Below are 72089 nucleotides of genomic sequence, written 5' to 3' on the forward strand. Positions count from 1 at the left end.
GGAAACCCTTCTGTCCTCTATTGTTCGGCGGTCGGGTCTCTTCTTCGTCATCGCTATGCAGCCCCTTGCCATTATTTTCGGCAATTAGCTTGCCTGCCTGCTTGAATACCCAACAGTCCTTGTTGGTGTGGTTGGCTGGCTTTTCGGGGGTGCCGTGTATCTGGCACGAGCGATCAAGTATTCGGTCCAAAATGGACGGACCCGTAGTAGTTCTTTTGAATGGCTTCTTCCGCTGACCGGGTTTGGAGCCTCTGAATCCAGCGTTGACTGTCGTATCCTCATTATTGTCGCCGTTAATGCGGCGTTTGTTCTTGTTGCGATGCGACCTGCCATTGCGGTCCTTGGTATCCGGACTGCCAGAATTTTTGCTGAGGTTGTTGCTGCGGGCTAGCCAGCTGTCCTCTCCCGCACAAAAGCGGGTCATGTGTGATGTGAGGGCTGCCATGGATTTCGGCTTTTCCTGTCCCAGGTGCCGGCCAAGCCACTCGTCGCGGATGTTATGTTTGAAGGCTGCGAGGGCCTCCGCATCCGGACAATCAACGATTTGATTTTTCTTAGTTAAGAACCGTGTCCAGAATTGTCTGGCCGATTCGTCTGGCTGCTGAATTATGTGGCTTAGGTCGTCAGCGTCTGGTGGTCGCACGTACGTGCCCTGGAAGTTATCAAGGAATGCGGCTTCCAGGTCCTCCCAACACCCGATTGATTCTGCTGGCAAGTTGTTAAGCCAATGCCGAGCTGGTCCTTTAAGCTTGAGTGGGAGGTATTTGATGGCGTGAAGATCATCACCGCGGGCCATGTGGATATGAAGGAGATAGTCTTCGATCCAAACCGCGGGGTCTGTTGTGCCATCATAGGATTCAATATTCACGGGTTTAAACCCTTCGGGGATTTGATGATCCATTACTTCATCTGTGAAGCATAGTGGGTGTGCGGCGCCTCTGTATTGGGCTATATCGCGATGGAGCTCCAACGAGCTTTGTCTACTGTGTTCGGCCCGGCCGGACTTATTGTGTCCGGCGTGACGGTTGTCGTCACGTATCATGGGGCGCCCACGCGATCTGTAGATCGATCTTGATTGTCTTACCTTATCCTCCAATATATCTCGCAAGTCCGGAGCGTTCCCCTGTGGCCTTGCGCTTTTCGAGCGATGTCGGGGTACGGTTCTAGTGGAGGGCCTAGAGGCCTCTCTGTCACGGCCACGAGGTGGCCGGTCATCCGTATTGTGCTCTGGTGCTGCAGGTTTATATGCCTCATCCTCTAGTCGGGGGAGCAACTTGCGTTTGGGGTAGCTTTTGGAGGGGCGTTCGAGCTCATGTTCTTCGGCCGCAAGGAATTCAGTCCATCTATCGGCAAGCATATCCTGATCAGCTCTAAGCTGTTGCTGCTTTTTCTTGAGGCTGTTTGCCGTGGACATAAGCCTGCGTTTAAAACGCTCTTGTTCGACGGGATCCTCAGGTACGACAAATTCGTCGTCGTCGAGGCTTGCCTCGTCTCCGGAGGGAGGGATGTAATTATCGTCCTCTACCTCTTCGTATGCCGCTCTCTCGTGAGGGCTGGCATCTCCGTCCTCCCGCGCTGAATCTTGCTGGAGGGGGTTGTCTTCGGCACTGTCTGGGGTATTATTGTCTCCGATGCCGGAATCGCCATAATTGCTGTGGCGGGATTTAGAGCGGCGTCGCTGACGCCGACACTTGGGCTGTTCCTTGGAGGGGTCTTCCTCCGCTGTTCCTTCGCCATTCCCATCCTTTGGGATATCCACCATGTATATGTCGTATGACGAGGTGGCTTTCCAGTGCCCAGTAGGCGCTGGCTCTTGGTCGTCTCCGGCATCGTCGTCCATACCGTCGATGTCTTTGGAGTCGAAGTCTAGCATGTCGGTTAGATCGTCGACAGCGGCTACTAAGTGGGTGGTGGGTGGGTCTTGAATTTCTTCGTCGTCCGCATCCCAACCGTCCTGACCGCAGTCCGGCCAGGGCTCTCCTGATAACGAGAGACACTTTAGCGAACTCAGGATGTCGCCGAAAGGTGAGTGCTGAAAGATGTCCGCAGCGATGAACTCCATAATCGGCGCCCAATCGGATTCGATTGGAGGGGGCGCGGGAGGTTCGGAGTCCGGCAAGGAGTCCGGCACCTTGGAGTCACGAGCTTTAGAAGGGACAAAGTCAGTATTCGGCTCTATCGCCGTAGAGGTTGCAGCCCCCGAGGCGGTGTCTACCCACCCGTCCTCGATCTGCACAGCCGGCTCCGAATCGAGGGTCGGAGCGGACTCGTGTGCGGCCTCCAGGGCACTGGCCAGCAGCAGAGCTAAATCATGCCCATCGTGACAGTGCGGCGCGCTCGGCTGTGGCTCGAATCCATTGAAGATCAAGTCTCCGCGGATGTCAGCCGTGAAGTTAATACTTCCAAATCTGACCTGACGGCCAAGGGCGTAGCTTTCCATCTGCTCCAGATGGCCAAACGAATTAGCCCGCAGTGCAAAGCCGCCGAATACAAAGATCTGTCTGGGGAGAAAAGTCTCACCCTGGACCGCGTCGTTGTTGATGATCGAAGGAGCCATCGAGCCTATCGGTGACGACACAGAGGAACTCTCAATGAAAGCACCAATGTCGGTGTCAAAACCGGCGGATCTTGGGTAGGGGGTCCCGAACTGTGCGTCTAGGCGGATGGTAACAGGAGACAAGGGACACGATGTTTTACCCAGGTTCGGGCCCTCTTGATGGAGGTAAAACCCTACGTCCTGCTTGATTGATATTGATGATGTGGGTATTACAAGAGTAGATCTACCACGAGATCAAGGAGGCTAAACCCTAGAAGCTAGCCTATGGTATGATTGTTGTTGTTGTTGTTGTCCTACGGACTAAAACCATCCGGTTTATATAGACACCGGAGAGGGCTAGGGTTACATAGAGTCGGTTACAATGGTAGGAGATCTACATATCCGTATCGCCAAGCTTGCCTTCCACGCCAAGGAAAGTCCCATCCGGACACGGGACGAAGTCTTCAATCTTGTATCTTCATAGTCTTGGAGTCCGGCCGAAGATGATAGTTCGGCTATCCGGACACCCCCTAGTCCAGGACTCCCTCAATGGTGTTCAAATAGGAAGGTTTCAGTGATTTTTTCCAGGCATCGTCTATTGAAGTAAACAACTTGGTGCTGATAACTTTCAAACAGCGTGTTGGGAGGCTTGTTGTTATCTTCAATCTTCTGTCGCAGTGATGTTAGTTATAGCCTTTGAGCATAATGGATTTTGATGTATAGGAGGCTTGGCGTGCATCTCTTTTAAAGATGATTTTTTGGACAGATGTTATTTAATTGTGGTCACAGTTATAAATACAGTAGAGGCACGTGTGTTGTTTACTGTGAGGCATGGCTGTGCATCTCTTTTATGTGAGAGGCACCTAGATTCAGGAAACTGAGGCACGGAATTGAAGTCAGAACAGACACGGTTGTGTGGAGGCACGTAGAGTTACTATGGGTTTCATGTGAGGCACGTGGTTTGAGCAAACAGAGGCATGGAATTGCAGTAAGTACATGCACGGTTGTTTGGAACACGGGTATACTGAGAGAAATGTGTGTGCAATACCAAATTTACACGGGCGATGATGCGTGCCGAACATGCAGAGATACTGTGGGTTTCTTGTGAGAGGCACGTGTGTGTAGCACGTAGAGTTACAGTGGGTTTCATGTGAGGCACGTGGATTGAGGAAATGGAGGCACGTAATTGAAGTCAGTACAGGCACGGTTGTGCGGAGGCACGGGCGATCACTCACGCAGAGCACGTAGAGTTACTGTGGGTTTCATGTGAGGCATGTCGATCGAGAAAATGGAGGCACCGAAGTGTAGTTAGTACAAGCACGGTTGTGTGGATGCATGGTTTTGAACCCTCTTGCTGCTGTCAAGTGTCTAGAGGCACGGATGTATGGTAGTAGAGGCATCGGTTTGAATATTTGGTTAGAGAGGCTCGGTTGTGGATGCACATGTGTGAAGTCTCTAGGGTCATGGGTGCGTGGCACCAGAGGTATGGGTTGAGTTGACACTTAGAGAGCCACGGTTGTACATGGGTCAGTTGGACATGTTAGTGTAGTTTTGTGGCATCGTGGAGAACTAGTGTACGGAGAGGAACCTGTGAATGGACGGAGTGGTGTTTGATGTGAAATGGTTGTGTTGTGTGATTTTAGTTTATTTTGGTCAAAGTAACAAAGTTCTTGTCCCTTGCGTCTGTGTGCTGAATATTCTTCTGCAATATTTATGAATTGTTCATGCCAATGTTGAATAAGAATTCTACTGAAAGTTTGGAACGATACCATCACATATTCTTGTAAATGCATGATGCATCTTGTAAAGGTTGAGTGTGAAAATTATAATACAATGTCGTGCGACATATCTCTCGTTCTATAGTCATGGATACAATATATGCTTGCTCAATACTGGGACATAACTTACTAATTACATTTAGACACGCACACCACCGTGTTCAAAGTTCAGACATAAAATAGTAATACAATACAGACAACATCTTTGAGCAACAACAAACATATTTACAACATGGGTTCATTCAACCTAAATTATCATAATAGTTGTGCCACGCACCCGATCACTCGATCACGGCAGATCAATCAATCACGGCACGATCCATTTTCTCGCAATTTACCAACCATTGTTTCCCTTCTGGCGCTTCCAGCCGCTGAAAGATCCCTCGTCTTTGTTCTCACGTGGGCGGAGTCTTTCTTTGACTGGTTGTTGGTGGAGGTGACGTAGCCCGTTCTTGATGATTAGGATTCTACGGTACAACTCGTAGCTAACATACCCGTCCTTTGCCGCGTACTCAAGGTGTATCGGGGAAAGCGGCTTCCACTCCCAGAACTGGTGCTTCTCCTTTGGGAATGATTACTTCATGTTCTTGTATGAGGGGTCGATGATGGCTGCTACAAGGTCAGCCATGGAGTCCCTTTCTCCACCACCCTTGATGCAGAATAGCCTCTGGATGTCGATGTGGTGCTTGTCTGGAATTCCGATGCATGCACGGGCAAGCATGGTCTTGTCGTTCCTGGTGTCGACGCTGGTGAAAGTTACCGCTTTCCGTTGTAGGAAGTCAACTAACGCCTGGGAGCGGTCGGACCTACAGTAGTGGTATACAAGGACATGCTCGCGCATGGCAAGTTGGACGATGGTGATCCCTTGTCGTACGTAACTGCTCTTACGTGTGTACTCGAGGTCGAGGCCGACGAACTTGTTCTTCTCCTCCTTTAGCCATTCCTCGTACTTATTGATGATTCGCTCCATGGTCCTTGGGTCGTTGGTGTACACCACCTCCAGCACGGTTGTACCGTGGGTAGTGATGTGCTCGGTGAATGTTGTTAGTTTACCGTCGTCCATGGCTGGAGGTGTGTGGTGGTGAACTGTGGCCGGTGAGAAACTTTCGAGGAAGAGGATGCAAATGGAGTCAAAAAAGTGAAAGGGATCTTTTGTCGTGCAAAAAAGGAAACCGCCAAAGAGCAGTTGCTAGTCACCCGGCGGTTCCAGGCGTAGATTTTTGAAAACAGGCGTTTGTTTTATCTCTTTTTTTAAGATTTTCACTTATCTTGTTCTTTGAAAAAAAAAATATTCGTTGCATGCTGCGTGCGTGATCCATATGTGCGTATTCCATCTTTGGCTGTGAAAGTAGTCATGTGAACAGTAGAACATTCAACAGATGCATGGTCGTGCCTTTGTTGTGAAAACATTTTTTTTTCAATTAACAATCTTCCTTGGTCAGGGAGGCACTGTTGTTATGTTATTCAGTGCACAACTGTGTGTTCATGAAAAGTTGTTGAAGTAAACATAGTTTGCACTTGAAAATGGAGTCCTGTTTGGTTTTAAATTGAGATATGTTTCAGTAGATCGTTTGAATAAGTTTGATAACATGGCATTGCTATAGGTTTTGGATCAAAAACTGATTCTTGTTTCGTTTGATTTTTGATAATGGTTCTTTTTGTTTTTTGTTTTTTTGAATTGTGAACTTTTCAAAGGATTAGAACTACATTTTTTCGAATGAACCATTCTGATAATTCAAACAGCATTTGTTGCAAAGGATCATTCCGATGGTTGAAACTGTGAGTAGAGGGTCCGTAAGAGCTACATAAGTTCCAAAAGATCATTCGGATAGTTCAAGCAAGCACATGGTCCATAATAGTTACATTACTGTACCATCCTAACTAGCAAACTTATTTTAACCAGTGTTTTTCTCCTGGGAGGCATCATCTTGAAATGAGCGCTGAACGTCCTAGGAGATACACTGTTTGCTTCCATTTTAGGTGCAGGTGCCGACGGAATCTACAGAATGCATTGAATGATGATGGACACAGAACGGTCATGGCGCTCTTTGAAAGTGATTAGAACAATGTTCTTTTCAACAAAGGATGTAGCTGATATGAAGTCTTTGAAAGAAGACTTTTCTATTACCATCCTGCCGTCGTTTTTGCAGATGTAGTAAGACGAAGGAGTGATGACATGGGTAGGTTCATCAGGAGCTTCAAGGGTCACCGTGCCATTGGTTGTCATGTCCACCCATCTCTTCAGTGTCGAGACAATGCTCCTCGGAATTTTCTAGAAGAAATCGAAATTAAATGGAAATTAAAACCGTTGAATTGTCACTTGGACAATAAATAAAAGAATGGTTGAATACAGTGAGTGCGCAAACATTAAGAAATTCCAAATTGAAAGTAATATAATTCCTGGCATGTTCAGGTTTGTGTGTAAATAGATAAAACAACATATTAAGAGAACAACAAAAGTTTTGTTGTTTTAGGTTTGAATAAATAGGTTCTTTATAATTTTACATATAAGCAAGATTTCGTCAATATTGTTTATATTATATATGAGCAAAATACGTTTGGTATCTTAACAAGAACAGATATAACCAACCATGATGCAGTCTTTGGTGTCAGTGGGAGTCAAGACGTGTATAAATGGACGGCAACGGATGAAAGTATCTCCAAAAAGGCGTTGTAGAAAGAATCATGTCTGGTTGTAGGTAAGCTCAATATCCTTAGAGTAGACACAACAGTGAACATGAGAGAAATCGTCCGAAGAAAGGTCATCGAGAGCTAGAAAAAGAACAAGATTTTAAAGTTAGATAAAGTTTTATGTAACACGGATTAATATTATTCAGTTCGATGCATGCATATCAAAATACAGCGAAAGAAGATAAGTTTGTAATATTAAATGCGTACCGACGTGGGGTAATGGAAGTAGCCTTTTGTCATTGAGATATGTTTGTATTTCGAGATTGAGACCCTCGTGTGGTCGTTCAAATTCTATGCGGTCTCCGGCACGAAGCTGATAATCATCCGCAAAGGTGTTCCACTCACCACCGCAGAACTTTGTGTAGTTTGCCCTATGCTTAAACAAAGCATTGTAAGACCTTCCTTCATGTGTAAGAAGGGCCAGCTCTACCTGCTCTTTACGCAATTTTCTTGCTTCTTCCTTCCTCTCGTCGATGTACTCAGCGAGAAAAGCTCTGACGTGACAAGGTACATACTGGAAAAAATAGTAAAAATAACAACATGCAAGTATAACTTTGAACTCGCGTACTATTAATGTTAAAAGTTTTCTTAATTTGGATATGAATTTTTGATAAGAATTACAGTAACAACATAATGGTATTATAAATTAATGGATACAGATTTTTGGCATATGTTGACTAGTTTTAATTAGAACTGAAGGTGCACTATAGTAATCAAGACATAGGGAGGCAAAACTAATGGACTATATTAATCAGGGCATAGACAGGCAAACTAATGGAAAATGAAAACACAAGGCAGGTGCGAAGAAGTGACAGCAGGGGAACCTAGTGTTGGTGCAAGGGAGTATGAGTAACAGTGACGATTTCTACTATGTTGTAGGTAACTAATATGTTAGTGATGCTTACTAACCATGCAGCTCCAGCAATTTTCATCAAGAATAACCTCAAACTCCTGGAGAACTTCAGGGTGTGGTTCGCAAGGGCCGCCTGGTTGGCAGCAGGTCGGGTAAATCATACCTAAATAATTCAGAACAATTATGTTAAGAAAACAAGAATATGATAACAATTTAAAAACAAGCTTTAACATTGAAGGTAGACAACGACTAGCTTCAACTGTTAGCCATATTAAAATATTCGTATGAAGGCAGACAACAACTACAAATTTACCAGAAATCTTCTCATCTACTCCTTCCAGAAAATCAGTATGACAGAGTTTAGAACACTTGTTTAGATTTTCAAATGGTTTTTATATTCCTTTAGAGAATGAAGTCGTTGTACCGGATCTGATGCTTCAATAACTATCAAATGAAAAACCAAAATGTAAAACGTAAATACGGATCGGAGCATGCTACTTACGCATATGCTTTTTACCTGGGAGAGAAGAAGAACGAGGGTTGACGAACGGAGATTGGGGTAGGGGAAGCTTAGGGCAAGCACACACGGGTAGCAAATCTACGAGAGAAGTACGGCTTAGAAGTTAATCGAGAGACCCAATAAAAACTCTACAATAACTTGTTTGAAATGAGATTGTGTGCGGGGAAGAAGCACGAACCCTAGAAGTAGGTGGTTGGATAAGGCAGATGGGTTGTGATGGGAAGCTTAGGGAAAGCACCGACGGCCAGCAATGTAGGAGAGAAGCATGGCTTGGAAATTAATCGATTGAGTGCTGGGAAGAAGCACGAACCTTAGAAGCAAGCGATGGAGAAGAAGGACGAACCCTAGAAGCAGGCGACAGAGAAGGCAAATGAGTTGTGATGTGGCTGAGGGAGTCAGAGCTTATTGAAATATAAAGGAGACGAGAGAGAGAAAGAGTAGTAATGAGTGCTTCTTGTTTTATTTTTTATCCTGCGAAATGGAATGAATGCTGGTTGTAGATGGTGTGCGTGCATTCCTAGGTGTTATGGGGACACGAGATGTTTGACTCATCCAGCTGCCTCCCATTATAGTTGCCCACCTGTGCTGCCTCCCAGCGGAGTCTTTTACGTGCCTATCCTGCCTTACATACTTTTTGTGAGGCACGGTTATACATGCTGAAAAGCATACTCGTGCTTCTGTGTTTTAATTTTTTTAATCACATGTTTAATCGGGTATGGTTGGGTGTGTTTTTAGGAGAGGAACAATGATGATGTTATTAGATGCATGGTCGTTGTAGCAGGAGAGGCATGGTTGATAAGTCGGGGGAGGCAAATTGACGGGAGGCATGATGGTTCCTAATGAGAGGCACTTTTGCATATGGAATGGAGCCACGGTTCGTGACTCTGTTATTGCAAAAATATTTCAAGTAGTCATTGACCCAGGGAGCCACTGTTTTTATGTACGTTGGGTTCAGGCAGGAATATGTATGATAGCGCACAGTTATCTGTATGTCAGAAGCATGGACGTGCTTTTGTTTTGGCAATGTTTTCGGTGGTACGCAGGCATATAGATGCAGGTCCGTTGATGTCACTGAGGTTTGTCTTTAAGCAAAGTGGAGGCACGCGTGTGGCTTTTGTGCTGGCCGAACCATGCTTCTAATTTGGTTCACTCCCCGTGTAGTATTTGTACGACATGGTCATCTAGTTTGCCTCCTCTCATTGTTCTCTCGGTCAAAAGATGTGTTGGTGACCGATGGGATGGCTATTTATTGTTAGTATTGATTGTGCTAGATACCATGCTAGAGTTAACCTAGAGGCTCCTCCATTATAGCGTGGCAGCCGTGACTTTTGAAGTGCATGGTTTCATAAGCTGCAGAAGCACAACCATCCATTCACACCGTCCCCGATGCAATTTAATGGGCGCATGGTAACTGAGTCGTCTCTCCCCAAGGTTAAGTAGTGATCTATTCCGGGAGGTTATCGCGTCTTATTCTCTCCAGAGAAGTGCAGGTAGCTCCCATCATCCTCGCCTCGTACGAGAAGCACAGTCAGACTCCATTGTCGTGTCACCCTCTTTTCCATGGATGACTTCAAGAACAATATTGAGCGTCTCTTTATAGATGCTGATGGTAATACCAGGCTCGAGGTGTTGTACACCAACGAGCCCTACAAGGTGGAGGAGATTCTTTCTCTTTATGAGGAATGGCTGCGTGAGGACAGGTACAAGTTTGTTGGTCTTGATCTGGAGTACACACGAGAGGATTATTTTGATCGTAGTAGAAAAGTCGCTGTCATGCAAGTGGCGATGTGCAAGCATGTTCTTGTCTATCACTAGTGCAAGGCCAGGACGGAGTGCGCTCCTCTAAAGGATTTCCTTCGGAACAAAGGTATCATTTTCGCTAGTGTCGACGTCAGGAACGATAGGGATGTTCTCGCAAACCGTTCCCTCAAAATCCCAAGAGAGTGTCACATCGATCTTCAAGAGGAGCTCATGATCAAAAGAGGCAATCTAATGGATTCCATGGCAGATTTGGCAGGAGCCGTCATAAAAAAAATCTTACTTGAGTATGAAGTCGTCTTTTCCCAAAGGTCTGCATGACTACTGGGAATGGAAGCCGCTTTCCCTTGAGCACCTGAAATATGCGGCAATTGTAAGTGAAAACTTCATTTTTTTATGATTTTCTGTCGTTATATTTTTGTTTTACTGCAACAATAGTACTTTTTCCTCTTTACGTATATCTTCATTCTCATCAGTTTTTTGTTTTACACTACTAGGGAAAAGCCTAGCAGCGGCGCGGGTTTTGGGTATATCAGTAGCGCGGGTGCCTGCGCTACTGATACGGCGCCACAACTAACTTGTAGCAGTAGCGCGTGTTGACACATGCTACTGCTATACATGGTTAGCTGTAGCGTGCGTTGCAAACAGCACTACTGCTAATTAGCTGTAGTGGGTCTTATACCCCGCGCTACTGCTATTACTTTCAAAAACAAAAACAAAAATCTCGATCTTGTGCGTGCTGTCAATGGCAGCAATGGTAAGATCTAGCGATGATTCGCGTCGCCGGAGGCATGAACGGACAGCGGAAGACCAGATCCAGCAGTGGCTGTTGGAGAGGGCCCGTATCTATGGCAGAGCCAGGCCGCGGCGTGGGGCTCCTCTTCCCGACCATGCCAGATAACTCCGGGTCATCCATGGTGACGACCTACACAGGCATGGACATGGGAGGGTGAGTCAAACTAGAGGGAGAGAGAGAGAAAAGGAAAACCGAGGGAGAGAGGAAGGTGATGTAGGGAGCAGCGGAGCTAGTCACCGGTGGCGAGGTGCTCTGGTGTGGTGGTGCGGGGCGGTGGCCTCCTAGACGTCGGTGGAAGACCGACGAGCTCCTAGACGCCGGTGGCGCGAGGCGGCGGCCTCTTTCGGCGCCATGGAGGAGGATGGGTGCATTGGTAAGAGGTCCATGTGAGAGCGTATGGAAAGTGAGAGGAGAGAGTGGTGGAAGAGAGGAGGGATTTGGGGGAGGAGATGGGGATTCAGCCGAGGATATGGCGACTTCACCTACCTCGTACTTTGTAGTAGAGAGGGGTATAAAACCGTGCTACTACTATCAACTTAGTAGTAGCGCGGGTTTATACCCCTCGCTACTACTATGGCATGTGTCGGTGGGCACGGTAGAGACCGCTCAGTAGTAGCGAGGGTTAAAAACCTGCGCTACTACTATCAACTTAGTAGTAGCGAGGGTTAAAAACCCGCGCTACTGCTAATTAGCCATAGCGCTTCTTTTTGTGCCGCGCTGCTGCTAAGATTCTATGTATAAGGTTTTCCCTAGTAGTGTTAGGATGGGTATGTGAGCTACGAGCTCTACCGTCGAGTTTTGTTGATGAAGGACATGATGCACCCCCGTTGTCTTCCCGACCGCAGAGGCCGTTGATGTTTCGGAGCAGAACTCCAACTGAGTAGAATGGTCACGGTGGACGTTTGTGTGGACGTTTCTGAGCGGAATGGACTCCTGGAAGACTTTCATTTCTTTTTTTTGTATAATTAATGAGTACTTTTAGTTCAATCCTATGGAGTACCGTTTTGTTATTCAGTATCGCGTTTGGCTTGTCTCATGTTATGTGAAAATAATTTTTTTAATGTTTTTTCATGTTACAAGTTCATTGTTGATGTTTGCGCGAGTTCATGTACATTTAGGTAACCTGTTGAAGTGGCGCATCTATATTGTTTGGGAGAAGCGCACTTTGTGTTTGGCTTATATTCAGTGCCGTTTGTTTGCGTTTGAATTGTTGTCTTTTACACATTCGCACAAGAGAGGCTCGTCTGCTAACGTACGAGACAACATTTCAGTACCCTGTCTTTGTGTTCTTTGGGACCGTGCCTTTAGAAGCCCCGCATCCGTGTCTACGGAGGCTTCACTCCCGTGGCTTCTTTTCCGCTATTTCTGTACCTCACGTGACACACGTGATGTCTGTATGTGCTGGTGTCACACAACAGTTTCTCTTGAGACTGCACAACCGTGCCTCTGCCATCACTCTTTTGTGCATCCAACTGGTTTGTACCCGTGCCTCGAGAACTCCGAGAAGCCGCAATTGCGTGACTGTATACGCTTCAATTCCATGTCTCCTGTACATGCATTTGCGTGTCTCAGGCGTCATGCTGGTTGTGACTCTACGTGCCTCTGGTGCAGACGTCAGTCCGTGATGTGACGCATATGTATTGTTTGGGAGAAGCGTGTTTTTTATTTGGCTTATATTCAGTGCCGTTTGTTTGTGTTTGTATTGTTGTGTTTTACACATTCACACGAGAGTGGCATGTCTGCTAACGTATGAGGCAACATTTCAGTACCCTGTCTTTGTGTTCTTTGGGACCGTGCCGTTAGAAGCCCGGCATCCGTGTCTGCGGAGGCTTCACTCCCGTGGCTTCTTTTCCACTATTTATGTACCTCACGTGACACACGTGATGTCTGTATGTGCTAGTGTCACACGGCAGTTTCTCTTGAGACTGCACAACCGTGCCTCTGCCATCACTCTTTTGTGCATCCAGCTGGTTTGTACCCGTGCCTCGAGAACTCCGAGAAGCCGCAATTGTGTGACTGTATACGCTTCAATTCTGTGTCTACTGTACGTGCATCTGCTTGTCTCAGGCATCATGCTGGCTGTGACTCTACGTGCCTCTGGTGCAGACGTCCGTCCATGACATGACGCATATGTATTTTTTGGGAGAAGCGTGTTTTTTGTTTGGCTTATATTCAGCGCCGTTTGTTTGTGTTTGTATTGTTGTGTTTTACACATTCGCACGAGAGTGGCATGTCTGCTAATGTACGAGGCAACATTTCATTACCCTGTCTTTGTGTTCTTTGGGACCGTGCCTTTAGAAGCCCGGCATCCATGTCTGCGGAGGCTTCACTCCCGTGGCTTCTTTTCTGCTATTTCTGTACCTCATCTGACACATGTGATGTCTGTATGTGCTTGTGTCACACGGTAATTTCTCTTGAGACTGCACAACCGTCCCTCTGCCATCACTCTTTTGTGCATCCAGCTGGTTTGTACCCGTGCCTCGAGAACTTCGATAAGCCGCAATTGTGTGACTGTATACTCTTCAATTCCGTGTCTCCTCTACGTGCATTTGCGTGTCTCAGGTGTCATGCTGGCTCTGACTCTACGTGCCTCTGGTGCAGATGTCCGTCCGTGACGTGATGCATATGTATTGTTTGGGAGAAGCGTGTTTTTTTGGCTTATATTCAGCGCCATTTGTTTGTGTTTGTATTGTTGTGTTTTACACATTCGCACGAGAGTGGCATGTCTGCTAACGTACGAGGCAACATTTCAGTACCCTGTCTCTATTTTCTTTGGGACCATGCCTTTAGAAGGCCGGCATCCGTGTCTGCGGAGGCTTCACTCCCGTGGCTTCTTTTCCACTATTTCTATACCTCACATGACACATGTGATGTTTGTATGTGCTGGTGTCACACGGCAGTTTCTATTGAGACTGGACAATCGTGCCTCTGCCATCACTCTTTTGTGCATCCAGCTGGTTTGTATCAGTTCCTCGAGAACTCTGAGAAGCCGCAATTGTGTGACTGTATACGCTTCAATTCCGTGTCTCCTGTACGTGCATTTGCGTGTCTCAGGCGTCATGCTAGCTGTGACTCTACGTGCCTCTGGTGCAGACGTCCGTCCGTGACGTGACGCATATGTATTGTTTGGGAGAAGCGTGTTTTTGTTTGGCTTATATTCAGCGCCGTTTGTTTGTGTTTGTATTGTTGTGTTTTACACATTCACATGAGAGTGGCATGTCTGCTAACGTACGAGGCAACGTTTCAGTACCCTGTCTTTGTGTTCTTCGGGGCCGTGCCTTTAGAAGCCCGGCATCCGTGTCTGTGGAGGTTTCACTCCCGTGGCTTCTTTTCCGCTATTTCTGTACCTCACGTGACACACGTGATGTCTGTATGTGCTGGTGTCACACGGTAGTTTCTCTTGAGACTGCACAACCGTGCCTCTACCATCACTCTTTTGTGCATCCAGCTAGTTTGTACCCGTGCCTCGAGAACGCCATTTCCAAAGCCGTGCCTGTGCGCCGAGAAGCCACTATTCTGTGCCTGTATACGTTGCAGTTCCGTGCCTCCTGTTCCTGCATTCGCTCTTCTCAGGGGACACTCTGGCTGTGACTCTTCATGCCCGTGGTGTCAAACGCCCATCCGTAAGGGGATGCGGTGGCTGTTACTCGTCGTGCCTGTGCTTTTACACGCCTATGCGTCCGGAGACTTTAAAATTGTGGCTCTCCAACTTGTTCCGTTGATTTGCTTCAAGTATTGATGTATCTCACGTGATACATGCCATGACTCTCGAACAGAGTGCTCTCACCGGTGCCTCTTGGAGGTCTCTTTTTTGCATTCAGATGATTTGTATCCAGAGGATTTTGGTCGAGACTGAAAAACAAGACGGAAAAGATCACGTGGCTCGCGAAGCCGATGCACATGCCTGTAGATGCTATATTTTCGTGCCTTCGTTGCCTGCATTGACGTGTTTCTGGCGAGTTTCCGCCTGCATGTGTACGTGCTTGTTGTGATACCGACCAATATCTCCAAAAGTTGTACGCCCGTGCCTATGGAATAGACATGTATGTGCGTATTGTGCCTGCATACCCGTGCCTCACGTGAAACCAGCCTTGACTCTCGGGGGTCAGATGGTGTGAATCTAGGTAGATGAGGGACTGATGAGTTCTGGCCTTCGGATCTAAGGTGTGCGGCAGGCTGTTCGTTTGCTTCATTGGATTCTTCTGTCAATGGTCTTTGTTCAAAGGAGGAATCGATGACCGATGTGGTGGCTGTTCGATGTGACTATTCAGTGTGTCAGTTGCCATAAAATAAAGTTAGAGGCTCCTCGGTTTCTCCGCGGTATCAATTATATGTGCACAGCCGTGACTTTAGGAAGTGCATGGTTCCATGAGCTTCGGAAGCACAACCGTCTATACGCTGCTCCTAGTTCACACGTTAATGCATATGGTAACCCAAACGCCCCTCGCCAAGGTTAAATGTTGGCCGTGTTTGTGAGGTCTCCACGTCGTATTGTAGCCGCAGAACCTCAGGCAGTTCCCATCCTCCTTACCACTCCCTAACCTTGTCGTAGGGTCTCAGGAGTCTCCGTTGGCACCTTGCTGCTCGCTACCATGGACGACTTTTTGAACACCACCGAGTACCATCCGATAGTTGCAGATGGTAACACGAAGCTCGACGTGTGGTACACCAATGAACCTGGCAAGGTGGAGGAGATCATTGCCTTGTACGAGGACTGGTTGCGCGAGAAGAAGTACAAGTTTGTTGGTCTCGGCATGGAGTTCACACGAAAGGATTGGTATGGGCGTAGAAAAGTCGCCGTCATGCAACTGGCTATGCGGAATCATGTTTTGGTCTATCACTTCTGCAAGGCCAGGACGGAGTGCCCTGTCCTGAAGGATTTCCTTGAGAATAGAGGTATAACTTTCTCTAGTGTGGGCGTCAGGAATATTAGAGATGCTCTTTTTCAAGATTTCATCAGAATTCTAGAAGGGTACCACCTCGACATCCAAGAGAAGTTCATGATAAAAGGTGGTCAAGAAAGGGATTCCATGGAGGACTTAGCAGGAGCCATCATTGACGAATCTTACTCCAAGCTGGAGTCCTCTTTTCCAGAACTTCTTCGTCACTACTGGGATTGGAAGCCACTTATCTTTGATCACCTGAAATATGGAGCTACTGTAAGTGAAGATTTCATTTTTGTTAGTTTCTGCCTTTGTTGCAAGAACAGTACATTTTTTTATTTTTTTGTACATTGATGTTTTCATTTCGTTTTCCTTTAGGAAGGGTGTCGGTGTCAAAACCGGCGGATCTCGGATAGGTGTTCCCGAACTGTGCGTCTAGGCGGATGGTAACAGGAGACAAGGGACACGATGTTTTTACCCAGGTTCGGGCCCTCTCGATGGAGGTAAAACCCTACTCCTGCTTGATTAATATTGATGATATGGGTAGTACAACAGTAGATCTGCCACGAGATCAGAGAGGCTAAACCCTAGAAGCTAGCCTATGGTATGATTGTTGTTCGTCCTACGGACTAAAACCCTCCGGTTTATATAGACACCGGAGAGGGTTAGGGTTACACAGAGTCGGTTACAATGGTAGGAGATCTACATATCCGTATCGCCAAGCTTGCCCTCCACGCCAAGGAAAGTCCCATTCGGACACGGGACGAAGTCTTCAATCTTGTATCTTCATAGTCTAGGAGTCCGGCCAACGGTGATAGTTCGGCTATCCGGACACCCCCTAATCCAGGACTCCCTCAGTAGCCCCTGAACCAGGCTTCAATGACGAAGAGTCCGGCGCGCATATTGTCTTCGGCATTGCAAGGCGGGTTCCTCCTCCGAATACTTCATAGAAGATTTTGAACACAAGGATAGTGTCCGGCTCTGCAAAATAAGTTCCACATACCACCGTAGAGAGAATAATCTTTACACAAATTTAATCTGCTGACGTATTTTGCGGCGTGACGTCACATCACGACCAAGCCTTTATTGGAATCGTTTTTACTGTCCCACCTCAGCGCGTTTAGCGAGGCGGTTTCCTTGGCACGTCTTGTCAAAGCAGAGATCGTGTCCCCTTATTTCGGGATTCTCATCAATACGGGCGTGGGTAACCCAACCGAGCCATTGATTACGGCGCTTGGGTGATAAGCGAGTTTTATCAGGCTGGTGGGGACGCATAGTTTCGTCCGTCCATATAAGGGGATAAGGATCCACCTTTTTACCTACGCCTTCTTCCTCCTTTGCATATCCATTTTCGTGCACTCTGTTGGAAATATGCCCTAGAGGCAATAATAAATTAGTTATTATTATATTTCCTTGTTCATGATAATCGTTTATTATCCATGCTATAATTGTATTGATAGGAAACTCAGATACATGTGTGGGTACATAGACAACACCATGTCCCTCGTAAGCCTCTAGTTGACTAGCTCGTTGATCAATAGATGGTTACGGTTTCCTAACCATGGACATTGGATGTCGTTGATAACGGGATCACATCATTAGTAGAATGATGTGATGGACAAGACCCAATCCTAAGCCTAGCACAAAGATAGTAGTTCGTATGCTAAAGCTTTTCTAATGTCAAGTATCATTTCCTTAGACCATGAGATTGTGCAACTCCCGGATACCGTAGGAATGCTTTGGGTGTACCAAACGTCACAACGTAACTGGGTGGCTATAAAGGTGCACTACAGGTATCTCCGAAAGTGTCTATTGGGTTGGCACGAATCGAGACTGGGATTTGTCACTCCGTGTGATAGAGAGGTATCTCTGGGCCCACTCGGTAGGACATCATCATAATGTGCACAGTGTGATCAAAGAGTTGATTGCGGGATGATGTGTTACGGAACGAGTAAAGAGACTTGCCGGTAACGATATTGAACAAGGTATCGGTATACCGACGATCGAATCTCGGGCAAGTACAATACCGCTAGACAAAGGGAATTGTATACGGGATTGATTGAGTCCTTGACATCGTGGTTCATCCGATGATATCATCGTGGAACATGTGGGAGCCAACATGGGTATCCAGATCCGGCTGTTGGTTATTGGCCGGAGAACGTCTCGGTCATGTCTGCATGATTCCCGAACCCGTACGGTCTACACACTTAAGGTTCGATGACGCTAGGGTTATAAAGGAAGTTTGTATGTGGTTACCAAATGTTGTTCGGGGTCCCGGATGAGATCCCGGACGTCACGAGGAGTTCCGGAATGGTCCGGAGGTAAAGAATAATATATAGGAAGTGAGGTTTTGGCCATCGGAAGTGTTTCGGGGGTCACCGGTAATGTATCGGGACCACCGGAAGGGTTCCGGGGTCCACCGGGAGGGGCCACCAGCACCGGAGGCTTGCATGGGCCTAGTGTGGAAAGGGAGCAGCCCTAGAGTGGGCTGGTGCGCCTCCCACCAAGGCCCAAGGCGCAGCTAGGAGTGGAGAGGGGAAACCCTAGGCGCAGATGGGCCTAAAGGCCCACCCTAGGGCGCATCCCCTCTCTCCCCCCTCTTGGCCGCCCCCTCCAAATCCCATCTAGGGCTGCCGCACCCCTAGGGTGGGAACCCTAGATGGGGGCGCAGCCACCTCCCCTCCTCCTATCAAATAGTGGGGGTTTTGGGGCTGTCAGAGACACGAGAACATCTCCCTCAAGGCGCAGCCCTACCTCTCTCCCTCCTCCTCTCCCGCGGTGCTTGGCGAAGCCCTGCAGGATTGCCACGCTCCTCCATCACCACCATGCCGTTTTGCTGCTGCTGGATGGAGTCTTCCTCAACCTCTCCCTCTCTCCTTGCTGGATCAAGGCATGGGAGACGTCACCGGGCTGTACGTGTGTTGAACGCGGAGGTGCCGTTCGTTTGGCACTAGGATCTCCGGTGATTTGGATCACGACGAGTACGACTCTTTCAACCCCGTTCTCTTGAACGCTTCCGCTTAGCGATCTACAAGGGTATGTAGATGCACTCCCCTTCCCCTCGTTGCTGGTTTCTCCATAGATAGATCTTGGTGACACGTAGGATTTTTTTTGAATTTCTGCTACGTTCCCCAACAGTGGCATCATGAGCTAGGTCTATTGCGTAGATTCTTTGCACGAGTAGAACACAAAGTAGTTGTGGGCGTTGATTTTGTTCATTATGCCTACCGTTAGTAGTCCAATCTTGTTTCGACGGTATTGTGGGATGAAGCGGCCCGGACCGACCTTACACGTACACTTACGTGAGACAGGTTCCACCGACTGACATGCACTTGGTGCATAAGGTGGCTAGCGGGTGCCAGTCTCTCCCACTTTAGTCGGAACGGATTCGATGAAAAGGGTCCTTATGAAGGGTAAATAGCAATTGACATATCACATTGTGGTTTTTGCGTAGGTAAGAAACGTTCTTGCTAGAAACCCATAGCAGCCACGTAAAACATGCAAACAACAATTAGAGGACGTCTAACTTGTTTTTGCCGGGTATGCTATGTGATGCGATATGGCCAAGAAGAATGTGATGAATGATATGTGATGTATGAGATTGATCATGTTCTTGTAATAGGAATCACGACTTTCATGTCGATGAGTATGACAACCGGCAGGAGCCATAGGAGTTGTCTTTATTTATTGTATGACCTGCGTGTCATTGAACAACGCCATGTAATTACTTTACTTTATTGCTAACCGGTAGCCATAGTAGTAGAAGTAATAAGTTGGCGAGACAACTTCATGGAGACACGATGATGGAGATCATGGTGTCATGCTGGTGACGATGATGATCATGGAGCCCCGAAGATGGAGATCAAAAGGAGCAAAATGATATTGGCCATATCATGTCACTATTTGATTGAATGTGATGTTTATCATGTTTATGCATCTTATTTGCTTAGAACGACGGTAGTAAATAAGATGATCCCTCATTAAAATTTCAAGAAAGTGTTCCCCCTAACTGTGCACCGTTGCGAAAGTTCGTCGTTTCGAAGCACCACGTGATGATCGGGTGTGATAGATTCCTACGTTCACATACAACGGGTGTAAGACAATTTTAGACACGCAAAACACTTAGGTTGACTTGACGAGCCTAGCATGCATAGACATGGCCTCGGAACACAAGAGACCGGAAGGTCGAGCATGAGTCGTATAGTAGATACGATCAACATGAAGATGTTCACCGATGATGACTAGTCCGTTTCACTCGATGATCGGACATGGCCTAGTTGACTCGGATCATGTAATCACTTAGATGACTAGAGGGATGTCTATCTGAGTGGGAGTTCATAAGATGAACTTAATTATCCTGAACATAGTCAAAAGATTCTTGCAAATTATGTCGTAGCTCGCGCTTTAGTTCTACTGTTTTAGATATGTTCCTAGAAAAAATTTAGTTGAAAGTTGATAGTAGCAATTATGCGGACTGGGTCCGTGAACTGAGGATTGTCCTCGTTGCTTCGTGAAGGCTTATGTCCTTAATGCACCGCTCGGTGTGCTGGACCTCGAACATAGTCTGTGGATGTTGCGAACATTTGACATACACGTTTTGATAACTACGTGATAGTTTAGTTAAATGGTTTAGAGTAGAGGCACCAAAGACGTTTTCGAAACGTCGCGAAACATATGAGATGTTTCGAGGGCTGAAATTGGGATTTCAGGCTCGTGCCCATGTCAAGAGGTATGAGACCTCTGACGATTTTCTTAGCCTGCAAACTAAGGGAGAAAAGCTCAATCGTTGAGCTTGTGCTCAGATTGTCTGAGTACAACAATCACTTTAATCGAGTGGGAGTTGATCTTCGAGATGAGATAGTGATGTTTCTCCAAAGTCATTGCCACCAAGCTGCTAGAGCTTCGTAATGAACTATAACATATCAGGGATAGATATGATGATCCTTGAAGTATTCGCGATGTTTGACACCGCAAAAGTAGAAGTCAAGTAGGAGCATCAATTGTTGATGGTTAGTAAAACCACTAGTTTCAAAAAGGGCAAGGGCAAGAAGGGATACTTCATGAAACGGCAAATCAGCTGCTGCTCTAGTGAAGAAACCCAAGGTTGAACCCAAACCCGAGACTAAGTGCTTCTGTAATAAGGGGAACAGCCACTGGAGCAGAATCACCATAGATACTTGGTAGATGAGAAGGCTGGCAAGGTCGATGGAAGTATATTGGATATACATTATGTTAATGTGTACTTTATTAGTACTCCTAGTAGCACCAGGGTATTAAGATACCGGTTCGGTTGCTAAGTGTTAGTAACTCGAAATAAAAGAGCTACGGAATAAACGAAGACTAGCTAAAGGTGAGCTGACGATATGTGTTTGAAGTGTTTCCAAGTTTGATGTGATCAAACATCGCATGGTCCCTCTACCATCAAGATTAGTATTAAACCTGAATAATTGTCATTTGGTGTTTGCGTTGAGCATAGACATGATTGGATTATGTTTATCGCAACACGGTTATTCATTTAAGGAGAATAATGGTTACTCTATTTATTTGAATAATACCTTCAATGGTCTTGCACCGAAAGGAATGGTTTATTGAATCTCGATCGTAGTGATACACATGATCATGCCAAAAGATATAAGATAGTATCACCTACTTGTGGCACTGCCATGTAAGTCATAAAAACGCATGAAGAAGCTCCATGTTGATGGATCTTTGGACTCACTCGTTTTGAAAAGTTTGAGACATGCGAACCATGTCTATTGGTGTATATGCATGAAGAAACTCCATGCAGATGGATCGTCTGGTCTCTCTTGATTTTGAATCACTTGAGACATGCAAATCATACCACATGGGCAAGATGACTGAAAGCCTCGTTTTCAATAAAATGGAACAAGAAAGCAACTTGCTGGAAGTAATACATTTTGATGTGTGCAGTCCAATGAGTGCTCAGGCACGCAGTGGATATCGTTATGTTCTAATTCACGGATGTTTGAGTAGATACTGAGTATATTTACTTGATGAAACACAAGTCTGAATTATTGAATGGTTCATGTAATTTCAGAGTGAAATTGAAGATCATCGTGACAAGAGGATAAAATGTCTATGATATGATCATAGAGATGAGTATCTGAGTTACGAGTTTTGGCACACAATTAAGACATTGTGGAAATTGTTTCACAATTAATACCGCCTGGAACACCATAGTGTGATGGTGTGTCCGAACATCATAGTTGCACCCTATTGGATATGGTGTGTACCATGATGCTTGTCGAATTACCACTATCGTTCATGGGTTAGGAATTAGAGACAACCGCACTCACTTTAATAGGGCACCACGTAATTCCGTTGAAACGACACCGTTTGAACTATGGTTTGAAGAAACTTAAGTTGTCATTTCTTAAAAGTTTGGGGCTGCGACGCTTATATGATAAGGTTTCAGGTTGATAAGCTCGAACCCAAAGCGGATAAAATGCATCTTCATAGGACACCCAAAACAGTTGGGTATACCTCCTAATTCAGATCCGAAAGCAATAGGGATTGTTTCTTGAATCGGGTCCTTTCTCGAGGAAAAGTTTGTCTCGAAAAGTTGAGTGGGAAGATGGTGGAGACTTGATGAGGTTATTAAACCGTCACTTCAACTAGTGTGTAGCAGGGCACAGGAAGTTGTTCCTGTGGCGCCTACACCAATTGAAGTAGAAGCTTATGATAGTGATCATGAAGTTTCGGATCAAGTCACTACCGTACCTCGTAGGGTGACAAGGATGCGTACTACTTCAGAGTGGTACAGTAATCCTGCCTTGAAGGTCATGTTGCTAGACAACAATGAACCTACGAGCTATGGAGAAGCGATGGTGGGCCCATATTCCGACAAATGGTTAGAAGCCATGAAATCTGAGATAGGATCCATGTATCATAACAAAGCATGAACTTTGGTGGACTTGCCCGATGATAGGCAAGCCATTGAGATAAATGGATCTTTAAGAAGAAGACGGACATGGACAGTAATGTCACCGTCCATGAAGCTCGACTTGTGGCGAAGAGTTCTTCACAAGTTCAAGGAGTTGACTACGATGAGATTTTCTCATCGGTAGCGATGCTTAAGTCCGTCGGAATCATGTTAGCATTAGCTGCATTTATGAAATCGGGCAGATGGATGTCAAAACGAGTTTCCTTACCAGTTTTCATAAAGGAAAGGTTGTATGCGATACAATCAGAAAGGTTTTGTCGATCCTAAGGATGCTAAAAGGTATGCTAGCTCTAGCGATCCTTCTAAGGACTGGAGTAAGCATCTCGGAGTTGGAACGTATGCTTTGATGAGATGATCAAAGATTTTGGGTTTATACAAAGTTTATGAGAAACTTATATTTCCAAAGAAGTGAGTGGGAGCACTATAGAATTTCTGATGAGTATATGTTATTGACATATTGTTGATTAGAAATGATGTAGAATTTCTGGAAAGCATATAGGGTTATTTGAAAGGTGTTTTTCAATAGAAAACCTGGATTAAGCTACTTGAACATTGAGCATCAAGATCTATGAGGATAGATCAAAAAACGCTTAATGGTACTTTCAAATGAGCATATACCTTGACATGATCTTGAAGGTGTTCAAGATGGATCAGTCAAAGAAGGAGTTCTTGCCTGAGATGTAAGGTATGAAGTTGAGACTTAAAGCTCGACCACGGCAGAAAAGAGAGAAAGGACGAAGGTTGTCCCCTATGCTTTAGACGTAGGCTCTACAGTATGCTATGCTGTGTACCGCACCTGATGTGTGCCTTGCTACATATATGGCAAGAGGGTACAAAGGTGATCAAGGAGTGGATCACCAGATAGTGGTCAAAATTATCCTTAGAGGAATAAGGATATGTTTCTCAATTATGGAGGTTATAAAGAGTTCGACGTAAAGGGTTACATCGATGCAAGCTTTAACACATATCTGAATGACTCTGAGTAGCAAACCGGATACGTATAGTGGAACAACCATTTGGAATAGCTCCAAGTGGAGCATGGAAGCAGCATTTACAATATGACCTAGAGATTTGCAAAGTACATACGAATTTGAATGTTGCAGACCCGTTGACTAAAACCTCTCTCACAAGCAAAACATGATCAAACCCCAGAACTCATTGAGTCTTAATCACATGATGATGTGAACTAGTTTATTAACACTGGTAAACTCTTTGGATGTTGGTCACATGGCGATGTGACCTGTGAGTGTTAATCACATGGCGATGTGAACTAGATTATTGACTCTAGTGCAAGTGGGAGACTGTTGGAAATATGCCCTAGAGGCAATAATAAATTAGTTATTATTATATTTCCTTGTTCATGATAATCGTTTATTATCCATGCTATAATTGTATTGATAGGAAACTCAGATACATGTGTGCGTACATAGACAACACCATGTCCCTAGTAAGCCTCTAGTCGACTAGCCCGTTGATCAATAGATTGTTACGGTTTCCTAACCATGGACATTGGATGTCGTTGATAACGGGATCACATCATTAGCAGAATGATGTGATGGACAAGACCCAATCCTAAGCCTAGCACAAAGATCGCAGTTCGTATGCTAAAGCTTTTCTAATGTCACGTATCATTTCCTTAGACCATGAGATTGTGCAACTCCCGGATACTGTAGGAATGCTTTGGGTGTACCAAACGTCACAACGTAACTGGGTGGCTATAAAGGTGCACTACAGGTATCTCCGAAAGTGTCTGTTGGGTTGGCACAAATCGAGACTGGGATTTGTCACTCCGTGTGACGGAGAGGTATCTCTGGGCCCACTCGGTAGGACATCACCATAATGTGCACAGTGTGATCAAAGAGTTGATCGTGGGATGATGTGTTACGGAACGAGTAAAGAGACTTGCCGGTAACGAGATTGAACAAGGTATCAGTATACCGACGATCGAACCTCGGGCAAGTACAATACCGCTAGACAAAGGGAATTGTATACGGGATTGATTGAGTCCTTGACATCGTGGTTCATCCGATGAGATCATCGTGGAACATGTGGGAGCCAACATGGGTATCCAGATCCCGCTGTTGGTTATTGGCCGGAGAACGTCTCAGTCATGTCTGCATGGTTCCCGAACCCGTAGGGTCTACACACTTAAGGTTCGATGACGCTAGGGTTATAAAGGAAGTTTGTATGTGGGTACCGAATGTTGTTCGGGGTCTCGGATGAGATCCCGTACGTCACGAGGAGTTCCGGAATGGTCCGGAGGTAAAGAATAATATATAGGAAGTGAGGTTTTGTCCACCGGAAGTGTTTCGGGGGTCACGGGTAATGTATCGGGACCACCGGAAGGGTTCCGGGGTCCACCGGGAGGGGCCACCAGCCCCGGAGGCTTGCATGGGCCTAGTGTGGAAAGGGACCAGCCCCAGAGTGGGCTGGTGCGCCTCCCACCAAGTCCCAAGGCGCAGCTAGGAGTGGAGAGGGGAAACCCTAGGCGCAGATGGGCCTAAAGGCCCACCCTAGGGCGCGCCCCCTCTCTCCCCCTCTTGGCCGCCCCCTCCAAATCCCATCTAGGGCTGCCGCACCCCAAGGGTGGGAACCCTAGATGGGGGCACAGCCACCTCCCCTCCTCCTATAAATAGTGGGGTTTTTGGGACTGCCAGAGACACGAGAACATCTCCCTCAAGGCGCAGCCCTACCTCTCTCCCTCCTCCTCTCCCGCGGTGCTTGGCCAAGCCCTGCAGGATTGCCATGCTCCTCCATCACCACCATGCCGTTGTGCTGCTGCTGAATGGAGTCTTCCTCAACCTCTCCCTCTCTCCTTGCTGGATCAAGGCATGGGAGACATCACCGGGCTGTACGTGTGTTGAACGCGGAGGTGCCGTTCGTTCGGCACTAGGATCTCCGGTGATTTGGATCACGACGAGTACGACTCTTTCAACCTCGTTCTCTTGAACGCTCCCGCTTAGCGATCTACAAGGGTATGTAGATGCACTCCCCTTCCCCTTGTTGCTGGTTTCTCCATAGATAGATCTTGGTGACACGTAGGAATTTTTTTGAATTTCTGCTACGTTCCCCAACACACTCGAGCTTCAGTTCCCAAGTCCGCACATCTCACCTCAACCTTCCCCAGCCATGTCCGGAGCGGGAGGCAAGTGGATGGTCTCCTCCGTAACGGAGGAACAAGTCAAAAAGCTGCGGAAGGCCGGATACTTGTCCAGCAACATCGCGCATCGGCTCCCCGACAAGGGGCAGCTCCTTCCTACCCCCAGGCCCCATGAGAGGGTGGTGTTCCTCACCCACTTCCTCCGCGGACTAGGTTTTCCACTTCACCCATTTGTCCAGGGGCTCATGTTCTACTATGGCCTAGATTTCCACGATCTGGCCCCGAACTTCATCCTCAACATCTCGGCGTTCATCGTCGTGTGCGAGGCCTTCCTCTGCATCTAGCCCCACTTCGGCTTATGGCTGAAGATTTTTAATGTCAAGCCGAAGGTAGTGGGCGGCCGCCAAGCGGAGTGCGGAGGTGCCATGGCAGGCCGTATGGCCAACGTCCTATGGCTCGAGGGCTCCTTTGTGGAGACAATAAAGGGGTGGCAATCGGGGTGGTTCTACATCACCGAGCCGCGCAACCCCAAATGGGAGGCGGCCCCCGGATTCCGATCTGGTTTCCCCACACGGCTTACCTCCTGGAAAGAGACGGGCCTAACGTGGGGAGATTCGGAAGACCTGACCGGACTCCAAGCCTGCGTCCAAAAGCTGGTGAACAAGAATCTCAAGCTTGTCAATGTAGTCCAGGTCATGCTCATACGCCGGATCCTCCCGTGCCAACAACGGGCCTTCAAATTGTGGGAGTTTGATCTGGCACAGCACCAAACCTTAAGCAGGCTCTTCGACACTACGTACTGTTTAAGGGTGCCGAGGCTCCCGCATCCGCTACCGAAGATCGCGGATTCAGCTCGCGGCGTCAAGCCGACGAGGTAAGCTATTTTACCCTTTACAGGACACTTTTTCATAGTTTGACTCTATGCGGGATCTAAACTCCCTTACCTTTGACAGGACTGGCTGAAGAAGGCCGAGCAGGCTAACTGTCAGGCTCCTTTGCCAGAAGACCCAGCGGACGCCCGCTTGACGGGGCTGCTGGTTCTGGCACCTCACGTGGTGCCAGAGAAGAAGGCCAAGAAGAAGGCCACGGGAACTCGAAAGAGTTCCCAGCGTCAGGTGTTATCGGACTCATCATCCGATGACTTCGAGGCGTACTCCTCCGCGAAGACGAGGAGTAGAAGAAGGAGGCTTCTCCCCTAACGGGGGGAGAGAAGAAAAGGAAGGCCTCCCCAACTGGGGAGGCCGGAGGGTCCAAGAAGGGAAGGGCCCTTCCTCCGGACTACTCCACCAACGCCGACGACAGCGAAGAGGAGTGGCCCTCGAGGGCCAAGCCCCTGCCGAGATTGTAAGTGTCCGGATTCCAGAATAACTCATGATTTTTCATTTGTCGCATAATGTCTTCTAATGCCGAATACAACCATGTAGCCCGCCCAAGGATGAGCTTCCCGCTTCGTCGAGCGGCTCCCTGGGTTCGTCGGATGTGAATAGCACTTCACTTCCGACGGCCTCCTCCCCTCGCGACGCAAAAGACACCGCGGTGGAGTCCCAAAAGGGGCCCAACCAGGAGGAGGTGGTCCTGGAGGCGCCACAAGGCGACCTCCCGGACTCCGGGCGCAAAGGGGGCAAAACCCCAAAGGGCTGTAAGTGTGGCCCTGTGCCGGACTCCGTACCGGAACCTTCAGTGGTTCCGGAGTCCTGCAGGCAGCCCCTTCGTAAGAAGGGCGAGACTGCGACGCCAGCAGCCTCCGTCCAAACGGAGGCGCCGGATAATCTGCTGGAGGCGCTTAACAGCGCCTCCATCGACGAGGAGCACTGCACTGTTATGAGTGCGGTGATCCAGAAAGTTAAGTCCGCCAAGAGCGGGCTGACTGAAGCCTGTACCAGCCTTCTAACAGGCTTTGAGGTAAGTTTTTATGATATGTAAGAATATTACTACATAGACTGTAGCCCCTGATGCTCAGTTTGGTGTTCGGAAAGAAAAGCCAAGCTGAGGATCTAAAAAGATATATGCAGGAGTCTAACATAAATATGTCAATATGGGAATGCAGGCTGCGCTTTTGACCTCTGCCGCACTGACTGCGGAGGTCAATGCATTGAAGCAGAGCCTCGAGCGGTCCGAGAACGAGCTCGGCCTTGCCAAGAAGCAGCTCGAGGACAAGGAAGGTAAGTAATACCTTATTAAAGTAGTACCTCATAGAAAAGGATTTGGTTGCAAAAAAAATGACAGGAATAACATGGGTATTGCAGGGGCCACGAACGAGGTGGCGACCCTGAAGGAGGCGGTGTCCAAGGCTGAAAACAGTGCGGCCTTGGAGCGCACCGAGCGACAGAAGCAGGAGGTGCGGGTGGCGGAGGTGCGGCAAGAGCTCGAGGCTCTCGTGGAGAAACACGAGAGTTTGGAGCGTGACTCGAAGACTCGAGAGTCTGAGCTTGCCTTGGCTCTTGAGAGTGCCAAAGCCACTAAGGCCGAAGCCCAGAAGGCCCTCCAGGAGATAGAGGCGATAAAGAAGATAGCGGCGGGTAAGGCATTCTTTATGCAAATCAAGCATATAAAAGTGAATTATCTGTTACTTACCCGAATCCAGAGCTCTCCAGGAGCGTTCGCCGATCTGCCCCATAGTGTGTCTGATGCTACCGCGTTCTATCGAGCCGAGGAGGGGAGCTGGACAGAAAAGGTGTTCTGGTCTCAATATGCTGAGGCCGGACATCCGGTGACCTTGAGTGACCAGCTGAAGTAGCTGGTCGAGCTCCACAAGGTGGCCGAACATGCCATGAAGGGCCTCATAGTTCGACTGTGCCTTAAGGAAGCCATGCCTGGGAGCTACTTCGGTCTGCTGCGGCGGCTGGTGGACGCCTGTCCATGGATTGAAGTCATCAAGAACTCCGCCTGTATTGAAGGTGCCCGTCGGGCCCTTGCCCGTGCTAAAGTGCAATGGGGCAAGATGGACGCTGAGAAGCTTGTGACGGACCCGCCACCGCCGGGCAAGGAGTATCGCAAGCCCGAGATGTATTATAAGGGCGTCCTGAAGGGTGCCCGCATTATAGCGGGTGAATGCTCCAAAGATGTAATGTTTGACTAGACTCGCATTTGTTATCATGTACGCTGAAAACTTTGTTCATATGCGCTAAGCAACGCTTGTTAATTTAACATATTACCTTCTATGCGGCCGTTTATCAAATTTGAGAGATGGCGAGTCGTTGGCTTCAGCCCCCATGCCACGAGTGCTGGGGTGTTCGGGATAAACTTGAGCGCTCTTGTTCCCATTCTTGGGTCCTTTCGAGGGAGGCGTTCAACACAAAACGAGGCAACCGGACTATAATGCTTGAACACTCTCACTTAGCCATAGAATTCTATAATTTTAAATTTCGGCGAAGCCCCTAGTATTCGGAAGACCGAGTTTGGGGCTATATCCATGCCTTGGCCGGACAATGCCGACTCCTCGCTCTAAGCGGCATGAGTCTTTAGGGACCCGAAAAACCTCTCGAACAGCGACCGGCTCTCGCCCTATCATGACGGTCAGTTTTAGCTTTCTCCACTGAGGTACTCAACCCAGCTCAACCGGGGCACAATCGCAGTGGTTCTCCCAGCGCTACCTTTGCCGATATAGCGGAACGTAAGGTACCAAAACATGGGAGCCGGGCAAACCCAACTATTGACCCAAGACATGATTCGGAGCCGATTCATATAATGCTATAAGTTCGGACTGCCGCACTTGTGAAAGTGTTCGGACTTATCACACCATGTTTTGGGGTACTTAAGCCCCTGGTGTATTAACCGTACCAAATTGTACGGGTGCAACATGTCATAGATGAACATTTATAAAGAAAAAGGAAAAGCAATAATAAGCAGAAGCTATGTATTGTTTATTCAAAAGATACTGCGATGAAAGCAGAACAATACAAATAGTGCGATAAGCAAGGGATGGGACTATTAACATGTCCCCCTCCAGGGGTAGGCTACGGGATAGTATGTAAAACAGGTATACTGCTTGTAATAGAGACCACCTGGACACTCGACGTAGTTTTTCTGCTTCCCTGGCTGTTGCATCGTGAGTTCGGCACTTCTACTGCCGGACAGGGCTTCTGGAAAACAGAGTCCTGAGAATAAGAAAAAAGAAAAAAAAAGAATGACACAATAGGGAGCCCCTGGTGCGGTTGAGCCATATTCCGGGCATGCCTTGGTCGTGCCCCTTCCCCTATGCCCATGGTATCTCCAGAGCGTAGTTATGTATGCATGGTACTGGTCTCGCAATTTCGCGAGGGCTGGGGTTGGGGCCACATTGCTACGCGTGCTCGGAACGTGCCAGACGGTCATATTGTAGGTTACTCCGGGCGCGCTTGACGGTGTCCGGACGTTTAGTGATCGGACTCAAGAATTGCCTTGATAGGCTGCTTTGTACTTCCGTCGCGAGGGCCGCCGTGTGCTCCTCCGTCCGGAGAGAGCGTTCGGTGTTTCCATTGACCGTGATTACTCCTCAAGGGCCTGGCATCTTGAGCTTGAGGTATGCGTAGTGCGGCACCGCGTTGAACTTTGCAAATGCGGTTCGTCCGAGCAGTGCGTGATAGCCACTGCGGAACGGGACTATGTCGAAGATTAACTCCTCGCTTCGGAAGTTATCCGGGGATCCGTAGACCACTTAAAGTGTAATTGAGCCTATACAGTTGGCCTCTACACCTGGTATGACGCCTTTAAAGGTCGTTTTTGTGGGTTTAATCCTTGAGGGGTCTATGCCCATTTTGCGCACTTTATCCTGGTAAAGCAGGTTCAGGCTGCTGCCGCCGTCCATCAGGACTCTAGTGAGGTGAAATCCGTCAATGATTGGGTCAAGAACCAATGCGGCGAATCCGCCGTGGCGGATGCTAGTGGGGTGGTCCCTTCGATCAAAAGTGATCGGGCAGGAGGACCACGGGTTGAACTTTGGGGTGACCGGCTCCATCACGTATACGTCCCTTAGTGCACGCTTCCGCTCCCTTTTGGGTATGTGGGTTGCGTATATCATGTTCACTGTCCGCACTTGTGGGGGAAAGCCCTTCTGTCCTCTATTGTTCGGCGGCCGGGGCTCCTCCTCGTCATTGCTATGCAGCCGATTGTCGTTGTGTTCAGCACTTAACTTGCCTGGCTGCTTGAATACCCAACAATCCCTGTAGGTGTGTGTCGGTGTCAAAACCGGCGGATCTCAGGTAGGGGGTCCCGCTGTGCGTCTAGGCGGATGGTAACAGGAGACAAAGGACACGATGTTTTACCCAGGTTCGTGCCCTCTTGATGGAGGTAAAACCCTATGTCCTGCTTGATTGATATTGATGATGTGGGTATTACAAGAGTAGATCTACCACGAGATCAAGGAGGCTAAACCCTAGAAGCTAGCCTATGGTATGATTGTTGTTATTGTTGTTGTCCTACGGACTAAAACCATCCAGTTTATATAGACACTGGAGAGGGCTAGGGTTACACAGAGTCGGTTACAATGGTAGGAGATCTACATATCCATATCACCAAGCTTGCCTTCCACGCCAAGGAAAGTCCCATCCGGACACGGGACGAAGTCTTCAATCTTGTATCTTCATAGTCTTGGAGTCCGGCCGATGATGATAGTTCAGCTATCAGGACACCCCTAGTCCAGGACTCCCTCAGTAGCCCCTGAACCAGACTTCAACGACGATGAGTCCCGCGTGCATATTGTCTTCGGCATTGCAAGGCGGGTTCCTCCTCCGAATAATTTGTAGAAGATTGTGAACACCAGGATAGTGTCCGGCTCTGCAAAATAAATTCCACATTCCACCGTAGAGAGAATAATATTTACACAAGTTCAATCTGCTGACGTATTTCGTGGCGTGGCGTCACACCACAACCAAGCCTCTACTTGAATCGTTTTTATTATACCGCCTCAGCGCGTTTAGCGAAGCGGTTTCCTTGGCACGTCTTGTCGAAGCAGAGATCGTGTTCCCCTTATTCCGAGATTCTCATCAATACGGGCGTGGGTAACCCAACCGCGCCCGTTGCCACGCCCCCTCCATCGAGGGCGAGTTCTAAACGGTCACGGAGACGGCTCTTGGTATTCTCCCCCTTTATAATGAGACCAAGGCCCATTCCTTTTCTTCAATCCTCAATCGAATCCGCCCCTCGCCCCGAGTTCCAACACCCAGGGCTCCATACTCGGGCACTTCGGACCTTCGATAATGTCCGGCTCCGACCTTCAGGGCCGGTGGATGCCCTCCTCCGTCACGGAAGAGGACGTGCTAAAGCTTAGGGACGCCAAGTACTTAACCTACGAGATTTCGCATAGGTTGCCTGCCCAAGGGAAAGTCATTCCTACCCCGGAGCCCGGCGAGAGCGTCGTGTTCGTGCCTCACCTCCATCGGGGTTTAGGCTTACCGATGGATCCCTTCGTTCGGGGGCTCCTGTTTTACTACGGGCTGGAATTTCACGACCTGGCTCCGGAGTCTATCCTCCATATCTCATCATTTATTGTCGTTTGTGAAGCCTTCCACCGTACTACCCCTCACTTTGGTTTGTGGCTCAAAACCTTCAATGTGGAGCCGAAGATGATTGAGGGGCGTCAGGCAGAGTGCGGAGGGGCGGTTATAAGCAAGAGGGCCGATGCTCCATGGCCCGAGGGCTCTTTTTAGGAGGAGCTCGGTTTGTGGCAACAGGAGTGGTTCTATATCACCGCTCCCAGGGGCAGCAGGCAAAGGCCGCCGCCCGCCTTTCGCCCGGGCCCTCCACCACGGCTGACATCATGGGTCAACAAAGGGTTTGACTGGGGGCCGTCCAAGGACGTACCCCTATTGCAGGGTCGGATTCGAGATCTCCAAGAGAAGGAGATCAATCTGGTCGTAGTGACGCAGGTTATGCTGATTCGGCGTCTTCTGCCCTGCAAACGTCGCCCCCTCCGCCTGTGGGAATTCAATCCGGAGGGTCCACGAGCTCTCCAACACTTTATGGGTACAAAACCCATGGAGATGTACAAACTGTTCTTCGGATCACAAGAAATGTGTTCGGACTTGACCGAGGATGCTGGCCTAAGCTGCAATCGCCCGGATACTCAAGTAAGTAGCCATGTGACCGGATATATCATCCACTTATTTATCATGGCTTTGCCTTTTAACCGGCTATCCCTTGAACAGGAGTGGATAGCGCAAGCAAAACTGATACGGTGTCCGGCCCCCCTCCCTGAGACCACGTCGGATCCCGTGTTAATCAAAATGTTGGAGGTTGCGCCTTCGAAGGAAGGCGAAGGGCGGAACAGGGAAACTACCACCTCTGTCAAGGAGGCTCTCAGTAAGGGGGGAATCAAGAATCCCTCCCTCCAGGGGGAGAAGAGGACCGCTTCCGAAAATCCGGAGGCCAAAGCCTCGAAGCGGGGAAAGAAATCTGCACCGGAAGGTCCTATGCCGGGAGGAGTCTCGGCCGTACAGTCTCCCCAAAGGGATCAGCCCTCCAGCGAGTCGTAAGGGAAGTTTTATAATAAAGGACATCCCTATTTTATTTCTAAGGATAACCGAAGTTTTTACCTTGTAGTTCGGATCTCAGCCCTTCCCAACAGAGCTCATCCTCGGGGGACCTTCATCCGGAGATGATGGAGAGTGAAACGCCTCCATTTGCCGTCCCATCAGGCGGGGCGCACGACCCTGAGGTGTCGTCATGGAGGGTCTCCCTGAGTCCGGCGGGGCCTGGGAGTTCGGCACCCACTGGAGTGCGGCCGGTGGAGCTGCAGGGTTTGCTCGAGAGGGCGTCTCTTTCAGAAGATCACCGCGTGTTAATGAGTGCGGTGATTGCAAGGATCTCATCCGCCGAGAGCAGGTTGCATGAGGCCGTCGGAAGTTTACTGATGGGGTTTGAGGTACGCAAAAAATGACATACCTTTTGACAGTTTTGCACATAGAGTGCGCCCTGTATAGATAGTAGCCCCTGAGACTCGGTATGTTGTCGAGAGTGACAACGTGCCGAGGATCATAATCTCAGTTAGGAAATGTCGCCTTTCCTATGCAAGTGGCGGAGCGTTCGGTGGCCAGCCGGACTGATGGAGTTGCCGAACTGAAGCGGCAACTCGACGTTGCGGATGCGGACATCGCGCTGGTCAATAAATGACTTGACGAGTCACAAGGTAGGTGGTTTCTCCGCGGTCACCTGGTAAGGGAGCTGATGCCCACTCCTTACAACATGTATGCTTGATGCAGATGGTGCAGCTGCTGTGGAAGACCTCCGGGCAGAACTTGCCCGAGCCAAGGAGCAAACCAGAAGAAGTGATGCGGCTGCCTCGAAGGCAGCGGAGGAGCTAAAAGCTGAGAAGGCTGCTCACTGCCGAAGCAGGGAAGAAATGGCCGTAATGGCCGTGAAATTAAAGGATGCTACCGACCGCTATGAGGTTCTTGAAAGAGAACGCCAAGTGGAGCAAGAGGGCCTGAAGAAGGTCACCGCTGAAGCCAAGGATGCTCATTCTGCAATGCGGGCTATAAAGGAGGAACTGCGTCAGGCCGGAGACATTGCGGCTGGAAAGCCCTTTCTATTGCGTAGGAAGTTCACGGATCCGAAGTATGCTCAGTTGGGCCAGTTGTGGAGTGTGGAGGATCCTTATCTGGATTTGGCGGCGATTGCGGTGGATGCAGTTCGGCACTTCCGAAGTCAGAAGGATCATGAAATGGAAGAGCTATTTTGGTCTCAATTCCATAGTCCAGAGCGTCCACTGCCGTTGACCGACCAGTTGGCTGAGTGGGCTGAGCTGAATAGATTGTCCGGACTAGCCATGATGGATGTGGTGGCTCATCTGTGGCCAGAAAGGCCCAAGCCGAAGAGTTATTTTGGTTTATTGCAGCAATTCCTTGGGGCGGTGCCGCATATCAAGGCGATGAAGCGGTCGGCCTGCATAGAGGGTGCAGGGATGGCTCTTGCCCGTGTTAAGACATACTGGGCGGAGATGAATGCCACCGATGTTGCGTCCCGGGGTTCGGACGAGAGCCGGTTACCCACCAAGCACTATTTTGAGGAGGTCCTGCAGGGCGCTCGTTTAATAGAGTCGCAGTGCTTGAAAAATGTCATGTTCAAATGACATGTATGATTTGTGAGATCATTTTTATAATATAACGACTTTTTAGACTTGTGCGTTCAAGTATTGAAATATCTCCTGTGCGGCTGTTAATGTATATGTATTTATAACCTGAAAGATGGCAGTCTTTGGCTTCAGCCCCCACGCACATAATGCGGGGGTGTTTGCAAAAATAAAGCGCATTTTCACACTTAATCCAACGTCTTGGTCCTTTGAAGGAGGTGATAGCATAGGCAAACTAGGCAACCAGACTATAATGCTTTATCACTTTCACTTAGCCATAGGAGCTCGATGGTGGGGCTACGGTATAGCCCCTACAGGCACCGCGCTCTCCGAACTCGGGGTGCGTGTGTGCCTGACCGGGAAGCGGTCCTTCGTCAAAGCGGAGGAATTCTAAACATTCCAATGGTCGATCGAGTGGTTGACCAGTCTCTCGCTATATCATGACAGTCAGTTTTCGGCTTTCTCTACTGAGGTGCTCGCCCGGCCGAACCGGGGCACAATCGCAGTAGTTCTCCTGGTGCCGCGTTAGCCGATGGAGCGGAACGTAAGGCAGCAAAACACCGGAGCCGGGCAAACCCAACATTTGACCAAAGACATGATTCGGAGCTGATGCATATAAGGCCTAACTCAAGACGCCGAACACTCCCTAAGGTATTCGGGCTTTATGATAACGGGCAAAACAGTGTGCTAAGCCCCTAGTGTCCAGGCACAGGCGAGAACTTCTGACGCGGCCGATGCCAAAACGCCAGCCTCCTCCTCGGTTATGGTAGGAAACCGAGGGATGAGTATCAACAAGAGATAGTAAGAAAGGTCTACGCAGGGTCTTAATCTGAAAAGAATCCTTGTAATGGGTCCCTGCTGCACGTCTGCGCCTGTGTCTCCGTTGTGCTGTATCCTGGACGGGTGTAGCACGTGGTTCATCTATAAAAGAGAAGAACTTAGTTTGGAAAAAATATCGTGCAAAAGATGTATTTAAAACAGAGTATGATTTGGAAGATGAATAAAATTGAGCTTTATTGGCTCTCATTGTTTATACATGCAGCCCCTTGTAAAAAGGTATGTGGCTGGGAAGCCCCTTGTTTATTTGTGCCGGACTCGCCTAACCGTGTCCGAGGTCTAAATGACCTGTTTTGAGGGGCTTTGATCAGCAAGGTTGGATTAATGTGCGGCTGTCAAGGCAGTCTCACGTTTTCCGTGGTCGAGGAACACTCGGAGTTTTCCCTTTAATGAGATTATGCCGCATGGACCGGGCATTTTGAGTGTAAGAGACGCGTAATGCGGTATTGCTTTAAAGCGGGCGAAAGCTTCGCGTCCCAGCAGTGCTTGATGGCCACTTTTGAATGGGGCGATATGGAAGACTAGCTTTTCGTGACGGAAGTTGTCGGGTGAACCGAACACAACTTTTTGTAGTATAGAGCCTGTACACTTGGCATAAAGGCCTGACATCACTCCTTTGAAGGAAGTGTTGTTATGGCGATTTTTTGTAGGGTCTATCCCCATTCCGCGGATGGTGTCCTGGTATAGCAGGTTTATATCGCTTCTGCACAATTTATCACATGAAGTGAGTTCACTGTTTTGACCTCTAGTGGGAAAGTCTTCTGTGCTCCGGTCTGCTGCTTGTGGGATTCGTCATCGTCTTCGCTTGGTGTGTCGAGCCCCTTGTGTTCGGCGTTAAGTCGGCCGGACTGCTTGAAGACCCAACAATCTCTGTGGGCATGGTTTGCAGGCTTCCCGGGGTACTGTGGATTTGACATATCCTATCCAAGATTTTGTTTAGGTTGGATAGCTCGTCACTGTTGTCTTTAAGGGGCATTGTTTTGTTATTCGGCCGAGAGCTTTTGAATCCGGCGTTGACCGCCGTGCTATCTGGGCCGCTTCCCTTATTCCTGCGCTGATCTTTTCTGCGTCGTGATTTCCCATTTCCATCCCTGACCTCGGATGTACTCGGGTCACTGGTGCTGCATCTTGCTAGCCAGCTATCTTCCCCCGCGCAAAAGCGGGTCATGAGGCTTGTTAGTGCGGCCATTGTTCTTGCTTTTTCCTGGCCGAGGTGTCTGGCGAGCCATTTGTCTGGGACGTTATGTTTAAAGGCTGCTAAGGTTTCGGCGTCCGGACATTCGACTATTTGGTTCTTTTTGGTGAGGAACCTGTTCCAGAATTTGCGTGCTGACTCCCCGGGCTGTTGAGTTGTGTGACTTAAATCGTCTGCGTCCGGAGGGCGGACATAAGTTCCCTGAAAATTTGCTCGAAATGCATCCTCAAGCTCTTCCCAACTTCCAATGGTATTTTCTGGGAGGCTTTTGAGCCAATGCCGAGCTGGCCCTTTGAGCTTGAGGGGTAGGTATTTTATGGCGTGGAGATCATCTCCTCTAGCCATATGTATGTGTAGGATATAGTCCTCAATCCAGACTCCGGGGTCTGTTGTTCCGTCATATGCCTCTATGTTTACAGGCTTGGATCCCGCTGGAAATTCATGATCCAGCACCTCATAGGTGAAACATAGTGGGTGTGCAGTGCCCCTATATTTAGGTGTGCCGTTATCTTCAGACACTCGGTGGGTTGTGTTGCTTTCAGGAGCCTTCTTCTTTGGCCCATAGATGGACCTGACCGGGCCATCCTTTTTGCGCGGATCCTTATTTGGATCGTGTGCCGGATTATGTGCGGCGCCGTTTGCCGCTCTTAGACTGTTATCTGGTCATCTATCCGGCCAGGCGGCCTCTTTCTTTTTTGACTGTGGGGGCTCTACGGCCTCGTCGTCAAATTCGGGCAACAGCTTGCGCTTTGGGTAGCTTTTTGCTTGTTGACTATCGCCGTATTTATCTGCGGTCTTGAGTACTTTGCTCCATCTCATTCTGAGTACGTCTTCTGCCGTTTTGAGCTTTCTCTTTTGCTTCTTCAAGCTCCTTGCAGTGGCGACGAGCCTTCTGTGCAGGTTCTTATGCTCCGGTGATGTGTCCGGCGTGAGATCATCTGGACTGTTGTTTTCGTCGGGAATGGGATGCTCGTCCACTGGTTCGCCCTGCTCTACGGCTGGGTCAGTATGGGTGCCGTCCTTATCGAGGCGGGACTTCGGGCGGCGCTTGCGTCGCCATTTTTGTTGTTTTTCGGGGGAATTATCCTTCGCCGCGTCCCGTTATTCCTCGTTATCGCTTCCTTTTGGTGTATCCACCATGTATACGTCGTGAGTTGAGGTGGCTTTCCAGTGCCCAGTAGGCGCTAGTTCTTGGTCGTCTCCGGCATCGTCATCCATACCGTCGATGTCTTCGGAGTCGAAGTCTAGCATGTTGGTTAAATCATCGACAGTGGCTACTAAGTGGGTTTTGGGTGGGCCTTGAATTTCTTCGTCGTCCGCATCCCAACCGTCCTGACCATAGTCCGGCCAGGGCTCTCCTGATAACGAGAGATATTTTAGCGAGCTCAGGATGTCGCCAAAAGGTGAGTGTTGAAAGATGTCCGCGGCGGTGAACTCCATGATCGGCGCCCAATCGGATTCGATTGGAGGGGACGCGGGGGGTTCGGAGTCCGGCAAGGAGTCCAGCACCTTGGAGTCACGAGCTTCAGAAGGGACAAAGTCAGTATTCGGCTCTATCGCCATAGAGGTTGCAGCCCCCGAGGCGGTGTCTAACCACCCGTCCTCGATCTGCATAGCCGGCTCCGAATCAAGGGTCGGAGCGGACTCGTGTGTGGCCTCCAGGGCACTGTTTGGTAGTAGAGATAAATCATGCCCATCGTGACAGTGCGGCGCGCTCGGTTGTGGCTCGAATCCATTGAAGATCAAGTCTCCGCGGATGTCAGCCGTGGAGTTCAAACCTCCAAATCTGACTTTACGGCCAGGGGCGTAGCTTTTGATCTGCTCCAGATGGCCAAACGAATCGGCCTGCAGTGCAAAGCCGCCGAATACGAAGATCTGTCCGGGGAGAAAAGTCTCCCCCTGGACTGCGTCGTTGTTGATGATCGAAGGAGCCATCGAGCCTATCGGTGACGACACAGAGGAACTCTCAATGAAAGCACCAATGTCGGTGTCAAAACTGGCGGATCTCGGGTAGGGGGTCCCGAACTGTGCGTTTAGGCGGATGGTAACAGGAGACAAGGGACACGATGTTTTACCCAGGTTCAGGCCCTCTTGATGGAGGTAAAACCCTACGTCCTGCTTGATAGATATTGATGATGTGGGTATTACAAGAGTAGATCTACCACGAGATCAAGGAGGCTAAACCCTAGAAGCTAGCCTATGGTATGATTGTTGTTATTGTTGTTGTCCTACGGACTAAAACCATCCGGTTTATATAGACACCGGAGAGGGCTAGGGTTACACAGAGTCGGTTACAATGGTAGGAGATCTACATATCCGTATCGCCAAGCTTGCCTTCCACGCCAAGGAAAGTCCCATCCGGACACGGGACGAAGTCTTCAATCTTGTATCTTCATAGTCTTGGAGTCCGGCCGATGATGATAGGTCGGCTATCCGGACACCCCTAGTCCAGGACTCCCTCAGTGTGGTTGGCTGGTTTTTTGGGGGTGCCATGTATCTGGCACAAGCGATCGAGTATGTGGTCCAAATTGGACGGGCCCTGAGTATTTTTTTTGAACGGCTTTTTCCGCTGACCGGGTTTGGAGCCTCTGAATCCGGCGTTGACTGACGTATCTTCAGTATTATCGTCGTTAATGCGGCGCTTGTGCTTGTTGCGACGCGACCTGCCATTACTGTCCTTGGTATCCGAACTACCAGGGTTTTTGGTCAGGTTATTACTACGAGCTAGCCAGCTATCGTCTCCCGCGTAGAAGCGGGTCATGAGTGATGTGAGGGCTGCCATGGATTTCGGCATTTTCCTGTCCTAGGTGCCGGGCAAGCCACTCGTCGCGGATGTTATGTTTGAAGGCTGCAAGGGCCTCTGCATCCGGACAGTCAACGATTTGATTTTTCTTGGTTAAGAACCGTGTCCAGAATTGTCTGGCCGATTCATATGGCTGCTGAATTATGTGGCTTAGGTCATCAGCGTCTGGTGGTCGTACATATGTGCCCTGGAAGTTATCAAGGAATGCGGCTTCCAGGTCTTCCCAACAACCAATTGATTCTGCTGGCAAGCTGTTGAGCCAATGTCGAGCTGGTCCTTTAAACTTGAGTGGGAGGTATTTGATGGCGTGTAGATCATCACCGCTGGCCATGTGGATATGAAGGAGATAGTCCTCAATCCAAACCGCAGGGTCTATTGTGCCATCGTATGATTCATTGTTTACGGGTTTGAAACCCTCCAGGATTTGATGACCCATTACTTTGTCTGTGAAGCATAATGGGTGTGCGGCGCCTCTATATTGGGCTATATCACGACGTAGCTCAAATGAGCTTTGTCTACTGTGTTTGGCCCGGCCGGAATTGTTGTATCCGGCGTGATGGATGTCATCACGTGTCGTGGGGCGCCCACGTGATCCGTAGATCGATCTTATTTGCCTTGCCTTGTCCTCCAATATATCTCGCAAGTCTGGTGCATTTCCCCACGGCTTTGTACTTTTGGAGCGACGCCGGGGTGCAGCTTTAGTGGAGGGCCTAGAGGCCTCTCTGTCGCGGCCACGAGGTGGCCGTTCGGCCGCATCATGCGCTGGTGATGTAGGTTTGGGTGCTTCCTCCTCTAATTGGGGTAGCAGCCTATGTTTTGGGTAGCTCTTGGAGGGGCGATCGAGTTTATACTCTTCGGCTACGAGGACTTCGGTCCATCTGTCAGCTAGCAGGTCTTGGTCAGCTCTAAGCTACTGTTGCTTTTTCTTGAGGCTGCTTGCCGTGGCCATAAGCCTGCGTTCGAAACGCTCTTTTTCGACGGGATCCTCGGGCACGACAAATTCGTCATCGTCGAGGCTTGCTTCATCTTCGGAGGGAGGCATATAATTATCGTCCTCTACCTCTCTGTCTGCCGCTCTATCATGAGGGCTGGCTTCTCCCTCCTCCTGTGCTGAATCCTGCTGGAGGGGGTTGTCTTCGGCACTGTCCGGGGTGTTATTATCTCCCGTGCCAGAATCACCATTTTTGCTGTGTCGGGATTTAGAGCGGCGCCGCTGACGCCGGCGCTTGGGCTGTTTCTTGGAGGGGTCATCCTCCGCTGTTCCATTGCCATTCCCATCTTTTGGGGTGTCCACCATATATATGTCGTATGATGAGGTGGCCTTCCAGTGCCCTGTAGGCGCTGGTTCTTGGATGTCTCCTGCATCGTCGTCCATACCGTCGATGTCTTCTGAGTCGAAGTCGAGCATGTCGGTTAAATCATCAACAGGGGCTACAAAGTGGATAGTGGGTGGGCGTTGAATTTCTTCGTCGTCCGCATCCCAACCTGCCTGGCCACAGTCCGGCCAGGGCTCTCCTGCTAAAGAGAGAGAGACTTTAGTAAATTCAGGATGTTGCCAAAGGGCGAGTGCTGAAAGATGTCTGCGGTAGTGAACTCCATAACCGGCGGCCAATCTGATTTGATTGGCAGGGGTGCGGGAGGTTCGGAGTCCGGAGAGGAGTCCGGCACCTCAGAGTCACGGGCTTTGCAAAGGATAGGGATGGTGTTCTGCGCAATCACCATAGAAATCGTAGCCCCCGAGGCGGTGTCCAGCCACTCGTCCTCGATCGACGAAGTCGGCTCCGAACTAAGGGTCGGAGCGGATGCTGGTGCGGCCTCCAGGGCACTGTTCGGCGGCAGAGCTAGATCATACCCATCGAGACAGTGCGGCGCGCTTGGCTGTGGCTCGAATCCATCGAAGATCAAGTCTCCGCGGATGTCAGGCATGTAGTTCAAACTCCCAAATCTGACCTGATGGCCAGGGGCGTAGCTTTCAATCTGCTCCAGATGGCCAAGTGAATTGGCCCGCAGTGCGAAGCCGCCGAATACGAAGATCTGTCCAGGGAGAAAATTCTCGCCCTGGACCACGTCGTTGTTGATGATCGAAGGAGCCATCGGGCCTAAAGGTGATGACACAGAGGAACTCTCAATGAAAGCACCAATGTCGGTGTCAAAACCGGCGGATCTCGGGTAGGGGTTCCCGAACTATGCGTCTAGGCGGATGGTAACAGGAGACAAGGGACACGATGTTTTTACCCAGGTTCGAGCCCTCTCGATGGAGGTAAAACCCTACTCCTGCTTGATTAATATTGATGATATGGGTAGTACAAGAGTAGATCTACCACGAGATCAGAGAGGCTAAACCCTAGAAGCTAGCCTATGGTATGATTGTTGTTCGTCCTACGGACTAAAACCCTCCGGCTTATATAGACACCGGAGAGGGTTAGGGTTACATAGAGTCGGTTACAATGGTAGGAGATCTACATATCCGTATCGCCAAGCTTGCCCTCCACGCCAAGGAAAGTCCCATCCGAACACGGGACAAAGTCTTCAATGTTGTATCTTCATAGTCTAGGAGTGCGGCCAACGGCGATAGTTCGGCTATCCGGACACCCCCTAATCCAGGACTCCCTCAAAGGGTATGTGAGCTATGAGTTGTACCGCCGGTTTCTGTCGATGAGGGACATCCTGCATCGTCGTTGTCTTCCTGATGTCAGATGACGAGGACGTTTCTGAGGATTGTGTGATGAATTGGTTATTTGATAGTTATTGTATTGGGTAATATTACATCGACTGATGAATTTGTAATTGTGGTGATTTTATTTTGAACCAAATGGAGTTGACTGGTTTGGAAATTTAAGTTTATTTTCGTTCCATCATGTTTCTCTTGACTGGGTGCCTTCAAGAATATTTTCCTCTATGATTTCTTGCTATTCATTGGTATAAGATGAGATGTATTAAGAGGACCACACGGATGTGCACTTTCATGAATCTAGGCAGTGCACAACCGTCTGCCCAGGGATGCATTGTTTTTGTTTTAGGCAAGGCACGCTCTAGTGTTATTAGTCTGCTAGCTGCTTCAGTTTTTCTCTCAATATGGTCAAACTGACAGGTAGGGGCGTCACTTTCACTTTGTGTTTGTAGTGTGTTTGGCATGATTGTTTTTATAATGAATATACGGTTGTGGTTGTGTGTTTGAAATGTTTTTATGCATAGCTTGGGTGTGTTTAAGATTCTTCAGATTTTCTCATTGTGCTGCCTTTTTCAATATATGTTGTCTGTTTTGGGGACGATAATCCAGTGTGAGAGTTGCTGTGGGAGTATTGTGTTAGTGACGGTTGCGTTTCTGTGTTCCAATTATTGTGGTGGTGCTTTGATTTTGAAAGGCATTGCCGTGAAGGTATTGGATGCATTGTCATATGTTTGGCAGAGGCATTATCCTTCCTTTGGGTACTAAATTTGGAGAGGCACTGCGTTATGTTAGTATGAGTCATTGTCATGGTTGTATGTTCTGTAATATTTGTAGTTAGTCTGGCTAGTGAATTCACGTCTAGTTAGTGGAGGCATGTCCTATGTTATGTTGAGGCAGAGTTGTGTGTCTCATTCACAAATGCTTTCTCTGACACGTTTGTTCGGAGAGGCATGTATACGCTGTTATTCAAAGGCACGGTCGTGTCCTTCTTTCGAAACGTTTGCTTTCACTTACTTGCTGAGAGAGATTCGTTGGTGAAACTTGTGAGGTCACAGACCTTTTTTGGTTGAAGTCACGGTCATGCTTCCATGACTCGTTGGCTTTGTAGAGGGACCGATGTTAAGCTATCGAGGGGACGGTCCTGTGTTAACTGGTGGCGCACTTGTGTTTGTCAGGTTAGTTGTCCATGTTAAGAGTGGCACGTTCTACGTGGATAAGAGGCATGACAATGCCTCTGTGACCAGCATTACTGGAGGTGAGTCATTTAGCTCCTTCGTCAGATTCTTATGAATCGATAGTGTTTTTCCTCTGTGTTCCAATTGTTTCTTTTTCTTATGTCTAGTCGAAGTGAGTGGTGTTCTAGTGCAAGGAATTGATGTCTTGAATATGATCTTTACAACTTTTCGAAAAAATATGATTCTTATTTTCGAAAAAATACGATGTCAGGAATTTAAGACTTGACCATTTGAATGCACAGCTATGGTTAATGGGATCCATAGCAGATATCTTGGACCGACACAAAAATAGTTGAAACATTGTTGTGATTACATGAGTCGATATGGCTGAAACAATGTTTGGATGTCTCCATCTAAATTAAGGCACATTTAAGCAGTAGTCACCTTCTTCCAAATCTTCTTCTTTCGCGCCGGATGTTGTGTTTGTTGAGTACGATGCTCAGTGCCTCAAATACATGGCATGTGTTGTAGTTCAATGTTATCATTTTGTAAGTTAGTTGTTCTCTCATCGGTTTCACATGGATCTGCAAAACAAATAAGCACACAAACTAATAAAATTTATTGTAAAACTTAATGTTTAGCTGGCTTGGATGAACATATGTTGATGTGTTGTCAATGAGAGTGAACTTACATTATTGATAAAAAATGAATTATTATTGAAATTAATGAGGGGCATCAAATGCAAGGTGTAAATAGCACTGTCATCCCTGAAATTTGAGAGCATTATGTTATTGGTTAGAAGGTGGACAGTAGATATGGGATATGTAGTGGAACAAAAATTTGCATGGTGTAAATGAGGTAGAGCTACAGTTAAAAGAAACTCACTCTCTGTCTGAGTTACATACACTCTGCACAGGTTTGACATGAAAGGAGGCCATTGTGTGAGGATAGTTGTTGTAAGCATAATGGTAAGCTCTCTTGAAGTTTTCGATGACAATGTTCGAGTGTTCCTTTATACCGTCGCAATTGATATAAGGACACAGAATTTCGAAGTGATCCATTGCAAGATTCACGATTATGAGGTAGATAAAATGTGGTTTCTTTCTCATAGGTATTAAGACCTAAAACAATTAACGGGAAGTTATATCATTGTAACAAGAAAATGTGGTAGAATTGAAGACAAACACTGGACAGATAGAGTGAGTAGGGTGATCTCACGATGTTGCATTTGTTTGGCAGCCTAAACCCAATAGTTTTTTCTGCAATTTGTTCCTCGAGTAGTTCAGTGCTTGCTCCTAGAACTTGAAATTTATCCTGCAATAAATTGAAGCTGCGTCACTCAGCATGCTAGTAGTAGTAGTAAATGTGGTTTGTTATTATTATTTATGAGAAGCAGGAACTTATAGAGGCATCAATGTACATTATATGCTTGTGCACAGATGTTGGCGTTGCGTAGAATTGTTCTTTCATCAGCAACTCTGAGTAAGCATCGACCACGAATGAGTTGATATATCCGTATACCTTCATTGACAAACCTAAAGTTCGATGATCGGCCCAACGTCGGTCAACATAGAATATCCTCTTGCTGCCAAAAAAGATAAATGCATTTTAAATCAATGATTTTATTATTTAACATTAGAGTTGATGAGTATTCAATTGCAATAGTAGAATAATCGAGCTGAAACTCTTTAATTTGAAAGCTTCAGGTAGAATGCGTTGCAGTAGTAAAAGAAAGGATCAAAACATTACTGTAAGAGGAAGAACTAATTCATTACCTATCATTTTGACTGATGCCTGGTGTACTGTCGACGATTATTTCATACACTTCTTTCTCCTGTGTTGTAGAATCTCTTATTTCCAAAAGTTGGTAGTAATCTTGATGGCCATTCCCTTGGTGAGTGAATCGAGTATGTTCTAGCCGAGGATGATGTTGATGAGGCTGGAAGACATGACCACCGGAGTTCATTTGACCATTACTAAGTTGCAGATGACCCTCATTACAATTGTTGTTTCTTTGGACTATTAGGCCTTGTGGTTGGTGCTGCATGCACATTTGTAATGTTCTGACAGTTGGATCACCGGTTGTGCTCGAAGGAATATCTGTTGGAAAATGTTGCAGAGGATGGCCGGAATACTGCATGCTATTGAACTGTTGTTGCAAGGCACTATAACTTTGCCCACGAGACTCGCTTGTCTGTGGTTGCTGATGGTTCTGCTCTTGAGGTTGGCGTTGCTGGCACCATGCAGTGCTGTTATTCTGAGCATCATTGTGTTGGGGGTAGTGGGCATTGTGGACAGGGGTTTGTTGGTGGTACTGTTTGTGACTTTGGTTGTTCATTGCATAAGTTGAGTGCTGGCTGTTGTTTGAGCTGTCGTTATTCTGAGCACCAGGACGTTGATAGTAGTTGTTTTTGAGAGTAGGAACTGGTTGGTAGTGTTGGGACAAAGCAGTTGCTGGCAAACTGTTGAACAAGACAGTTTGTGTTAAACCTATGGAGTATGACATATCAAATGTCTGTGAGAGGTGGCTACCGCCTGGTATTGAGCCTGATCTGCTCGGCATATGTGGATCTTCATAGTTAGAAAGGCAAGATCTGGATGACGAGGTTGAATTCTTGGTCAAGTGTGAGATAGTTTCAGGTTGGCATTGTTGGGATGCTACTTGGTTATGAAAGCGTTGCTTCTTCTTTTCTTCAACGACTCTGTCAAGTTGTTCATAGATAGATGGGTCAGACCATATTCATCATCATCAATGAATCTAGCATCAAGGAGGCCTCTGTGGTTGTCAGCCTGTAGAGACTGATTGGTTGCAGTTTCTGTTGAATTATGTGGAGGCTCCACTATTCTAACTTTTTTCTTAGGAGGTGCCATATTATTGTTCCTGGATCTTCTGACTGCTATAAGGACCTCTTGTGAGCTGCCATTTGTGCTTCCAGTTCTGGCGGATGTGCGGTTGTGGTAAGAGGGACGCTGTCTGTGGGATGAATACGTGGTTGTTTGGTACATTGTTCATGTTCTTCTACAATGTTATTGTCTTCTGCATCGATAGATGTGGTAGTAATGATTGGAGCATCACTAGTGGATGGAAGTGCTTTTCTCGTGTCCACTACTGTGGCAGAACCGCTGTCAGAATCAGTGGTGACGGCTACTCTAGGAGTAAGGGAGGAAGTAGCTCTGGTGCGTTCAGTTTCAGCAATCGTCTTCTCATCTCTCAAAATTGAAACAAGATGGACATTAGCTTCCTGCAGTGAAGAAGAACGTTGTTCAGTGACAATATTTAACTTTTGTGCAGGTTGGGATACAGTGAGGCTCTTTGTGTTGGTTGAAGAATTTTTGTGAGCGCTATCAGAACCGCTGGACCGTGCAGTAGTTGGTGACGTTTTCCCAATGTGATGAACAAGTGCTCCAAGTGTATCTATTGAGATTGGACCATTCAGTAACTGTTTGTCAACCGCAGAGTGCGAGGTTGATGTTTCTGTTGCAGTAGGTTTTGTTGTTTCCTCCAAGAGTTTTTCCAGTGGGCTTGTCAGAGAGTTGTGGTCTGCAGATCCTCCAGCAGAATTTTGGGTTTCAATCCGTACAGAACACTCAGACAAATTTTCACCTGTCATTATAATTGCCCCACTCTCCAGCATCTCAGACGTTGGCACGAATGGCTCATGAACCGGCAAGCCATCAAGGAAGTTATGCAGATGGTTATGCACTTTGTCCAGATGAATCTTGGCTTGTTCATCAATGTCCTCTTTGTTGTGGTCAATCCCGTTCACCTCCAGTAGCAACTTAATCTGAGTTGATGATTTTAGCTGTGAAGATAGACAAATTTGGGACTGCTCTTTGTCGTATGGATTCTGGGAGTATGGGTCAGGGGTATTGCAGCAACCCTTTAAATTTTCCAGGGAGTATGACGTGGCGTGAAGGACACTGGTCGAGCCACTGCTGGAAGAACTTTGACTGCTTGTCATGGTAGAACTTGGAAGCGTAGAGTATGTTGAAGGGGCTGATGAAAAAGTTTCTTTTCCATTCGAGTTGTCCTGTTGCAAGTTACAATAAACGCCCCGGTCTTTGGTCTTGGTTTCTTTTGCACTAAGATCCCTACCAAGTGAAAGTAGCTTCTCCAATTTCTGCTCGAGAACTGGTTGAAACCGCGAGAAAAGTTATGTCTACATTTCATTGATAACTTTTGCAATTTTCACCTTGGCCTGTAATTGAAAAAAACATCAGAAAATTTTAATACTGGAAATGAAATTTAGTTATTAATACCGAAAATGAAAAATATCTTGTGAGCTATTGTATGTTCTGTCAAGAATTGCAGAATCACACATGATATGCTGCGGGGAAGCGCGGGTAACAAGGTCCATGAATCATGGTCAACACATTCCTTCAAAGAGCACACCCGACGTATTGTACGAAGCATGGTTGACCTACCGCTGCAGGGAAGCAGTGATATCTTGAACACAAAATCACAGCTAACGTACTATATAGGAAGCACTTTTATATTTAACACAAAAGGATAGCTAACGTACTTTTGGAAGCACTTCTATATTTAACACAAAGGCACAACTAACGTCCTGTAGGAAGCACTTCTAGTTTTAGCACAAAAGCACAACTAAGGTACTATAGGAAGCACTTTTGTATTTAACACAAAAGCACAGCTAAGGTAGTATAGGAAGCACTTCTATATTAAACACAAAGGCACGGCTAACGTCCTGTAGGAAGCATTCCTATGTTTAACACAAAAGCACAGCTAACGTACTATATAGTAAGCACTTTTATATTTAACACAAAAGCACAGCTAACGTACTATAGGAAGCACTTCTAGTTTTAGCACAAAAGCACAGCTAAGGTACTATAGGAAGCACTTTTGTATTTAACACAAAAGCACAGCTAAGGTAGTATGGGAAGCACTTTTATATTTAACACAAAAGCACAACTAAGGTAGTATAGGAAGCACTTCTATATTAAACACAAAAGCACGGCTAACGTCCTATAGGAAGCACTTATGGTTTTAACAGAAAAGCACAGCTAACGTACTATAGGAAACTGTCTGGATGAACACAATAGGACATGTATCTTTTTTGTAAAAACTTAGGGAGCATCATTTCAAACATAAAATCAGGTGCAATAGCTGGAAATCACTTATGGAACAAAGTTTTTCTTGAGGCACAAATTCTTCTATGTAGGATTCTAGTCTGGGACTCATTTGGAAAAATGGTGCCTGAAAGCCAAGCGATGGTTGGAAAGGCGTGCGCCTAATGTCTTTCAGCTACCATGCGGAAAAGGAAACAATTACAGTCAAGTCAAGTTAATACATTCCAGCTAAGTCCTTATGTTGAGTCGAAAACTTCGCCAAAGGAAAATGATGAAAAGTTGACTCACCGTGTGTTTCCCAAAAATTCCGTCCTCTATTGATAGGTTGTCTATGGTAGCATAATTCTTAATGGCCTCTGTGTCCCACATGACAAGTCTTGCAGGAGTGTCAGGTTCCAGGTCCATAATCTTCGTATCCAGGTACTCAAAATACGTTATCTGCAAGTGGGGAAGAGGTAAAAATGAATCATGTTCTTGTAGCTGCTTGTGGGTATAAAGAAATGTACAAGTTAGTGAACGAACCACTGGAATCAGGAGGCAGCCACACAGGGCGCCTACGAATCCTTTGTCCTTGAAGGTCTGGAGTGATGCCACCAGTTTCTCTGTGACAACATTGGACCAATCATATGATGATATGTTACTTGCTGGTCCTTCTAGAGCGGCTAAATAGTCGGGGCTAACGCAGTCATATGTTGTTGGGCATAGAAATACCGCTGTTGCAAACATCATGAAAACCCGTTGAAACACTTCTCCTGTCAGCTCTAGGGTTATGAGATCAGTTAACTCTCTGATGTTTGGAGCGTGCCCAGCACAACGAGTTTCAGACTTAACCTGACATCTGAAAGCTTCTGAGCATTTTCTAGGGATAATCTGCCCGCCAAGTGGAATTCCTAAGATCCGGTGCACTGTGTACGAGTTGATGAGGAATCTGTATCCACTAGGCAGTATGAAACACCTGGAAGGGCAATCAAAATAGCAGACAAGCCAGCGAACAAAACACCTTGGAAGCTCGCGACAGCACAGATCTAGAAGGTATCCAAATCCAATATCTCTGACAAGCTGCTTTTGTGGTTCTGTTAGCTTTTCACAGATAGTAATGAATTTCTGGAAGCTAAGTTTTGTGCTGAACTCTACTTCATATTCACCCATTGTAACATCTCTGTGGACAAAGATAAGTAATGACCTTTAGCAAATGTATTGTTGAACCACATGCTTTTCTGGCAGAAGCTTACATACAAACGCCAAGTCAGCAAAACAGAGACAAATATTTAAGCCGTGATTAAAAATGCAGCTAGATGAGAGGCATTGATTTCGAAAGAAATTTCAACGACACACGCAAGATGCATGATAAAAAACACCTACTTCGAGGCAGCAAGCTGCTTCTTTGCCCTGTACTCCTCAACAAGCTTTTTGTGCGTTGCACGTTTTAACTCGATACTTAGTCTCTCTGTTTCTAGATGGTCATGAACCATGAAATCTTGGGTGACAATCTCTGTGCCATTGACAGACTGGGACTGAGTCTCCGACAGCTATGGGGTGGAGTCCATCTCATCGAACTCTACATAAGAGGTCACGAGACATCATCGTTACCAGGTTAACTATGTAAGAAAATTGTTAGCAGTCCATGTGAGAACATCATCAACAGCTTGTTCCATGTAAGACGGTTTCTAACTCTGAGTTAGTAACTGCTTTGCAAAAAGGGACGTAAGTCCTTTGGATCTCTGCTATAGATTGCGGATCTATACAATCATTTGACCTCTGACCTCATGTTAGGGATCAGGATAGTGAATTTTGACTGCAGTTTCATTGAGCTCTGCAACTAATATAATATGTGGTCACGACAGTGCTTAAGTTTTGCATGGCTGGAGATATAACTCAACTTAGCAAAACCACGGTGCAAGCATGCAGTTGGCATGACTAAAGTGAGGTCAGTTGAGTCCTAATTTTAAATCCATAACCCTTCTGCTGTTAAGACGGCGCAACAGTTTGATCACGGATCAGCTGTAGATAATTGGATCCGGAAACGGTATTCAAATCGCACCCCACATGCTGTGTTCCACAGATGCGGTGTGCACGCAACCCGCGGAATTGCTACTATCGGTAAATTTTTTTTGTTCAAACGTTGAACCGGTGGCATAATCATGGTGATGATGGAATGGATTACCTGAACAGGAGATCCACGGCAAGTGAGATGAAGGAGACCGATAAATTTTCAGTGATGAGCGAACTCTGCGGAGGGATCAAGATTGGCTTTCCTTTTGAGAGCTAGAATATGCCTCGCCTGTCGCCACCGATGCTAGATGGAGAAAGATCTGGAACTCATATTCCGGACGACTCCACAAGTTAGTCAAATACTTGGAGGAACTATTTGAGAGCCCACATGTCAGTATGACTTCGAAGTCCACCTACCACATTTTCTCACCCCAGATGGAGGTACTCCTCGTAGGACTCATATAAGGCCGACCCCACAAGTTAGTGAGAGACTTAGAGGAATTAGTAACTGAGAGCCCACTTGTCAGTCTCGTTGATGGTCAAGTGAAGTCGACCTACCACATCTCGTCACGCCAAAAAAACATGTGCATCTCTCATGCGTCCCAAAACTCATCCCACCTATCAGGTTATTCTTATCCTGCACGCAAAAAATCGAAATAGCCTCTCTCTTTCCTTCTCTCTCTCTCTCTCTCTCCGTCTCTCTTTCTCTTTTCTCTCTCTCCCAGATTCAAAATAATTGAAGGAGATTGCTGACAAACTATAGGGAAGCAGATCCCCCTACAATTTAGAAAGGTGTGAGTTTCGAACAATCAGCGCATAAGATTCGGCAATCAAAGGTTAGTAGAAAATTTATCAACGCACCTTTGTGTGGCGATTCCTGATACACTAGATTCAATTCGTGGATGAATTTCTTGTGGTCGGGATTCATAGAATAAAACTGTTCAATTTTACATTGTAGCTCTGATTTGAGTTTGTTTTTTGTTTTGTGTACTCTCGTCCTTGTAATAACTCCGCCTATGTTGTCTCAACATAGCCGGTCCCAAGCCTGGGTAAAGGAGGAGGGTTGTGATAGGCTTGGCGAGCCATCGTCAAAACTCAGCCACTCATATGGAGATGAAACCCAAAAGATTTTCGTTGGGGCGTAACCCTCTCAGCGATGCGCCACATCGGAACCCGGGTGTGGTGGAAAATGGGCAAGGGCCGGGCCGTCACCCCCCAAGTGGTGCGCCGTATCTTGATTCGGATACGGTGGCAAGTGAGCGAGGATCGGGTCGTCGCATCCTTAGTGGCGCACTACATCGGCGCCCGGATGTAGTGGAAAATGAGCAAGGGTCTTCGCATTTGACTCGACGAGTGCTAAGGGTAAGGAAGCTAGCCGAGCCTAGGAGGATTCGCTTAGGTAGCTGGAACGTAGGGTCTCTGACAGGGAAGCTTCAGGAGCTAGTTGATGCAGCAGTGAGGAGAGGTGTTGATATCCTTTGCGTCCAAGAAACCAAATGGAGAGGACAAAAGACGAAGGAGGTGGAGGATACCAGCTTCAAGCTGTGGTACACGGGGACGGCTGCAAACAAAAATGGTGTAGGCATCTTGATCAACAAAAGCCTCAAGTATGGAGTGGTAGACGTCAAGAGACGTAGGGACTGGATTATCCTGGTCAAGCTGGTAGTTGAGGACTTGGTTCTCAATGTTATCAGCGCGTATGCCCCGCAAGTAGGCCACAATGAGAACACCAAGAGGGAGTTCTGGGAAGGCTTGGAAGACATGGTTAGGAGTGTACCGATTGGTGAGAAGCTCTTCATAGGAGGAGACCTCAATGGCCACGTGGGTACATCTAACACAGGTTTTGAAGGGGCACATGGGGGCTTTGGCTATGGCATCAGGAATCAAGAAGGAGGAGATGTCTTAATCTTTGCTCTAGCCTACAACATGATTGTAGCTAACACCCTCTTTAGAAAGAGAGAATCACATCTGGTGACTTTTAGTAGTGGCCAACACTCTAGCCAGATTGATTTCATCCTCTCGAGAAGAGAAGATAGGCGTGTGTGCCTAGACTGTAAGGTGATACCTAGAGAGAGTGTTGTACCCCAGCATAAGCTAGTGGTTGCTGACTTCCGCTTTCGGATTCGTGTCCAGCGGGATAAGCATGCCAAAGTCGCTAGAACGAATTGGTGGAAGCTCAAGGGGGGGTAGCTCAGGTGTTCAAGGAGAGGGTAATTAAGGAGGGCCCTTGGGAGGAAGGAGGGGATGCGGACAATGTGTGGATGAAGATGGCGACTTGCATTCGTAAGGTGGCCTCGGAGGAGTTTCGAGTGTCCAGGGGAAGGAGAAGCAAAGATAAGGATACCTGGTGGTGGAATGGTGATGTCCAGAAGGCGATTAAAGAGAAGAAAGATTGCTTCATATGCCTATACCTGGATAGGAGTGCAGACAACATAGAGAAGTACAAGATGGCAAAGAAGGCCGCAAAGCGAGCTGTTGGTGAAGCAAGGGGTCGGGCATATGAGGACCTCTACCAACGGTTAGGCACGAAGGAAGGTGAAAGGGACATCTATAAGATGGCTAAGATCCGGGAGAGGAAGACGAGGGATATTGGCCAAGTCAAATGCATCAAGGACGGAGCAGGCTAATTCTTGGTGAAGGACGAGGAGATTAAGCATAGATGGCGGGAGTACTTCAACAAGCTGTTTAATGGGGAGAATGAGAGTTCTACAATTGAACTGGATGACTCCTTTGATGAGACCAGCATGCATTTTGTGCGGCGCATCCAAGAGTCTGATGTGAAGGAGGCTTTAAAAAGGATGAAAAGAGGCAAGGCGATGGGCCCTGATTGTATCCCCATTGAGGTGTGGAAAGGTCTCGGGGACATAGCGATAGTATGGCTAACCAGGCTTTTCAACCTCATTTTTTGGGCAAACAAGATGCGAGAAGAATGGAGACGGAGTATATTAGTACCAATCTTCAAGAACAAGGGGGATGTTCAGAGTTGTAATAATTACCGTGGAATTAACCTGATGATCCATACAATGAAGCTATGGGAGAGAGTCATTGAGCACCGCGTAAGAAGAATGACAAGCGTGACCAAAAATCAGTTTGGTTTCATGCCTGGGAGGTCGACCATGGAAGCCATTTTCTTGGTACGACAACTTATGGAGAGATAGAGAGAGCAAAATAAGGACTTGCATATGGTGTTCATTGACTTGGAGAAGGCCTATGATAAGATACCACGGAATGTCATGTGGCGGGCCTTGGAGAAACACAAAGTCCCAACAAAGTACATTACCCTCATCAAGGACATGTACGATAATGTTGTGACAAGTGTTCGAACAAGTGATGTAGACACCGATGACTTCCCGATTAAGATAGGACTGCATCAGGGGTCAGCTTTGAGCCCTTATCTTTTTGCATTGGTGATGGATGAGGTCACAAGGGGTATACAAGGAGATATCCCATGGTGTATGCTCTTTGCGGATGATGTGGTGCTAGTTGACGATAGTCGGACGTGGGTAAATAGGAAGTTAGAGTTATGGAGACAAACCTTGGAATCAAAAGGGTTTAGGCTTAGTAGAACTAAAACCGAGTACATGATGTGCGGTTTCAGTACTACTAGGTGTGAGGAGGAGGAGGTTAGCCTTGATGGCCATGTGGTACCTCAGAAGGACACCTTTCAGTATTTGGGGTCAATGTTGCAGGAGGATGGGGGCATTGATGAAGATGTGAACCATCGAATCAAAGCCGGATGGATGAAGTGGCGCCAAGCTTCTGGCATTCTCTGTGACAAGAGAGTGCCAGAAAAGCTAAAAGGCAAGTTCTACAGGACGGCGGTTCGACCCGCAATGTTGTATGGCGTGGAGTGTTGGCCAACTAAAAGGCGACATGTTCAACAGCTAGGTGTGGCGGAGATGCGTATGTTGAGATGGATGTGTGTCCACACGAGGAAGGATCGAGTCCGGAATGATGATATACGAGATAGAGTTGGGGTAGCACCAATTGAGGAGAAGCTTGTCCAATATCACCTGAGATGGTTTGGGCATATTCAGCGCAGGCCTCCAGAAGCTCCAGTGCATAGCGGACGGCTAAAGCGTGCGGAGAATGTCAAGAGAGGGCGGGGTCGACCGAATTTGACATGGGAGGAGTCCGTTAAGAGAGACCTGAAGGATTGGAGTATCGCCAAAGAGTTAGCTATGGACAGGGGTGCGTGGAAGCTTGCTATCCATGTGCCAAAGCCATGAGTTGGTTGCGAGATCTTGTGGGTTTCACCTCTAGCCTACCCCAACTTGTTTGGGACTAAAGGCTTTGTTGTTGTTGACTCTCGTCCTTGTAATACGAGCTTGTTACTTTTGTTATGTTTGAATGGTTATATTTGTGTTAAGTGTTCCACAAGCAAACTAGCATCAGAGGATCTCACTTTGGCTGAGGTTGTAGTTTAATTAAAAATTAATATATGTATATATTTATATATCTCAATTATATAGAAGTATAAATATATCTCTGTTGCATGGTAAGTGTAGTACGTTAGTGAGAAAGATTGAGATCGACTTTGAAAATTTTAACACTGATAATGTGGGTGTATAACTTTTTCGGGCAGATGTTTAGGAGTGCGTCATCTGGTCAAGACAACAGGGACAGTCGGTCTTTAAACGAAATCTGCAAGGATTATGGGAGGCAGGTAATAGCAAGGCAGTTGAACATTAGGGTTTGGTCTTTTATTTCTGTGATGTTTGCTGTCAAGGTGCCACCACTGAGAACACCAATTAGTAGATCATTAAGAACAACAAAAATGATTAATATATCCTGGATGAATGTTGTAATATCTGTTTATTCTGTGCATCTACTCTGCAGTTGAGTATCGAGAGGTGGAAGAAAAAAGTTCACTACAAAATGAGAAGAAGATCAAGGATGCAGATGCTGTCAAACACACACATGCCATGCGGGCTGGGGTAATTGGAGTCAAGAGTGAGATTCAAGTTCTTAGCAAACATCTCAACCAGGATCATGGTGTGCAGCAGACACCTGCGAAGAGGAGCATTCTAAGCAGCAGAGACTCCACTAAGCAGATTGTGCAGGTAACGACGAAAACTTCAAACGCTCGTTTTGAACATACATGGAAGTTTTACGTGCTAATTCTTCGTAATACTCGCACGTGCCTCTAATTATTTTTTGCTTTCAAGACACAGTTATCCACAAAGGCGCAGAGCAGGAGTTGTGACGCCCCAGCGTTTGAAGGTTGTCATAATGAAGAGGTACAGGGTAACAGAATTTGCCTTGATGCAAGCAGAAGGATCATTGGCAACAAAAGCATTAGTGTTCAAGGATTCGGTATGGTCTGCGCAGGCAAGAAGTGTCCAACGACAAAATCAAACATAGGAGGAATAAACTTTACTGTTCAGTAGCACCAGAAAGCAATAGAGGTGACAACAAATATGAACGTGCAACAACATTTAAAGCAAATGTGTATTTTTTGTGAGCAATTTTTTCTTTGTTTTTGTCTGGTATATTTAAATTGTAGTATCTTGCACACGCAGGTGTACGAGCAAGGAAGCAAGTATCGCGGTAGTCCATGGATCGATGAAAACATAAGGCAAGGTCCTTTGAAAGGATCACCTGCGGTGTTCAACATGAGGGGTCCTTCCAAAGGATCTCCGATGGCATTCAGAATAGTTAGCAAAATTACCAATGCACGGAGGTTGTCGCCAAGATTTGCTAGACAAGAGAGGCATGGGAAAACAAAGGTGACGTCGGAACTATGCTTTTTCAATTCAACGCACAAACAGTTTTATGGAAGAACAGGGTAAAGTGCAAAACAGGAGGACGGCTGTCCGTCTGGTGCAGCTGTATATGCAGTTGTTCTATTGTATAGGATGTTGTTGTGCCTCTCCGGTTGTATAGTGTAAGCAGAAGCACATCTGTGCCTCTTTGTCCAGATGCGTGTGTAGCATGGTCACGTTCGTGCTGCTGGGTGTAATGTGAACGGTGCCTCTGGTGTACCGCTTATTAGAAATTTAAAAAAATGCATATGCTGCTCTGGATATCTAATTCTGTTTCGTGCTATGTGTTCAGGATTTGGTGGAGGGGATAACAGATGAGGCAAAGAAATATCATAGTTCTCCATCCATTTCGAAAGGAACACAATGTTCAGAGAAGCAAGTAGCATACAACGCCAGCACGGATTGCATGGTAGAAGAAGCACAATCCCTTGGTTGCACGAGTGCCGGAGAAACAGGGAGCAACATTGCACAATTCAATAGTGGAGAGGCAGAGTCATTTATGGATTTGATTGTGCCATGCAGAAACGATGCTGCTGCATGTGACAAACAAGAGAGCAGCAGCAGCTCCACTGTAAGTGGACCTGTGGCTGGCAATGAAACTGATGTCATCTGAATGCGATCAGACGAATTAAGACACGGTAGACAAAATCACCATGGAGCCACCGACCATTGTAGAGAAAGAAATGGACGACATGTTCAAAGAAGGCATATACCCAACGATTCAGGAGGTCACCGAAGCGCTCGAACCAGAGGGTGGTATGGTATTTGGATCATTGGATGAGTGCTTTTTCTTCTTCTGCAGATATGCGAGAAAGGTTGGCTTTGGTGCCAAGCGATCAACGAGCAGAAGATCGACATATGATCAGCAGCTTGACAAGCAGGTGTTTCAGTGCACCAAGGAAGGGCAGCATAAAACAACTGAGAGACATGTTAAGGAGAGAAGGAGTAATTGCTTGATCCAGACAAGCTGCCCAGTCCAAATAACAGCCAAGAGGGATGCAGATAGGAGGAAATGGTATCTGAAGAACGTGCGCCTAGAGCACAACCACCAACTTCACCCATCAGATTGGATGCTGAAGTTCATGAGATGCTATAAGAAGATGACACCTCAGGAGAAATTCTTTATACAAGTGCTGCAGAAGGCGAGGTTAGAACCAAGGAAGGTTATGCAGATTTTTACTGCCATGGGGACACCGAGGCAAGAAATTATGTTCGACACAATTGACATAAGCAACATTGCATGCCGGGACAGGGCTGGAGAGCGCAACACTGATATTGAGGACACCATGAAACTGTTTGCTGATATGCAGAGGCCGAGGCCGGGATTCCACCATGTGGAAGAGACAGAGAACAATGTAGTGCGGAGCCTGTTTTGGACAGACTCCTTGTGCAAGATGAATTATGATCTATATGGAGATTTCGTGTCTTTTGACATGACATTCTCTACGAATATATATGGCTTGCCATTTGCACCAATTATAGGTGTCGACAACCATGGGTCGACCGTCCTGTTTGTACTAGGCCTTTTGAAAGATGAGAAAATAGGGTCATCCAAGTGGCTCCTAAGCACGTTTGTCGAGGCAATGGGAGGTAAAGAGCCGAAATATATAATAACAGACCAGGACTAGGCAATGAAGACTGCAATAAAGGAAGCTCTTCCGAGAACAAGGCACAGGTTCTCCTGGTAACATATTAGGAAGAACCTAAAGGAAAATAACGTACTAGTGTTTGCGCAGCAGCCAAGGATGTCTGATGATTTATTTCAAATCGTCAAAAACTCACTAAATCAAGACGAGTTTGAGCGTGCCTGGAAAGCAGCAATTTCTGTGCACAAGGCGGAAGGCAACAAACACCTGGACACGCTATGGGAACTCCGAAATTTTGGGTGCCGGCTTACTTCAAGGACTGCTTCTATCCTTTCTCGTCAACAACCACTCACAATGAGAGCACGAATTTGATGTGGAAGAATTACGTCGAGCACAGTGACACTATAAAAAGGTTTGTTAATGTGTATCACATGATTCAGCAAAATTGCCTCGCCGCACTTGACAAGAAAAGACACCGAATAGAAGAGAAGGCGCCATCACTAGAGACGGGTTTTCCGATTGAAAGACAAGCAAGTCAAGTATACACCAATGAAATTTTCAGGAAATTCCAGCTGGAGCTACGGAACCGGACTTACTTCAAGTGCTCTGACCTGGCAAAGGGGAGGCAGTATTTTTAAAAAAAGGATTACTGAGCCTGGAGAAAAAGTGTGGAAACCATATCCAGGCGAGGAATTTGACAGGTCTGAGTTCAGGGTAGATGTGGATGAGCAAAAAGAAATATACAGTTGCAGCTGCAAGAAAATGAGTAGGGATGGCATTCAGTGCTACCATGTGCTTAAGGTGATGGACCAAACATGCATGATCGATCAACTTCCAAAATCCTTTGTCATCCCCAGATGGACCAGGAATCTAAAAGAGAGTCTGAAAGTTCTGTCTACAAGTCAAGGTGATAGCATGACCACACAAGATGATGAAACCATGAGATTCGGGCTCACTTATGCTGAGTTGTCGGATATCTGTTCAAATGCTTGTAGAAAAGAAAAGGCATATAGTGTTCTGCGTGAGTGTACGGTAGATATGAAAATAAAAGTCATGGCGGCACTTGCTGAGGAACCAGACACAGGCATTCTTGCTGAAACTCTCAAGAACCCTCCCATGAGTGGCTCAAAGGGCACGAAAAAAGGAGATCGAATCAAAGTTGGTTCTGAGAAGAAAGGAAAAGGCAACAAAGCTGCATCCAAGTGCGGCCGTTGTCGAGTAAAGGGTCACAGGAAAACAAACTGCTCGGATAACCCAGAAGTACAGGAGAGGATGAGGATTGAAGAGGAGAAGAGGAAATCGTAGCAGGAGAAGAGGGCAAGGTCAATGAAATGGCCGACAACACTGACAACACCATCGAGGACATCAAACGGCTCAGGACAATGCACTCCAAGCCCAGGAGGAAGACATCAGACGCCAGCAACTCCAACGACCCCACTGACAGCAGGGAGCATTTACCAAAGTCTTGCATCTACGGCAGAATCGAACATCACAAAAGCCAGGCACACAGAATGCATGCAGGGAAGCCCGGGACAAGGCACGGAATCTGCGTAGTCCATTTTCAAAAGGAAAGGTCTGAGTGGAGACTTTTTGGTACCAGAGAGCAGTACAAATAGAAAAATTAAAAGGTAATAATGCAGCCTAAATAGGACGTAAGCAAAAAACAGTGATGACCGCAATCTTTCGCTTTGTTATTATGTATGAATGTTAATATTACAGGCAAATAGGTTGAATAGTTATGCAGAAGGGTGGGGTTGCACAAGTGTCCAGAAGGAAGAATGGATCGCTGAACATTCAAAAACAAGGCTGCACGTGGAGCGATGAAATAGCAAGTGATTGGTGGGAAGGGCGGGCTGGTGTCGATTGTTTATTTTCTCGTTGTGTAGTTATAAGAACGGCTTGTAAGTTAATTTGCTGCAGTTATAGAAAGAAAACAAATTTAAATAAGAACGCCTTTTGTTTCTTTATGTATTTTTACTCGGCGGAGAAAAATATCAGAGGCACAGGTTTCCTTGTTATTTTCCGCATCCGCGTCGGTTTCTGAACGTGGATGTTGTAAGCATACAAGCATGCTTCTCTACTGCGTGACAGAGAGATAAAAATAACCGAAGGGCACGGGCAGCCACGGCCATGCCACTGGTGAATGTTCAACCGTGACTCTCACGGTTGCATGGTAAACGCACGGACGTGAATCTATGTAATACCACACCATTCCTCCGCGTGTTTACGTCCCGTGCCTCTCCGTTTGAACGAGTTGACGGGATCGTTCGAAAGACAGACACAAGTTTACATGACTCTATATAATACTGCACGATGCCTTTGTGTGCTGCCCACCCGTGCTTTCGGCGTGGAATAGATTCTTTTAATGTATGTATGTGTCACAAAAAATTAAAACTTGGAGGGGCACACCCGTTCCTGGTCTGCGTGTTCAACAATGCATATTGTATAATCAAAGCCGTGACTGTTCAATAGTGCATTTGTATAACCATGATTTCACCTTGTCGTGGCATCGTGGCGTTCATTCTCTGCCTGAAAAGCGTGCCTTCCACAGCCGTCCTACTGTGCGCCTGACAAAGGAGCAACGCCAGCCGATAGAGTGCTTCTTCTATTACTAAAAGTGTGGTCCTCGTTGCTTCACTTCTGTGCGTTTGACAGTGGCTCCTTGGTACAGAACCGTGGTTGTACAGAGTTCTTGCCCGTGCTTTTAAGGACAGTGTCTCTCGGATCATCCATTCATTGCCTCAGAAAGTAAACAGTGAGGGTTCACATCTGAATCCAATTCCGTTGTGTTTCTACATTAAACGCACGGACGTGACTCTATGTAATACCAGAGCATGCCTCCACGGGTTCACGTCCGCGCCTCTCCATTTGAACGAGTCGACGGAATCGTTCGGAACACAGACACGAGCTAACATGACTCTATATAACATCACACGATGTCTTTGTGTGCTGCCCACCCGTGCTTCCGGCGTGGAACAGATTCTTTTAATGTATGTACGTGCCGTAAAAAATTAAAACACGGAGGGGCACACCCATGCCTGGTCTGCGTGTTCAATAGTGCATCTTGCATAATCAAAGCCGTGACTATATTTAATGTTTCAAGCAGGCATCTACAATTTACGGGAAAAATAAAGGAGAGGTAATTAATCTGTACCTTTCCCGTCCCCCTCAGTATTTAAGTTGTTTTGTGGGTCGACAGGTTATAATCCATTTTTCCAGATCCACCTCACTGAGCACTTGTCGTGTGTGGTGAGACCCCTGCAATGGAGATGGAGATGGAGATGGAATGTGCTACTCCTAGCTCCAAGAGGGCGAGAGTGGCGCCATCGGCGACGCTGTCTTCTGGTGGTGTGCTGGTCACCGTAGGGGAGGGAAGTGGCAAGTGTGCTCTTCAAGGATGAAGAAGAGGGGCCTCGTCTGGACCTCATCAGCGACCTCCCGGACGCCGTCCTAGGTGAGATCATCTATCGTCTCCCCATCAAGGAGGGCATCCATACTCGAATCCTCGCTCGTAGGTCGCGTCCTTTATGGCTCACCGCTCCTCTGAATCTCGACTATCGCGAGATCTCTGTTGCCCGTCTTTTTAACGATGGAGAAACAGTTCATATTGTCACCATCTTCAAGCTGTCCGTCGTCACCGAGGCCGTCTTCAGATGTTATACCAGAACTCGGCGCTCTCGAAACTCTATCATTAATGTTGTCAGTCTTCCGGAATTCATCCTGTCCAGTCATGTTGGCTCAGTAAGCCGCCTCTCTATCCCGGCGTGCTACCTGCGGTGCAGACCTGCCATCGTTGCTGCCTGGCTCCGATCCTCAAAGCTCAACAATCTCCAGATTCTTGAGTTCTACTATTTGTTCCCAGGATTCGCGACGCAAGAGGTCACACCACTAGGTGTATTCATCGTGCCCTCAGCGCCGGAGTCCGTGTTTCGGTTTTCCTCCTCCTTGCACACACTCGGCTTTGCTCTTTGCAATATATCAGACAATTATGCAGGGACGCTTAAGCTACCGCTGGTGAAAAGACTATCTCTTGTGGAAGTTCTTATATCAGAGGTCTCGCTTCAAAGCATAATCCACTCTAGTTGCCTTGCACTTGAGTCTCTGCTGCTTATTTTCCGTGGGGGAGTTCGTCGCATCACAATAAACACGTATAACCTTGTAAGCATTGGCATTTGTTGTGAATATGGAAAACTCATTATTGAGGATGCGCCTTTGCTTCAACGGTTGATCCGCGATAAAGAGGACGACCACTGTTCGATTACGGTTGTCTTTGCACCTAAACTGGGGACGCTGGGTGAATTCGCCTTCGTGTCTCCGCCCACACGTGTTGAGGTACCGACTTTCCCTGATTTTGGAACAGGGTGATGATTTGTTCTGATGTTAGTTCCATTAATTTGTTGAACTATGTTCTTTGCTTCATGCAGGGTGAGGATTTGGGGGTAACCGGTGTCTCTGCACCTGATCCGTATCCATGTTGTCTCACATGTCTTGCGGTATTGAGTTTTGACAATACTTCCAGCTTCATCTTGTTTGAGAGGAGACGAATTTTATTTCATCCAACCTTTAATCTATTAGTTTTGTGACGCATCTTCTATTAATTTTTATGAAGCGTTTTGGGGCAGGCAGTCTTACAACAATGCGGCAATCTGTCAAGACCTTGTTCATCTACATCGATTATAAGTTGGACATTGTCGTTGAATTGCTGCAGTGCTTTCCAAAATTGGAGAACTTGTCTGTCGAGGTGATGATCTTGAGAAATGTGCATACTGTAGTTCTCCTTCCATTTCAAAATGTTTATGTTAAATTTGACTGAAGTGGATACATACATGCATACATATCTTTTTCTATGGACGCTAAGTATTTTCAACCTTTCGTGTATTTTTTTAGGGATGGTTGACGTGTCGTTCTGAAAAAAACGTATGGCGTCGTAGGCACCGGCAGTTTCTCAAACATCATGACATTTGTCTGAAGACAGTAACGCTGGAAGATTATATTCCTTGCCGGGGTAACGAGGAATTTGCGGTGTTCTTTGTTCTATGTGCAAAGGATCTGGATAGCATTGACATTAAGTTTGTGTACCCTCCCGCGGAGTTCACAGAAGTATTTTACGAGGAGCAACAAAGGGTTCTGAAGTGGCACAATAAGGCTTCTAAACACGGTTGTCTTTGGTTATTACCAAGTTGCACCCACGTGCATCAGTATTTAGAAAATAGGAGTGTTGAATATCTCGATTTGACGGATCCATTCAGATGTTCATGCTGAATAATAGGTCTTGAGATGGTTGCTCATGTTCTTGGGAGTATTTTATTGTCGTGAAGTTTTGGAGTTCGCGTTTTGTGTAAACCTTGTCGAACAACTATTGTTCTGTTTGCACTGTTTGTAGGCTTTGTTTATCTTTGTGCTGTGAGCAGCCACGAAGGAGTTTGCAACTGATGAAATCAATCTACCTTTCTGTCTTTTTATGTTTATGCTACTTTATGTCATAGTCGACAGTCATGTGGAAATGCGCCAATAAACGTGTGCCCCTTTCTGTCTCTCCAATTGGTTGTTACATGTCTCACAGAGTAAGAAGAAAGTGTTGACATATAAAGCCGATTCTGTTAGGTTTCCATAATAAACGCACATACGTGCCCATGCCTCTATGGTCGTCACGTGCGTGCCTCTTCTTCTGACCGAGTCCACCGAGCCATTCGGAATACAAACCGAAAATCTTTGTGCGTGACTGTATATAATAGCTCGCCATCCCTTTAAGTGCTTTATGCCCGTGCTTGCGACCCTGAAACACGGACATGAACGAACGTCCATGCCTTTATCGAATAATATACGTAGAATCAAGAAAGAAGCGTTACGCGACTTAATACGGAGCCGTGTCCTCATGGAATTCACGACCTTGCTTTTAAATACAAGGAGTCAGCGTCTCTGACATAGGGCATTCCGTGCCTCACAGAGTAAGCGCTCGTGGCTGTGCGTAACACAAAGGTTCAGTTCTGTGGGCTAAACGCCCGTGCATCTCCGTCTGATCGAGTCACAAGCGAGCATGATTCTATGTAATACCACGGACCATGCCCTTGAGTGTTGCATGCTCGTGCCTATGAGCTGAAACATCCGTGCCTCTCCGTCTGAACGAGTCGACGGAATCATTCGGAACACAAACCCAAGCGAACATGACTCTATATATTACAACACCATGCTTTGTTGGGCTGTCCACCCGTGCCTCTGTATGTTTTCTTCCGCAATAGTGAGGAAAATGACCGTTCTTTGTTTTCCACCGCAACAGTGAAGGAAAGATATAATTTATAGTTGTCGTCCAATTGGTCGACGTCCCCTCCCCTCCTTTCCTCACAGGCGGGATCTGCCCGCAGTGAAGACCTAGAAGTTTTTCCAGATCTATGCCACATATAGCGGTGCTCGCAGGCAGCGCGAATCCAGCAATGGAGACGGGGATGGAGATCCGGCCAGGTGCCCCCAAGCAACAAGAAGTCGAGGTTCAGGCCACTGGCGACTTCGTCCTCTGGCGGCTTGGCGGTAGCGGCCAGAAGCGGCACGGGCCTGCTCAGTGGTTCGGAGAACCAGGAGTCTTGCCCAGACCGCATCAGCGACCTCCCAGATGGTGTCCTTGGTGAGATCATTTCCCGTCTATCCACTAAGGAGGGCACCCGCACTCAAATCCTCGCACGTCGGTGGCGCCCTCTGTGGCGCGCCGCTCCTCTGAATCTTGACTGCAGTGAGATCCCTGTCGGTCGTCTTTTTAAGCCTCTAGAAACAGTTCATATCAACGTAGCCTCGACGCTCCCCAGCAAGGATGTCATTCGCATTAGATATTTTGGAACTCAGTCCAATTTTCAGCCTGACGTTGGTGGTTCATGCCTTCCGGAAGCCATCCTCTCCGGCCATGGGGGCACAGTCCATCACCTCTGCATTCCCGTGTGCTACCTCCACTGCAGACCCTCTACAGTCGACGCCTGGCTTTGATCCCCAAGACTAAAGCATCTGCAGGTTCTCGAGTTCTACTACATGTTCCCACGTTTCGTGGGAAAAACCATCACACTACCGCACGAATTTTGTTCGTCCGCGGCCTCGCCACCAACTTCCACGTTGCTGTTTTCCTCGCTGCACACCATCACATTTGCTCTTTGCCAGATACCTGATGAGTATGCACAATCGTTCAAACTTCCACTGCTTAAGAGGCTTTCGTTTTTGGAGGTTGATATATCAGACGTCTCACTGCAAAGCATAATCAACCATGGTTTCCCTGCTCTCGAGTGGCTCCTGCTTGTTTGCAATAACCTGGACCACTGCATCAGAATAAACTCAGCCAAAATTGAACTCATCTGTATCCTTTGTGAGAATGGTGAACTCATTGTTGTGGATGCGCCCTCACTTAAATGACTGATTCACGATATTCAGAGCCGGCAGTTACAGATAACTGTCTTCTCTACACCTAAACTCAAGTGTCTGGGCAATTTTTACGAAGGATTTCCTGAATCCAAGATTGTTTTTGGCTCTACAGTTATCGAGGTACTCACCTTTTGCAATATATACTCTTTAGTTGCATTCGTTCCACTGCCTGAGTTTCATGCCATGTAAACTTTTATCCATCTAGTTTTATGATATGTGCTTGGTGCAGGCTTTGTCCGTAGTCAGCCTATCAATGGCAGTTCAATCTGTGAAGATCCTGCTTATCCACATGTCATTAAATCTGAACAAGGTTGTTGCCTTGATGAGATTCTTTCCTAGCCTAGAGAACTTGTTTATCGTGGTAAAATGATTTCCAGACGCATTGAAAGCACAAACAATGCATAGTGTACTATATTGGAGGCCTCTCTTTCCCCTTGTAGTCCTGAAGTATTATCACTCTTTATGCATTTCTAGGGAGGAGTCTGCCGTGAGGAAGGTGTAACAAACAAGTGGCGCCACAAGCACCGGGTGTTTCTCAAACAACATGACATTCATATGAAGACAGTAACGCTGGAAAAATATGTACACTGCAACAAAAACATTGAATTTGCAACGTTCTTTATTCTGAATGCAAAGGAGTTGGAGACTATGAGGCTTAAGTTTCTCTCCCCCCCCCCAGACAACATCACTGAAGGATTTTATAAACGTCAAGAAGAGGTGCTTCACTGGGGCAACAAGGCTTCTAGACGTGCTCATCTTATATTGTCATGGTATTGTAGGCATATGAACTTGTATTTAAAATTACACACTTGGACAAACCAGTGCCCAATCATGGATTTGCCGGATCCATTGACTTGTGAATGTTGAAAACGGTTATCCGACTGTCACAGATAGGTGTTGTTGTGTGCTTTCCAGTTTGGATTTCCATCTTGTACTTTATGCACTATCTGTGAGGTTGTGAGGAACTTGTTTTTGTGCTCTTCAGTTGGGAAGCAACTCAGAAGCTCAAAAAACTAACAAGTTTTAATGTTTTTGTGCATCGTCTGTAAGTTTGGATTTCCTTTTGTGAATAGAGTAAGCGAATAAAATCACCTAGAACACGCAGTCACGTGTGATGTGACAGCCGTGCCTATCGAAATAACTTGTTAGCTAAAATATTTTACAATACAGAGGCGTTCGTGCCTCTTGTGCCTATAGACTGTGTGTCTGTTATCACTGCACGACACTTACTTTGTGATGGACCAAACAGGTATGACTGTGGAATCACGGCTGTGCCTGTGTGGCATGTAGAACAGTGCTTCTGCCATGACTTCACTTACTTGGTTTTGTCCGTGTTTAAGTAGAATCATCTGCAAAGCAGAGGCACGGCCTTGAATCTTCTAGTGACTTAATTGTCAACGTGCCCCTGGAAAATTTTGCCGCTTGCAGAGGCAAGATGACTGTAGAACCGTGCTTCCAGCGTCGAACAGATCCACAAAGACAAGCTTGTATAATGTGATTCATTTCTGATGATGTTAATCAATATGCCTCCTCGTGCCTCTTGTACTCCACTTTTTGTGCATCTCTCTATATGCGTGCGCATGTATAATGTGATTCATTTCTGATGATGTTAATCAATATGCCTCCTTGTGCCTCTTGTACCTGTAAGGGTGTGTCTGTTATCACTGCACGACACTTCCTCTGTGTATGTTCATGACCGTGTGGTGAACGTTTGGGTGGAAAGATGCTTCACAACCTAGAACATAGCATCATGTAGAACCACGACAGTGTTGTTTCTGCAAATCGAGACGTGCTTGTGCTTTGTTTAAAAGCGTGCCTGTGCTTCATTGTGAAACAATGAAATACAGATAGACATGAACGTCCACGTCTTTTATATCGCATAATATACGTAACACATCAAGAAAGAATAGTGACGCAACTCAATACGGAAACTTGTGCGTAGGGAGTTCACGTCCGTGCTTTTAAATACAAGGGAATATGATTTTAAAAACAACGTCCCTCACAAAGGTCATTCCGTGCCTCACAGAGTAAACGCCCGTGGCTATGCGTAAGACAAAGGTTCATCTCCGTGGGCTAAACGCCTGTGCATCTCCGTCTGATAGAGTCACAGGCTAGCGTGACTCTATGTAATACCACCAACCATGCCTTTGAGCGCTTCATGCCCATGCCTGTGACCCGAAACACTGAAACAAATAAAGGCAGGAATGTCCACGCCTTCACGTGTCCACAAGACATGACTCTAGTTGGTACAAAGAACCTTGGCTGCATAGACTTGACGCCCATGCTTTTAAAAACAACGCTCGAACCGGCCATTATGTTAATGTTCACATCTGTACCCATAAACATGGAAGGAAAGTGACCCAGGAAACCAAATCACGTTTGTTAACTGACTACGAGGTAACGCAAGACAAAATAAGAAACTTTTAGTCCACTGCTTAATTGCTTCAGATACAGCTATCAGGGTCGTTGGTCGTGAAGTTCCTTGATCTCTTTTATCATAACTTATGTGTCCAGCTTCAACTTGTCGTAGTCAGGTTTGAGCTTCGCCTTCGTCTTCTCATCCCCAAGATGGTACAACCTCGTGCATAGCTCCATGATCTTTAAGAGGTGAGCTTCCATAGCCTCCCACTTGTTCTTCACCTGCACAAAATAGAAGGTGTCAGATTGATGGCAGGACGCACTATCATCAAGTTAGGATGAAGTTCACCACAATGATTCACGTTTCACAACTAATCCGGGTAGCCGAATGAAAGAAAGAACGAATGAAACGGAAGTAGAGTGAACTTACAGATGAGGAAGTCTCGCCAGCCGAGATCTCCTCCTGCGTCTGATCACAGCTCTCTGGAGTAGTGTCATCCTGCACAGCCATGGCGGAGAGTGTCAGGGAAGAGAGCATCAAGAGGAGCGGATGTCCTGGAGGAGGATAAAAGGATGAAAGGGATGTGGCTAGGGTTTTGAGATTCCGTCTGGCTTATTCAGGTTTCACAACTAAATCAAGTAGATGAAGGAAAGAAAAAAAGGAAAGGAGCGGAAGCAGAGTGAACTTACAGATGAGGAACCCTCACTAGGCTTGATCCCCTCCAGTGTCTGGACATGAGGTTCTGCAGTAGTGTCCTCCTGCACAGCCATGGCGGAGAGGGTCGGGATGGAGAGCAGCAAGAGGAATGGATGGCCTGGAGGCGGGTAGAGGGTGGAAGAGGGTGTGGCTAGGGTTTCGAGACCCCGTCCTACTTAAATAGCCGGAGCCTGGACTCGGGCTACGAGCGAGAGCGGCGTCACCGGAGGAGACGCCCGTCAGACCCTTGGGTTTCCGGAGTTCACACCCGAATAACATACTATGGACTGTACGTCCGTGCTTTTAAATACAAGGAAATAAGCTTTTAAAAACAACGTCTCTCATATAGGCCATTCCATGCCTCACAGAGTAAACGCCCGTGGCTGTGCGTAAGACAAAGGTTAGCATGACTCTATGTAATACCATCGACCATGCCTTTGAGCGCTTCATGCCGGTGTCTGTGACAATTGTGACCCCGCATAAAACACAATCATGCCTCTCTGGTCCGACATACCGTGCCTCCTCTGGTGATAGAGTCAACGGAATCATTTGGAACACAAAGAGACACGAACGTAGACCCGAACTGTTCTACATGCCTATGTGGCATGCAGGACAGTGCGTTACAATGCCGAAGGGAGGACCGTGTGTCTGGTATGTTACAAGCCGTGCCTCTGCCACACTTCATTTGTTTTGTCCATGAGCGTTTCAGCAGAATCATCTACAAAGCAGAGGCACGACCTAGAATCTTGTAGTGACTTAATTTGTCAATGTGCCCGTGGAAAATTTTGCTGGTTGCAGAGGGAAGATGACTGTAGAACCGTGCTTGCAGCGTCAAAAAAATTCTTCTATTGAATGTGTGCCGTAAATAATTAAAACACGGACGGGCACACCCGTGCCTGGCCTGCGTCTTCAACCATGCATCTCGTACCTTGAAAGCCATGGCTCTATTTAATGTTTCAAGCAGCCACCTACCTTTTACTCGTTACGAGTAGTAATTAACCCCGACCCTCCCGTCAAAAGAAAAAAAAGAGGTAATTAATCTGGACCCCTCCGCTCCCCGTCGCGGGTATTTAAGTCGTTTCATGGATTGACATGTTGTAATCCATTTCTCCAGATCCACCTCAGTGAGCACTGGTCGTGGGCGGCGCCACTCCTGCAACAGAGGTGGAGATGGAAAGCGCTGCTCGTAGCATCAAGAGGTCGAGAGTGGTGCCTCCGGCGACGCCAAATTCTGGTGGTGTTCTGGTCCTCGGAGGGGATGGAAGCGGCGACCGTGATCTCGCTCGATCCGAGGAGGAAGAAGAGGGATGTCGTGCAGACCGCATCAGCGATCTCGCCGACGGCATCCTAGGTGAGATCATCTCTCGTCTTCCCATCAAGGATGGCATCCGTACTCAAATCCTCGCACGTCGCTGGCATCCTTTGTGGTCCATTGCTCCTCTGAATCTTGACTTCCGCGAGATCTCTGTCTCTCGTCTTTTTAATGATGGAGAAAAAGTTCAAATCGAGACCATATCTCATCTATCCGCCTTCACCAAGGAGTGCGTTCGCAAATGCTATTCCGGTCGAAATCATGTCTCTGATGTTGCATGTCTTTCGGAATCCATTATGTCCGGCCATGCTGGCTCTATTAGCCGCCTCTGTATCCCGGCGTGCTACCTACAGTGCAGACCCTCCACCGTTGATGCCTGGCTTCGATCCTCGGAGATGAACAATATCCAGGTTCTTGAGTTCTACTACCTCTGCCCAAGGTTTCTGACGCAAGAGGTAACATTACTGGATCTATGCACTTCATCTACGCCCTTGGCACCAGAGTCCGTGTTTCGGTTTTCTTCCTCTCTCCACACTCTTGCCTTTGCTCTTTGCCAAATACCAGACAATTACATTGGACGCTTAAGCTACCACTGGTGAAAAGACTCTCACTTGTGGAAGTTGATATATCAGACGCCTCGCTGCAAAGTATAATCCACTCTAGTTGCCCTGGACTTGAGTCTCTCCTGTTTGATTGCAATAGAGGAGGTCGTCGCGTCACAATAAACTCGTTTAACCTTGTAAGCATTGGCATTCGTTGTCCATACGGAGAACTCATTATTGAGGATGCCCCTTCGGTTCGACGGTTGATTGTTGATTGTCTGGCCGACGACTATTCGATAACTGTTGTCTCTGCACCTAAACTGGAGGCGTTGGGTGAATTCGTGTTCGTGCCCCCCTCGACGCATCTTAAGGTACTGCCTTTCCTTCATACTGGAACAGAGTTGCACTTGTTCGGATGTTTGTTCTATTAATTTGATGGTCTATGTTCTATTCTTCATGCAGAGTCGGGACTTGGAGTTAACCGGTGTCTCTACGTCTGAACCGTACCATGTCATCCCACGTGTATTGAGGTATTGAGTTTTCACGATACTTCCAGCTTCACTTTGTTTGTGAGGAAACAAGTTTTATTTCATCCAACCTTTATTCTATTTGTTTTGTGATCCACCTTCCGTTACTTTTCATCAAGGGTTTGAAGGCAGTCAGTCTAACAAGAATGTGTCAGTCTGTCAAGACCTTGCTTATCTACATGGATTATAAGGTGGACATTGTCGTTGAATTGCTGCAGTGCTTTCCAAAACTGGAGAACTTGTTTGTCGAGGTGATGATCTTCAGAAATGTGCATACTGTAGTACTCGTTCTTTTCAAAATGCTTTTCTTAATTTTGACTGAAATTGATGCACCCATATCTACACATGATTTATTGTTGGATACATCCATACATAGACAAGTCTATGTCTAACTTCTTGCTACAGAGGTGGTAGAACTAATTGTTTCATTTTTTCTTTTCATGGTGTGTAACTCTTTTTATAGACGCTAAGTATTTTCAACCTATCATTTATATTTTAGGGATTGTCGATTTCTCATGGTGAAAAAAACAAATGGCATCGTAAGTACCGGCAGTTTCTCAAACATCACGACATTTGTCTGAAGACAGTATCACTGGAAGATTATGTTCGCTCCGGGAGTTATGCTGATTTTGCGATGTTCTTAGTGCAAAGGATCTGGAGACCATAACCATTAAGTTTTCCTCCCCTCCCGCAGAGTTCATGGGAGTATTTTATGAAAAGCAACAAAAGGTTCTAGAGTGGCATAGAAGGGCTTCTAAACGTGCACGTCTTAGATTATCATCAAGTTGCAGCCATGCGCGTCCACATTTAAGAACGAGGAGTATTGAATACCTGGATTTGACGGTTCCGTTCAGGTGTGGATGCTGAAATCGGGCCTTGTGTTACTTGTCTAGGTGTATGGAGTTATTTGTTGTTGTGTTCTCTTTGCATCCTCTGTAGGCTTGTCTGAAAGAGGAGCTTGGGTTTTATGTAAACTATATCAGAGAACCGTTGTAGTCTTTGCACCGTGTGTAGGCTTGTCTATTTTTGTGTTGCGTGCAGCCATGAAGGAAGTGTGTGGTTTTGCGGCTTTGTACGGGCCGAAGGACTATAAAATGTTGTGGCACGAAGGTTAAAATATATAAAGTAGTTTTAATTTTTCAGTGGAGAAATACTCGCTGTACGTGTAACCGTACCTGTGTTGTATGTATGACAGTGCCTCTCATATGTACCTGTCAT

The 72089-nt window shown here is 47.0% G+C and overlaps 1 pseudogene; it reads left to right on the plus strand.

Annotated features, from left to right (window-relative positions):
• The first annotated feature begins 15524 nt into the window (after window positions 1-15524).
• LOC119292429 lies at window positions 15525-59591 on the plus strand (annotated as a pseudogene).
• The last annotated feature ends 12498 nt before the right edge of the window (window positions 59592-72089 follow it).

The sequence above is a fragment of the Triticum dicoccoides genome, chromosome 4B (assembly GCF_002162155.2).
Source record: "Triticum dicoccoides isolate Atlit2015 ecotype Zavitan chromosome 4B, WEW_v2.0, whole genome shotgun sequence".
In the NCBI taxonomy this organism is placed as follows: Eukaryota; Viridiplantae; Streptophyta; class Magnoliopsida; order Poales; family Poaceae; genus Triticum; species Triticum dicoccoides.